General features: G+C 34.7%; 9 protein-coding genes across 15 annotated transcripts; 8 read left to right on the forward strand and 1 right to left on the reverse strand.

Annotated features, from left to right (window-relative positions):
- The first annotated feature begins 6,941 nt into the window (after positions 1-6,941).
- Positions 6,942-10,437, forward strand: LOC122309301 (lipid phosphate phosphatase 2-like). Of its 3 annotated transcripts, none has more exons than XM_043122730.1 (8): positions 6,942-7,288; positions 7,660-7,884; positions 8,213-8,300; positions 8,394-8,503; positions 8,927-9,017; positions 9,387-9,563; positions 9,646-9,705; positions 10,123-10,437. In XM_043122730.1, the coding sequence occupies exons 1-8, from the start codon at positions 7,232-7,234 to the stop codon at positions 10,323-10,325; spliced, it is 1,011 nt and encodes a 336-aa protein (XP_042978664.1). In that variant the 5' UTR covers positions 6,942-7,231; the 3' UTR covers positions 10,326-10,437. The 3 variants fall into 3 exon arrangements, with proteins under 3 accessions (XP_042978664.1, XP_042978663.1, XP_042978662.1); XM_043122729.1 differs by having other exon boundaries at positions 7,663-7,884; positions 9,375-9,563; XM_043122728.1 differs by having other exon boundaries at positions 6,944-7,288; positions 9,375-9,563.
- Positions 10,438-13,686: 3,249 nt separating this feature from the next.
- LOC122311397 (lipid phosphate phosphatase 2-like) lies at positions 13,687-24,510 on the forward strand. Of its 2 annotated transcripts, none has more exons than XM_043125950.1 (8): positions 13,687-13,963; positions 16,710-16,931; positions 17,045-17,132; positions 17,222-17,331; positions 22,419-22,512; positions 22,880-23,068; positions 23,207-23,266; positions 24,080-24,510. In XM_043125950.1, the coding sequence occupies exons 2-8, from the start codon at positions 16,716-16,718 to the stop codon at positions 24,298-24,300; spliced, it is 978 nt and encodes a 325-aa protein (XP_042981884.1). In that variant the 5' UTR covers positions 13,687-13,963; positions 16,710-16,715; the 3' UTR covers positions 24,301-24,510. The 2 variants fall into 2 exon arrangements, with proteins under 2 accessions (XP_042981884.1, XP_042981883.1); XM_043125949.1 differs by having other exon boundaries at positions 13,688-13,963; positions 16,705-16,931.
- A 1,093-nt stretch (positions 24,511-25,603) lies between these two features.
- On the forward strand, positions 25,604-26,023 carry LOC122310401. Its single transcript, XM_043124295.1, has one exon. It carries the CDS (start codon positions 25,604-25,606, stop codon positions 26,021-26,023), a length of 420 nt encoding a protein of 139 aa, XP_042980229.1.
- Positions 26,024-31,759: 5,736 nt separating this feature from the next.
- Positions 31,760-33,450, forward strand: LOC122309848 (amino-acid permease BAT1-like). The gene is made up of 3 exons (XM_043123549.1): positions 31,760-32,294; positions 32,904-33,164; positions 33,262-33,450. Exons 1-3 carry the CDS (start codon positions 32,161-32,163, stop codon positions 33,404-33,406), a joined length of 540 nt encoding a protein of 179 aa, XP_042979483.1. The 5' UTR covers positions 31,760-32,160; the 3' UTR covers positions 33,407-33,450.
- A 4,955-nt stretch (positions 33,451-38,405) lies between these two features.
- LOC122310402 lies at positions 38,406-40,110 on the reverse strand. The gene is made up of 2 exons (XM_043124296.1): positions 40,063-40,110; positions 38,406-38,870 (listed from the first exon to the last, which is right to left on the reverse strand). Exons 1-2 carry the CDS (start codon positions 40,108-40,110, stop codon positions 38,406-38,408), a joined length of 513 nt encoding a protein of 170 aa, XP_042980230.1.
- Positions 40,111-41,302: 1,192 nt separating this feature from the next.
- On the forward strand, positions 41,303-46,143 carry LOC122309847 (amino-acid permease BAT1 homolog). Of its 2 annotated transcripts, XM_043123547.1 has the most exons (8): positions 41,304-41,814; positions 41,966-42,226; positions 43,335-43,353; positions 43,458-43,677; positions 43,785-43,966; positions 44,168-44,457; positions 44,548-44,677; positions 45,733-46,143. In XM_043123547.1, exons 1-8 carry the CDS (start codon positions 41,717-41,719, stop codon positions 46,078-46,080), a joined length of 1,548 nt encoding a protein of 515 aa, XP_042979481.1. In that variant the 5' UTR covers positions 41,304-41,716; the 3' UTR covers positions 46,081-46,143. The 2 variants fall into 2 exon arrangements, with proteins under 2 accessions (XP_042979482.1, XP_042979481.1); XM_043123548.1 differs by lacking the exon at positions 41,966-42,226 and having other exon boundaries at positions 41,303-41,814.
- Positions 46,144-47,296: 1,153 nt separating this feature from the next.
- Positions 47,297-51,673, forward strand: LOC122308932. Of its 2 annotated transcripts, none has more exons than XR_006242287.1 (7): positions 47,297-47,452; positions 47,531-47,606; positions 47,909-47,973; positions 48,094-48,242; positions 49,006-49,216; positions 50,150-50,285; positions 51,292-51,673. XR_006242287.1 is itself a non-coding variant. In XM_043122210.1 (7 exons), the coding sequence occupies exons 1-6, from the start codon at positions 47,450-47,452 to the stop codon at positions 50,278-50,280; spliced, it is 672 nt and encodes a 223-aa protein (XP_042978144.1). In that variant the 5' UTR covers positions 47,298-47,449; the 3' UTR covers positions 50,281-50,285; positions 51,292-51,673. The 2 variants fall into 2 exon arrangements, 1 of the variants encoding a protein (XP_042978144.1); XM_043122210.1 differs by having other exon boundaries at positions 47,298-47,452; positions 50,113-50,285.
- Positions 51,674-54,612: 2,939 nt separating this feature from the next.
- Positions 54,613-60,450, forward strand: LOC122311797 (zinc finger protein CONSTANS-LIKE 10-like). Of its 2 annotated transcripts, XM_043126475.1 has the most exons (7): positions 54,650-54,769; positions 55,426-55,455; positions 55,611-56,176; positions 56,762-57,127; positions 57,943-58,170; positions 59,092-59,405; positions 60,181-60,450. In XM_043126475.1, exons 3-7 carry the CDS (start codon positions 55,652-55,654, stop codon positions 60,305-60,307), a joined length of 1,560 nt encoding a protein of 519 aa, XP_042982409.1. In that variant the 5' UTR covers positions 54,650-54,769; positions 55,426-55,455; positions 55,611-55,651; the 3' UTR covers positions 60,308-60,450. The 2 variants fall into 2 exon arrangements, with proteins under 2 accessions (XP_042982408.1, XP_042982409.1); XM_043126474.1 differs by lacking the exon at positions 55,426-55,455 and having other exon boundaries at positions 54,613-54,769.
- A 2,639-nt stretch (positions 60,451-63,089) lies between these two features.
- On the forward strand, positions 63,090-68,304 carry LOC122308762 (zinc finger CCCH domain-containing protein 15-like). The gene is made up of 3 exons (XM_043121972.1): positions 63,090-63,322; positions 63,739-64,451; positions 67,850-68,304. Exons 2-3 carry the CDS (start codon positions 63,759-63,761, stop codon positions 68,174-68,176), a joined length of 1,020 nt encoding a protein of 339 aa, XP_042977906.1. The 5' UTR covers positions 63,090-63,322; positions 63,739-63,758; the 3' UTR covers positions 68,177-68,304.
- Positions 68,305-69,818: the final 1,514 nt, after the last annotated feature.

The following is a 69,818-nucleotide window of genomic DNA, read 5'->3' on the forward strand; positions in this document are numbered from 1 at the left end:
CTATTTGAAATTTATAATCAATCAATCAGATCGCAATAAATAATTAACATATTAATTTTGGTAACAAAGTGAAAATTTATTTTAAGAACACTTTGAAAATCTAAAACTACTCTAAGGTAAGTCACCATCTAAAATTTACTATAGAAATTTAATTTGTTACAATCAATTTAAAAATACTTATAAGACCCTTGAAGTAACTAAATCTAACTTACAACACCACAAATATCTCGCTCAATCTTTGCACCATAGTATTTCTAAACCACTTGCCTTTCTATAGTTCCACCATGAGCACCAACTTGATCAATGCACCCTAGTAGATCTGGAAATCCTTCCGGCCAACAAATATGTCCACACCAATAAACTCAGCAGTTCTTGAATATGAGCACAATATGATGAATGTTTGATTATTAAAAGAGAATCGATCTTTAATATTCATTGAATGTCCGTAGGATTTTCTCTCAACAATACAATGAAAACGGTAGCTTTGGCCTCTATCTATGACCTACAAGTCGTGCGTATTATTCTATATATACTTAGGGCTTGAATAGACCACTTAGAGAGTCCAAGTCTTAATGAAAATGTGAATCTCAAAATTGTCGCTCAAGTTTTTCGGTTGTAACATTAATGTTGATCTCTTTTGACCCCATAAACAATGGAATTTATGAAGATTCTCATGAATTTATAGATAATTGAGTTAGTTTTTTAATGACACCAATATCACTTTAATCCGATATATAGGAGAATAAAAAGCTATGATAGATTTACTTTGGATAGGTTGATCTCATCAGATTTTGTGAATTTGTAATTTTTGCACTTTTTGTTCCAATTGCAACCTAGACTCTATTCAACATATTTCCAACTCAATTGGATTAAATTTTGTCATAAAAACATGCCAACATATTATTTATTATTTTTATGCTAAAAATATATGATCTTTCATGTGTGGCAAGTGGCCTTGAAAGTTGTAGCCCCTCATAACCATCATTTAAGGGAAACTGATTAGGAGAACCTTTGTAATTAGAAACAAAAGGAAAGACTCTAATAGAGAGCTGTGCAGGTCCCTGCATGTTAGCTGAACGGTCCTCCGAGAAAGAGAGAGTGGGGAGAAATGACTAAAACGAGGGCCGAGGGGGAATGGATCCCACATGAGTGTGTGCCCTTTAAGGAACATCTACTCACAATCTGTGGGAGTTTGGGGGCACTTTAAGAAGCAGCTAATCAAAAATAGCCCGATGCAAAGGGTGGCAATGATCTGTTTTTATTTTTAAAGCCCCGAGGTGTTGACGTCGATCGAAGACTTGAATCAAGTTTGTAAAACAAAGAAAGAAAGGCTTCCATTCCTAGCCTCCATTCAGCCTGTTACATCTTTTTCAAGTTTCAGCCACGACCAGGCAGCTTTTGCAGCCAACTCAATTCATTTTTTGGGATTAATTATCGGTATTTGTGTTGTTTCCTCCTCTTCGTCTGAGTGCTGCTTATACATACATTTGGTTTTTGAATGTCCCCCAACATAATATCAACATATATATAGTTATTATACATACGTGTACATGAACAGGTTTTGTTGTTTTGGTTGGGTACGTGGCTAAATATGGCGATGATCAGGCCCAACATCCATCCAACATGCAGCAGGAGTTACTCTCAATGTTGGCCCATAACAGGTGCAGCAGACTTCGACATTCATCATAATTTTATTATTTTTTTACCAGTAAACTTACTCAAAATGTGTCACACACACGTTTAGGATAAGAAATATTGTTGTTAGCAGCTTTCTACTATACATCTGTTTTTATTTTTTGTCTTTTTCTTCAGTAGGTATGTAAGGTTGCTGAGTAGGAGAATTCTTAAAGACAAATAAGAATAATTCAATTCGATTCAATCTATTTCCTTTGACTGATCTTTTTGTTGATGGTGCAGTACTTTTTCATACCTGCATGCATGTGTTTCAGATAAACGAGAATAATGCCAGGTTGATCAATCGATCCCTTTCTTTTGCTGGAACATTTGATTGAAATCATGACTAGCGGTTGTGCATGATATTTCAAATTTGTGCGGCAAATTCAAGCAGAAGCTGGATGTGACCCAACTCATGAATATCCCCATTAATTGACATGGATAGCTTGGAATTCTTCAAAGCAAATAGTCACCAAAACCCATTTCACCATCATATATATGCAATTGGCCGGCACGGGGTGGAGACCACATATACCTTTCTAAACTTCTAGACAATCTTAATTACTTTGAAATTCAATCGTGAGTGGATGACAAATTGAAAGTACTAGAAATATATATAGTATAAAACATGCTTATTGCTTAGTTCCTATAAATGCTCATAAGATACTACTGCTAATGAAGATGTGATATTTAGCAGATATATACATTCAGGTACGTCTGATAATTCCGACAACCGTATTTCATTTAAATATGATGAAAGTAAGGCAATCATGACAGAGTATAAGATAGCGAATTAAGGGGTTTAAAAAAATAAAAGTAAAAAAAGGACAGAAAGTAGAGCTAGCTAGGGGTTGAGGTAGGGGTGGGGCCGGGGGGACCTTGCATATGTTGGGCGTGAAGATGGGCTTAATATTGGGGCCTCCTATGATTTGAGAGATTTAAACGGTATTTAACAATGAGAGGGATGTGATTTATACCATTTCCTTCACTCTTCGTGGTCCTTTTTCCTTGGCCAGAGTACTAATCATAGTTTTCAGAAAAAAGCTGAATACGACCGTGGTACACTATATCTCATTATTTTATTTAGTTTCAAATCCTAGTTGGTTTCGATTCGTTTAGGTCATTCTTGTCAAATTCTCATTATTCCGATCGGAATTGGAAATTTGGATCCTATTTCATTTCAGATTATTTTATATTTAAATGATATTTTTGTAAATTTTAAATATAAATAGTATTTAATTAATTATTAGAATATAAAATATATTTATATAATTTTAATTTTTTATAACTTTAAATATATCCTCTAATTCTATTTTTTAAATAACATTATTTTTAATAATTTCTCTATTTTTTTTTCCTTTGCTTTTGTTTCAACTCAAGTTTGTAACTTTTTCAACGTATATTCATTTTATAAATCTTCAATTCTTTCATATATATATATATATATATACACACACATATATATGATACACACTTATATGTGTGTGTATTTATTCTATTAATTATTAGTTTATATAGATATATAAATATTTATATATAATATATAGTTAATTCCGAAACGGTATACCGGAATTTATTGGTATCGAAATATTTTTTTGTAGTACTTAAACTGGAATGATCACCGAAATGAAATTTAAAACATTGGTACTGATTGTATTGAAAAGGAAACTTATGACTATGTGCCATGTAGGTAATTGGTTGCTATGTAACATCCTTATTGTTTGTTTAAGTTTATGAGAAAGGGGTAGATTTTTATATTTATTTTATATTTGAACCCCGCATAAGTGTAGACATATAAATTGATTATTGATGGGCTGTGCAATATTTATTGCTATAGTGAATAAGTTGAGCAATATTAAATGAGTTATATATGATGTATGATCTATTTTAAATATTTATCTCTCCTTCACTTAAGTCTCTTAAATATTTAAAAGACCTCCACCCCTTCCATAGGGACAATAGCTTTACAAAACACATTCAATTGTATGACGAAGCTCATAGGGTAATTAATTGTTACTAACTAATTCTAAAAGTTTAAATTAACGAAAAACTATAAACTACTTAATCTAATATTATTTCTTTACTATTTTCTCTGATAGGGCTTGCGTCTGTGAAATCATTACTTGTTTTAAAATTTTAAGTTGATAAAATAACTATTTTGACTAATCACATTAGTGGAGTACGTAAGAAGTACACAAAAATGACTGTATGTAACATAACTCATACCTTGTTATCTTTTTTACCATCCGACTTCTTAGTTCTTACTCTTCAACCATCCAATCCAAAAGAGGGATTTCAATCTTCTAAAATCTTTGTCTAAATTCATTGGCACAATCCGAATAACAATATTATTTTAAGATGTCTAAACCATATATTATTCACACGACATAATTTGATTTATAAGATTTAAATATTTGACATTTAAGTCTTATAAAATTCGTCACAAGTTACAAATAATTTATAACCCAATATTATTGAAATAAATTCGAGAGATTTTATCTGTTCGTAATAAATCCTAATCAAACTCGACGCGATCATAGAATTGATAACATGAATTATAAATCTTATGATCGCTTAACCAAGCAGTATATGCATGATTTTCTTATATAATATATATACTTTTTTTGTTTATTGGCTACCAAGTATCAACCACTACACATGAGCATGTTTGGTATCCTGACTAAACCTCAATATTATTTGTTAATAATGCGGCTGGGCCAACAGATTGGTGGCTCTAGGAACATGGAATTATATATTTTATATGCAAAATTACTAGCACCAAAAGGAAGAGAAAATTGTAACCCGGAGATTATGCATGCAATGTTTTTCTCAATGCATGTAATGGAGAAGACAAATTAATAAGAAAGTGACACAAGAATGCTCTCACAAAGTGGCATAAGAATGCTCCATTTTGTAAATATTTTAACATAAAATATTAATAATTGGATCTTTGATTTTCTATAATTAACGATAATACAATAATAACAGTTAAAAAACATACCTCTCTCAATCACAATTTAATAGAGAATTTGACCTGATTATGAGAGAATGATTATCCTAACAATTTTATCTCCACGTGTCTCTCCGAAGGCTAGAGGCAAAAATTATGTTGTAAGTGATAACTCTTGAGTTTTAACCCCTCAATGCTATTTATAGTTTATAGCCATTAAGAAATCTAGAGACATTCATGTTTCATTATGACTAAATCTATGGGTATTCTTGTCCCACTGTGATTCATTAATTAAGTCATTATATTTAAACTAATCTAAACCTATTAGGATATGGGTGTATGAGACATGGAGTTTTAATAAACTCTTACACATTTTACTATTAATACTCTCGTAAAGAATTCCATAGATTAATATCATAAAACATATAACAAATAAATATAAAATGAGGGTACCACATATCTATATTTAGAAATTATCTAATAAATATTCGTGTCGTTTTTCATGTTGTCAAAGAGTTTAACAATGCAAATAGATTGCAAGTGCTAGATCGAATTGATCGGATCATGTTGGAATAAGGTTTAAGATCCCGTTTAGATAGTGAGTTGAGATAAGATGAGTTCAGATAAAAATTGAAAGTTGAATAAAATATTATTTTGTAATATTATTATTGTTTTGAGATTTGAAAAAGTTGAATTGTTTATTATATTTTATTTAGAAATTTAGAAAAATTGTAATGATAAAATGAAATGAGATGAGATGAAATGAAACACTTTCACTATCCAAATATGACCTAATTCTATTGGTTGATTAGGATGCATCAACTACATACATCACTTCACTCCACTTTTAGAACATTTTGTTGATAAGTAATGAGAGTAATTTTGGTTTTGAATCATGTTATGAATGCTGATTGTAAATTAAGTTGTTGATTAGGATGGTAAAATGGCACTAGCATGCATGTAAAAGTGCCATAGAAAAATGTGAATCATACTCAAAACGACTCTGTAATTGTTGATGTTTTTTAATTAATAAGTTGGCTAAAAAGGGTTCAATCATAACGCGTTGGATATGGATTTACATGCATCAGCACTGTCGTTTCAGATGACTAATTTGATTTTCAATTCCAATGGTAGGCCCCCACCCACCCCAATGGACACTTCAAGCTAGAAAGAAAGGCAACATGTCTTACACTTCTGGTCAGGTCACCAAACCGACCAACTCAATCGCCACCTGACCATTACAAAAAATAGTTTTGGCTTATGTGTACTTTTCCATCCATCGATCTAATATTTCAATTACGAGACTTTTACACAAGAAAATTTACATGCAGACATGATTAAAAATGTTGTTTTTATTGTAAAGTGTATACGACGTATTACATTAAGCCAATAAATTTGTGTATAGAACTCAGCACAAGCTTGATATCTTCAATTGGGCATTCCCTTTCATAAACAGCCTGCTGGACTCCTAACTCTCTGTAAAATGGACATCTCCTTCAAAGATTAAAACCACATTTTTTTCCATAAATAATGACAACTAACTGTTCAACTACCTCTCAATTCCATAGTCTTCTGCAACACACGGGAGCATTTTCTGTAATGGACCATTTCGTTGCCGCCTCACACTTGAATTCAATTCTGATTTGTCCGTCTACCAATCTAGACCTTTGTATATGTCTATCTTTTCTTCGCTTTAATGATCTATATTTGCATGTATTAAAAAAATTTGAAACCCTCTAATCAAATTGATTAGAGATTTTTTTTTTTTAATAGTCAGCGTGGAATTCATACATCTTGAAAATTCTCCACGAGTATTATCATTTTAAAAAAATTAGATCATCCAATTCAATCAAACAAGTTGAGAGAGAGTAATATTGGTCTCCCACCTTAACCTTTTAGGGCATGTTTAGGTAATAGATAAGATGAGAATTCTGTAAATAGTAGTGAAATAATTTAAATTAAAATAATTTATTAGATTTTGATAAATGAGTGAGAAAAAATTAATAAAAAGAGAAATTCTATTAGTGGAAATTGCATGTACATGTCTTTTATTTAAAAAAAATATATCAATTTAAGAGGAATATTTTAGTAATTTTAAAAAATTTTAAAGATAAAACTACCAATACCTGCATTATAACTGTACATAATATTGCTCTAATAAAAATATTATAAAATTAAAAAATTATTTGAATATAATTTTTATTTTAAAATTTAGAAAAGTAGTATTAATTTTTATATTTTATTTAAAATTTTGAGACAGTTATAATAATTAAATAATGATTATATGAAAAAATTAAATATTTGAAATTGAGAGTGATATTTAAAAAAAAAAATTATGAGAAATAACAACGGCGAGCCAAGCAATGAAGCCGTCCGGCGGCAAATCGGATAATTTCAAACTGTCTTCTCTTCCTCTCAGAAAACTGTTGTGTTCTGTGGTAGTTACCCTTCTAATCTCTTCAGGAAACAGAGCAACTTTCAGCACTGCCTCATCTTATCTCTGCAATCACTCATTTTCTTCTGGTCAATTTAAGATCATATTAGATACAACATTTATTGTTAGAATTTCCACAACTGTGGCCTGTAAATTCTTGCGTTTGTTTGTTCATGGCGTGGAGGGTAGCATCGCTTTGTTCCTTTTGGAATTTCCGCAGTATCTTTCAGGTTTGTAAGTTACTTTTGTTATGGTTGTCATCTAATCTCTATTTCTGAATAATTAAAGGTGCATAAAACAGGTTATCTAGTTCTGAGTGTAAGTTAACTTGATCTACAGTTTGATGCCAATATTGCTTGCAGAAAGCTTTAAATGGATCTTTTCCGGCAAACTATAGTTTGTTTCATGTGATTTTTATCATTTATGATCAGTTTAGTTAATTTCTTACACACGGAAGATGAGATGAAACACGTGCTTTAAGACAAAGTTCCGTTTTCATCTTTCATCGATGGAAATTTGTGCTTTCTTTAATTTTAGGGCAGTGAATCATTATGCAAAAGAAATTATCACTAGCTAGTTTGGTGATTTGTGTATGTCGCAGCAGCGAAGAACGGAAGAGGTGGAGCTTGGGGCGCACACCATCAAATCTCATGGTGCGGCACTTGCTAGGGATCACAGGCATGATTGGCTTATATTGCTGCTTCTTGCAGGGATAGAATTAGTTTTGAATATCATTCATCCGTTTTATCGTTTTGTGGGAAAGGATATGATGACAGACCTCAAATATCCCTTGAAAGACAACACAGTTCCCATATGGGCTGTTCCTGTAAGTACTTCTCATTGTTCTTCTTCCTTTATATTAGGGATAAATTGTTGTTAGTTTAATTTTCATTTACTGCCTTAGAGCATTTCGACAATTGTACTCTGTTTTCAGTTACTCTGCGATAAATGTTTCTGCAATTTTATTGAAGGATTCTACATTGGTGACAGTATGCTGTCTGGAAAGGGACAGTTTCTATTGTAATTATAATTTTTGGAAAATCTAAATTTTTCCCTTTAGGTGGTGCTACTACAAAATGCAACGTTCTAACTTAGCTTTGTTTATTTGCTGGAAGCTAAAATAGATAACGGATTCTTTTTCTTTCTATGATCAGATGTATGCTGTTTTGTTGCCTATCGCCATTTTCCTTTTCTTTTACTTTCGTAGGAGAAATGTCTACGATCTGCACCACAGCATTCTTGGTAATCTTATTTTGCAGTCGGTATTTAACTATAACTTCTTCTTTTTTCAGTATACATGTTAATGGAATGACTAACATATCTGTTGAAGTGCAGGACTTTTATTTGCTGTGCTGATTACTGGGGTTATTACGGATGCAATAAAGAATGCAGTTGGTAGGCCTCGACCAGACTTCTTTTATCGCTGCTTTCCTGATGGAAATGAAGTATGCCCCCAGTTTCCGTTTTCCTCCAAATGCTTCGCATCTTTGTTGTTATTATATGTGTCCAGGTTTTCCTTAACTCGGTTAGTGTTCTGTGTCACTCGCAAAAATCAGTTTAATCACACTTTCTCAAGGAATTGAACAAGGCACGCTCTAATTGTTTGGGCTGGCTCCCTACATTTACCTACTTTTAATGGGAAGAAAAAGGGAAGGGAAGGAGAGTGTTTGGGGTGGGGTTGGGGGGGGGGCCGGGCGCGCTAGACATTTAAACTCTTGCAATTACCTGGGTCATTGCTGGACTTCAAACATTTCATTGTTTAGATTTGTTTCTTGACCGAATATCCATTATGTCATTTATGGAAGTATGAGAATCTGCTCCAAAGCTCTCTTCGCTGTTGATCTCTGTATGCTTTTTCCTTTTTCTAGCTCTACAATCAATTGGGAGACGTGGTATGTCATGGTAAAGATAGTGACATCAAGGAAGGACACAAGAGTTTCCCAAGCGGTCATGCTTCATGTAAGCAACACTTCCTCCTACAGGCTTTTATGGTTTTTGGTGAATTGATATGAGAAATTAAGGGAATCCATACTATTTTACACCTGAAAGAACAAACAATATAATTATTAAACCAAGTCGGCTTAAGAAGGCAAGAAAGTGTTCTTGAAATACTAGTCTATAAAACCTTCGATGATCTCGTGCTTGTAAATTTAGCTCTACCTTTTCCATATTTCTATTTTGAACCAAGCAGACAGTTTCTGAAGAGACTCGAATTATGAAGTTTGAAAATTATACTATGTTGTCAAAGTTAACGAAATCTTTAAAAGCAGTGCATGGATCGACTGATCTGATATAGTTTGGGATTTTGCTCCTTAGGGTCATTTGCAGGTTTAGGTTTTCTGTCATTATACCTGTCTGGAAAAATTGAAGTATTTGATCGCAAAGGGCATGTGGCAAAACTATGCATTGTTATTCTTCCACTGCTTGTTGCATCCCTTGTTGGCATCTCACGGGTTGATGACTACTGGCACCATTGGCAAGACGTATTTGCCGGAGGTGTTCTAGGTAATATCACTTGTGGAGAAAATGAAATTGGAATTGCATTTTCTGCATGATTCAGCAGCTTGATATGGCTCATCCCTTGCAGGTCTAGTTGTGGCAGGGTTTTGCTATCGGCAATTTTTCCCACCCCCTTATGAGGACGATGGTATTCATCCTTTTCTCTTTTGTTCTCTGAAGAACTCAATGGAATTTCAAATGCTCTATATAATGTTGTTACTTTTGTCCTGTGGACTGGGAACTGATATTTTCAGCTAAAATCAACTCTCTGCACATTTCAGAAGTTAGAGAACTACATTATATTTGTATAAATATTTTACCGAGTCTACTTCTCATGGTTCAGTGATTATGAATTCATCACTAAACTTGCAACAAGTAAACCATTCTTTGAAGTTTTTTAGTCTGCTTTTAAAATGGACTTTGGCAAATGCCAAATTTCACTCGGGAGCTTAACCATCATATGAAAAGTTTTCTGTTCGCTGTTTCAATGGTTCGGCTCTTGCTTTCAGACTGCCATTAGTTAGTTTTCTGCCTTTACTATTTTGAGCTAATATTTTGGTTTCAGGATGGGGCCCTTATGCATATTTCCGAGCGTTGGAGGAGTCAAGTACCAATACAAACACGGTGCATCAAATGGATGCGCTTAATGTGCCGGCTATGGGGATTCAGGTCGTGAATCAACAGACAGGACAAAATGAAAATGAGGCATTTTCTTTGAATAGACGTCTGAGCTCAACGCTGGATGAAATGGAATCAGGGAGGAGGTGATTATTGTATGGATTTTTTCATATCTTGTGACTTTTGTGTTGGATTATTTCAAATACTTTAAATAAATCTTATATTTTAGAGTTTCCCTCTAATGTAATTTTTTTTAATCCCATATCAATTAAACTTTTAGTAGTTGGCAGGTTTGGAGTAGAGATGGAAATTTTGAGTTTGATATAAAAATTTAAAATATTATTTTTTAGTATTATTATTGTTTTGAGATTTGAAAAAGTTGAATTGATATTTGAAAAAGTTAAATTGTTTATTATATTTTGTATAAAAATTTGAAAAAGTTGTAATGATGATATGTGAATTTTAAATTTAAGATGAGAATTTTGAGTTACCAAATCTGCCGTGTGAATGAGTCTCATGATATATAAAATATAATATCCAGATATAGTGGTAGTATCACCTAGTGTGAAGCACTGACCGCTCGTGCGATGCATAAACGTACTTAATACTTCCCAAGTGACATATATATTTTAATTAAATGAAATGATGCATTTCTTGAGTTTTTACAATTATTTTCTGACCGCTTTATTTAAATCAAAATGAAACATTTTATCTGTTTATGCTATTTACATTTGTTCGTTCTAATAATAGTGTTCAGAATTTATAATTTGCACACTATATAAACAATATTGTATCTTGAAGACATAATTGTTAGATTCTTTTTTGTAGAACTTAATTAATGAGTGAGAGGCAATATTTGTCTAAGAGACAGATTAACAATTACCTCACTGTTTTACAATTTTCATCTCTATTTGCTATTCTCTTTCTAACATGTTGAAGTTTAACCCACGTCCCTTGACTTGTGTATTTCTTAAGGAAAATCATGTTCTTCGGAATTATATATGTCTCATTAGTTACGCTAGGACGTTATCCGAGATATAGTAAGGGAAATTCCGTCATTTTAAGTAGTTCAATATAAAGAGTCACCTAAACTTGACCACATCAGCCGGTATGATTAGAGATGATCAATTACCCTAAATATTTTCTTTATTTTAGTTTATTTTTTTGTAAAGAGTGTTTTTTTTTTTTTTTAAATTGACAAAATAAATTCAATACATTGAAAAATATATATATATTGGCTCGGATTAGATCCAAATGGACCCTCTCTAATTAATTGTGAGGCATTCTGTAATCATAATGAGCCACTTGGATAATCTTTGCTGTCATGCTTAGTTGGTTCCCTTGGTTAGGCAATTGTTGTTTTTTTTTTTTTAAATATATATTATTCATTTTATTTTAGTTGTTTTCTCAGTCCACGACTCCACAATCCATTCTTTACTACATATATCATAGAGTTGGACAAGCTTGCTTTACGGAGAAAATTGTAAAATATTATTCCTGAACATGTTAATTTTATCTGTTTGATTGGTAGAAGTCATCATGCAAAACGTAACGAGGAAAAATAAGCTTATACAATTAATAATAATTTTCCCAGCTCTCAAACATACCTAGAAGACACCTGCCCAGATAATGATTTTTATCCCTTTTCAGTTTATATGATGAAAATTTCCTGTTTCATGCCATGAATGATGATTGATGACTGCATGTCACGCTATCACTCTAAAAAATTTCTAATTTTCTAAGGACTGATCATTCGAATGCTTGAGTTGGTAAAATCTGATTCAATTGATTAAAATTGTTGTTTATATTTTAAGGATTTCATCACATATATATACCTAAAACACTAGAGGATCTAAATATATCAATTTTCAGGATTATTAATTTTATTTACTTTCCAAGTTTGAATATTTATCTCCTTTTTAAGGCAAAATCTCTAGCTTGGCACAATCTTGTTCAGAAGAGTATATATTAATGCCACAAGGGTACCGTATAAGGAAGAAAAAAAAAAGGAACAATATCGTGGGAAATAAACAATCAAGGTTTACGAACTTGTCTTTTTATCTAAATCTGTTTTTCTCCTAATAATCCACATGTAAATATTACGCCAGCCTAACCTTTTCTTAAAGGCACTGAATAGGAAGGTAAGGATAAAAGCAAAATACGAAGAACAAGCAAAGAATTTGATAAATGCCATGTCGTGTCATCGTCATGGAATAAGAATTTCTTGATTTTAAATACCCATTAAGCCAAAACTAATATAGTGGAGACAAATGGTATTTTAACTCCATATTGATGTGAAAATAAAGGAATAAAGTAATAAAATAAAGCTCCATTTGAAAACGACGTGTAGCTTTTGGAAGTTTGAATCATCTTCATATACTTTTAGATGAATGGATGCTAAAATATGATGCCCAAGTCCAACACGCTTGCTTTGACTATATCACCTAATTAAATATTATGGATGACGTTAAGAGGGAAACAAAAAAAAAAAAAAAGGAAAGGTATGAAGAAGTTAATGTTCTCAAGCATAAGGAACCAAAAAAATAAGAAAAACTTAGCTCTGTATCCTAATCAATTTGAAAAAAAAAAAAAAAATTGAAAATATCATTCTTTATTAAGGAATCCTAAACTTTGCTTTGTTGGCACTTTAATTGCATTATTGGGGACCAATAATGGTGGTAGATGAGCTGTGAACAAGTAAATCAAAGGTTGTGGTAACTGAAAATCGATTTGATTTGATTAAAAAATTCAATTACCTCATAAGAATTGGAATGAATATAACGTTTTATTTATGCACCATTTGGATAGTAAGATAAAATGAGATTATCTATAAATAATTATAAAATATTTGAGTTAATATGGTTTATAAGATTATGAAGGATGAGAGAGAAAACGTTGAATATAAATATTATAAAATTAAAATATTATTTTTATTTTAAGGTTGAAAAACTTGAATTATTTTTATATTTTGTTTAGAAGTTTTAAAAAGTTGTAATGATTAGATAATTATTAAATTAACAAGTTGAAAATTTGAAATTGAAAAGTATTTCTATTTATAGTATTTGGATATTGAGATAAAATGATATGAGTTAAGAGGATTTTACTATTAAAATTAGGTCTATGTGTACCTAATAGTCATATTTTATAAGAGTTTTTTGTATTTTTTTTAAAGAATTATTTTGTTTTTTAGTTTTTTTAATCACAAAAATTAGTGTAATGTTCCGTTTGGTTATTGAGAATTTTGATATAAAAATTTTAAATTTTAAGATAAAATATTAAAATATTAAAATTTAATATTATTATTATTTTAAAATTTTAAAAAAATTAAATTATTTATTATATTTTATATAAAAATTTTAAAAAATTATAATAATAAAATAAAAATTTTAAATTTATAATAAAAATTTTTAATGACGAAACCGAACCTACGTTATAACTAAAAAAATTATTTTTTTAAGAAATTTGTCGTCACCTAAACCACCGTCTTTGAATTTGAAAACAAGAAAAACTAATAACGCCTCTCAATGTATTGAAAAAACCGCGTCTTTTCTTTCTCCTTCTGCTTAATTAGTCCTTCTTCTCCTTCTTCTTCTTCCTCCTCTTTTGGGTATCTCCTTTGTTCCGTGCTGTAATGTGAGAGCCAAATACATATTTCCCTTTTATAACTCTCAGAATCTCGCATTTACTCACCATTCCCCTCAGTTTCTCTCCGCAAGACAATCTGCACATACTCTCTCTTGATCTCTGAAAACGCCCCCACTCTCCCTTTCATTTTCCTGTATTTTCAGGTAATATCGGAATCTCAATTGCGTCTGTGAATCTGTGTTTTTGTGTTTATGAATCCATTCCTTTTTTTATTCTTTACTCACATTGTGCTCTCTTTCTCTAACTTGTTCCTATCGTGTTCTTCGTGCACATTTGTTTCGGAGATTTTTTTTTCATGTCAACCTGAGTGTGGAATTTCCTGGTTGCCTTTCCCGTTTCTTTGTCCGGAAAAGGATGGGAATGCGAAGAAATCAGATTTCTTAGTAATTTAATTATTTTTTTCGTCTAAAGAGAATAAGAAATGGAATTTAAGCTGACTTTTTGAAGTTTATGCATAGTTGAGTTGAGTTTCTTTTTCGTTTATTTTGCTCTTTTCGTATGGTATCCAAAATTCGACTTCTTTTCTTTTCCTGCCCTTCAATTTCTTAGCTTCAAAACAGGGTTTATATAAGAAAATATGTTTCAACAGACCCTATCCTTTCGCCTTTGGTTAGTTTGACTCGTTCAATCTGTTTAGGATTAGTAATCTTAGAAATAAAAAAAGTGCAACAATTCACTCCCTTTTCTGATCCTCTCCAAATTTATACTCGAAGTATGTTATATCACGTTCACTTTTAGGCAGTTTGGTTGTAAGATTTGTTCACATATATAGCTTCTTTAAGGTACGTTGAACGTTTCAAATAGTCAGTATCAGTTTTCTTCTCCGTATTTGGGTTTTCATTGTACTTAATCACTGGAAAATAATAACTTCTTCTTTCTCTAGACCTTTCTACTCTTCACTTCAAAAAAGAAAAAAAAATGAGTATCTCCCGAGCAAAGGTGGAATTTGTTGCATTTAAAAACTGTAGGCGTAACTTCTGGTTTCCTCATCCCAATGTTTTTTTATATGCTACAGAGCTGTAAAGGTCACCCCGTCTGGTCAATTTATAAAATTTAAATGTTAGGCATGCAACAGCTGTTTGGTTAATGATTGTAATCCTACCGATTAAAAAAACGATTGTATTTTAATGCCACTAATAAATATCGAAAGTGGATTGCCCGTCTAGACCTCCCAGCTTTCTGCTGGAGTGTGGCAACCCATATTATCATTCAACTCTCGGTTAGACAATCTTCTTTGTCACATGGCAGTTACTTGATTCCTATTTTGATGAACAACTGCCCCTCTTCTTTTTGTGCTTATTCATAGTCCGTGGTCATTTGTGTGTCACGGTGGGGATCCAAAACTTTTTTACAACTGCATATTATATTATTCAAACTGGAACTTGGAGGGTAATAAATCTGAAAACTTTCCACTTGACATTCGCTCAAGCTGGAGAATTGTTTTGCTCCTATCATGTCATGTCTCCATTGGGCCACTCATTCCACTAGCACGCATTTGTATGTTTGTCATTTTTCTTTTTGCTTTCCGTATTTATCTATATTTCAATTTTGTAGTTGCTGCCTTCAAGTATATCACTTTGCATAAATCCTAATTGTCTGTGTAGGTTGCCTTCAGAAAATTAACTATTAAAGTTGCTTTCCACTTTCCTTTGCCAGCTAAACTGCACTGTTTGGATGCTAAGATTTTATCTGTTCTCCGCTAATAAATACTCTTTTAGGTTGTTAGACTCACTAAATTTTGTCTACTAGTATCATAATACATGGTTCAATTCACTAGTAACACGGTTCAATTCACTAGTAACACATTCATAGACATGTTTTTCTGATTAAAGTGAGCAATAAATCTTCACCTTGACTAAGTTAGGCAGTTTGCACCTCTAGAAATGAGGAATTGCCCTAATTATTTGGGTCTTTTTCTTCCCACTACTTACAGTCAAACCCACATAAATGACCAAATTGAACGAGGCTCACATTCAAAGGTTCAGCTATCAAATTTCCCTTTGAGTAATGCCTTGTTTTTTGGACTTATGCGGGACCGGTCTACTCATGATCCTACCTAATCTTGACCATGATTTAGGTCAGCCATGCGATGTGTGGATCTATACTTGATATTGGGCTTCCTATGGTTCGTACAACCTATGGTTTGGGTCTTGTTGTCCGTGGTTAGATGCTAATTGAGACTGCTTAGGCAGCAGGCCCAGTTCATTTAGAACCTTTAAAATACCCTTTTACTTTTCTGCTTGTTTGTGGATCTATGCCACCTTAGAATCCATTTGAAGACCTTTTTGTTCCATTGAGTTATGGTTTCGTAGTTACTGTACTCATTTGCTTCATTACATGTTGGAAACGATTGTCCCAAGAAAAGCCTTTTGCATTCTGGAGAAGATTATGTTCGGAACAGTATTTTTTCTTTTTTTTCCTGAACAGATATTAGCCTGGTTGTTCTTATCATATTTTTTTCATGGATTTAAAGGTGTTAAATAACCAATGTCTCAAAAATTTAAGTATTTGGGGAAGGGACAATTTTAATCATTTAATTAATATTCACACACTGCCCCTCACTTATAGCTCCAAACTCTTGCTCAACAAGTGAGATTGACACGTAGAATATTTAACTAAAATGCAGAATGAAGAGTGGAGACAGTTTGAACTTAAACTGTTGGAAATGAGTGAATGTTATCATATGAGTAGTAGCCTAACAATGGAAATAATTTTCTTCCTTTCCCTTTTTGTTCCTTCCCTTCTCAAAAACTTGAAGATTTAGTATAATTAGCATTTATTACTGTACATATTTATTTGTAATTTTTTCTTTTTTCATAGTTTTGCTCAGTTGAAGTGCTTTGAATTTTTAATTTCATCAAATAACATACTAATTTGCCCTCAGATCAGTGAAAAATGCCAGAAGTTCAATTGGTCGCTCACACTATAAGATCACATGGTGTTGCAGTGGCAAGACTACATGTGCATGATTGGCTAATTCTTGTGCTTCTTGTGGTGGTAGACCTCATTTTAAACTTTATAGAACCATTTCATCGCTTTGTCGGAGAGGGAATGATGGTCGACCTCAAATACCCATTGAAAGGCAATACTGTTCCCTTTTGGGCTGTTCCAGTAAGTTTGGCCCTTCGAAATAATAAATCCGAAACAATTTTTCATGCATGAGGTAATTAGGTGTTGCTCAGATGAAGCATCAAAAACAATCTTTTTGTGTCCCTTTTTGACAGATTATCGGGATATTGTTGCCTTTTATTGTCATTTTAATCTACTACTTCATCAGAAGGGATGTTTACGATCTGCATCAAGCTGTATTGGGTAGCTCTTAACTTTTGTAATGCAGGTTTTTGTTTGCATGTTCTTTTAGTATAATGATAACATTGATTGATATTGCATTGCCTGTCCAGGTCTTCTATATTCTGTAGGTGTAACTGCAGTTATAACCGATGCAATCAAAGATGGAGTTGGTCGTCCACGTCCAGACTTCTTTTGGCGCTGTTTCCCTGATGGCAAAGGGGTTGGTTTACAAGTTCACCTACTCTTTGGTTTTTCTTTTTTTCATGATGCTTACTTTAATATTTTATGATAAAGTCTTTGCTCTTCCTCAGTTCTTTTCAGTCAACATACACAGCTTGTGCTGTCAAAATACTCAGAAAATCAAGAATATTTGGAAAACTGGCTCTGTGATCTCAGCCTTCTCATTCACACTGTAAAACAGCCGCTATACAAGAAAAATAGATTATATGCTATACACAAAAAGACCCCTAACTGATCCCTAATAATCAGCCTATATACATGGTAATATATATCTGTACAGCTAATATAAAATAGGAGTCTTAAAATGTTATAACTTCCTAAAATGTTATACGGTAACATCCCCCCTCAAATTGTTGCTGGTTGACTACCCCTCAAATTGATGCTGGTAAGTCAACCAGCAACAATTTGCCAACAAGAAATTGATGCCGTTGTCGAGTCATGGTTTTGGTGAAGACATCAGCCACTTGGAGATCAGAAGAGATGTGAGGAAGAGATATCACCCGACTTTCCAAGTTGTCTTGAATATAATGACAATCTACTTTAATGTGCTTGGTGCGTTCATGGAAAACGGGATTAGTGGCAATCTAAATAACACTAGTGTTATCAGCGTGAAGAGGAATATAAGTAGTATGAGGAAACCCAAGCTCCTCAAGAAGACTGCGTAGCCATACAATTTTAAAACAAGCAGTAGAAATGGCACGATACTCAGCCTCAGTAGAGGATTTAGAAACACGATCTTGTTTCTTACATCTCCAAGAAATTAAGGCTTCACCTAAAAACATACACCAACTTGTAGTAGATCGACGTGTATCCGGACGCCCAGCCTAATCAGCATCACTATAGGCAACAAGTTGAAGAGAGGAGCGAGTAGGAAAGAACAACCCATGAGTAGAATGATGCAGCGAACTATAACAAGATGGAGATGCCGAGGAGAAGACATAAATTGATTGATCTGATAAACAGCATAGGAGATATCAGGTTGAGTAGTGGTTGAGTAGATAAGACTTCCAACCAAGCGCCGATAGAGAGTAGGATCATCCAAAAGGTCCCCTTCATCTTTCCTGTATTTGACATTTACCTCCATAGGAGTATCAATAGAAGAAGTGTCCTCCAAACCAGCCAAAGTGATAAGATCTTGAATATACTTGTTCTGGTTCACGAAAATACCATGGGCTCGATGATGAACTTCCAATCCTAAGAAGTATGTAAGCTGGCCAAGATCTTTCATATGGAAAGTTGCATGTAATAACTGCTGAAGCTTAGTAATCAAACCACAGTCAGTGCCAGTAATGATAATATTATCCACATAAACCAAGAGAATAACTATACCCGACGTAGACGTGTGGAAGAAGAGAGTAGAATCATACTGACTTTGTATAAAGCTGAAGGAAAGAAGTGTACTGTGAAACTTCTCAAACCAAGCGTGGGGCACTAGCTTGAGTCCATACAAAGAACGCCTTAGCTTACAAACATTATGAGGAGAAGAAGTAGTCATACCAGAGGGAAGCTTCATGTAAATCTCTTCCTAGAGATCACCATGAAGAAATGCATTCTTCACATCCATCTGATGTACTTGCCACGACTGTGAAACGGCAATAGCTAAGATGGTTCGAACCGTAATCATTTTGGCAACAGGAGCAAATGTCTCCTCATAATCAACTCCATATTCTTGCTTGTTACCTAGAGCTACAAGGTGAGCTTTGTACCGGTCCAAAGAGCCATCAGAACGAAGTTTTACAGAAAAAACCCATTTACTCTCAATAGGTTTGATTGTAGGAGGACACGGAACAATATCCCAAGTGTGATTCTCTTCAAGTGCTTGAAGTTCTGCTTGCATTGCAATTTGCCAACACTCATGTTCTATGGCCTGTTTGTAGCAAGAAATAATGGAAATAGTGGATAAAGTAACGACAAGAGAGACAGGAGAGAAGAAACCATACCAATCAGGGGGTCAAGAAGGACGAGTAGACCGGTAAAGAGTGGTGGAAGCAGGAGCCGGATCAAGATCAGATGCCGGATCAAGATTGGAAGGGGGCACAGAGGAAGTGGAACCAGACTCATGTCGACAACGTCTTTCATACACAAAACCAGGTTTAAACCTTTCCACAATTGTTGGGGAATCAGAAAAACTAGGCAGAAGAGATAAAGATGTAGATGGTAGCTCAACATGAGATGGAAAGAAATATTGATTTTCAAAGAAAATCACATTCCTAGAAACCGCATACGACATGCAAGGGGATCATAACAAACATAATCCTTTTGAGGGATAGCATAATCAAGAAAAACACACTTAACCGACTGAGCAGTAAGTTTATGTCGTTCATGAGTAGGGAGATGCACAAAACAAATACAACCAAATGTATGAAGATCAGAATATAAAGGAGAATGACCAAACAACTTAAAGAAAGGAGAAACATGATTTAATGTAGGAGAAGGTAAGCGATTGATCAAATGAACTGAAGTAGAAAGTGCTTCACACCAAAAACGAGGAGGAACATATGATTCAAGTAAAAGAGTTCTTACCACATCAAGAAGGTGATGATTTTTCCTCTCAACAACACTATTTTGCTTTGGTGTCGAAGGACAAGAACGCTAAGAGATGATCCCTTTGCTTTGAAGAAAGTCTTGAAACTCATTAGACATGTATTCACCGCCAGAATCAAAGCGTAAGATCTTGATGCTAGCGGAGAATTGAGTCTCAAGAAGTGCAAGAAAGCGCTTAAAGATTGAAAAAACTTCGGCCTTAGCCCGAAGGAAGTAAACCCAAATAAAACGACTAAAGTCATCAATGAAAGTAACAAAGTACTTGTAATGCGCATGAGAAACAGCAGGTGCAATCCCCCAAACATCACTATGAATAATATCGAAACATTGGGAGGCACGAGATGCATGATGAGGAAAAGGTAGAACTTTATTTTTGCCAAGTTTGCATGATGTACGATCAAAAGAAAGATTAAGAGAAGAACATGCTTTATTTCCTAATAATCCAAAGTTAAACAAAGTACGGAGTACATCAGAGTTTGGGTGGCCTAGACGTTTATGCCACATCTTATTTCTAGAACCAACAACATTACACGCAAAAGAAAGTAAAGGAAAACTAGGAATAAAAGTGGAAGGAGAAACGTGAAGAGGAAAAAGTCGTCCCACTTTAGGCCCCTTTGTGATCATCTTCCCTGACACTTGATCCTGCACAACACAACCAGAACGAAAGAAATGGACATTACAATTATTATCAACCAATTGACTAACATAAATAAGATTTGTGGAGAGGTCAAGAGACACAAAAACATTAGTTAAGGAAGATGAAAGATCACCAACAGCACTGATAGGTAGAGAACTACCATCAGCGGTGTTAAGTTTCATATTTCCATCATAATTTTTGACATTGGAAAGAGAAACAACAGTATTGGTCATATGGTTAGAGGCTCCAGAGTCAAAATACCATGGCTTAGAAGAAACTTTATGATTATCTGAGAGCCCAAAAGCAGAAAAAGCATAAAGGATCATCTGTTGTACCATTTCAGGAGTAAGTGTGTTCGGGTTTGCTAAGGCTGTAGGAGCAAGAATAGGAACAACCAGTGAGGCAGCAGGCAATGCAGCAGAACTAGAGGCACCAGCGGAAGCATGATAAGCAGTACCTTGCTTCCTTTCAGGTCGAATGGGACAAGCAGATATGATATGACCTTATTTCTTGCAGTAGTTACAAAACTTCTTGGGGCAATCTCGAGCAATATGACCAAAAGCTTTACAACTAAAGCACTGGACAGCACGCATGTCTCTACCCTTATTCCTCCCTTGTGCGGTATAAGCCACAGAAATAGGTGCACTAGCAAGAGCCTGATGTGCCATCAAAGTGTGAGTGAGTAGACTCTGCTCCTCACGAAGTTCACTCAAACAAGCATCCAGAGATGGAACAGGAGCACGATTCATCAGATTAGAACGTGTAATGTCAAAGTCGGGTCGTAGCTTCTTCAAGAATTGATCTCGCTTGCAGGTTGCATGCACTGCTTGGACAGCAGCAAGAGCGGCAGCGGGAACACTAGCATAAACAATATCAGAATAGTCAGCTCAAAGGTTTTGAAAACCAGAATAATATTCCTCAATGGAAAGACTTCCTTGTCCTTGTGTGAAATTAGCCATCTTATATTTCAATTGAAATCGCTCAGCGGAGTGATCTTGATTGTAAACCGTGTTGAGATAATTCCACATGTCAGTAGCAATTTTATAAGGCCGTAGATTGAGAACAAGATGAGGCTTAACAGAGCCAAGGATCCAGGTCATGACCCTATCATCCTTGATTTTCCACTTTGACAAGGTCTCATCCCGAGGTGCGGGAACACTCCCATCAATATGACCCCACAATTATTTCCCTTTGACAAATAATTGAAATTGAAACGCCCAAGCAGAATAAGTTTTGCCATTAAACCGAATATGAAACGATTCTAATTTATCAGATGACACGATTCACCCCAGAGAAGATATATATATATATATATAGTACCAAGAACACCCAACCAGAAAATACAAACAAATTGCCGAAAATATGACCCACGTAAGAAACAGAAAAATTGTACCGAATAGAGGCCAGAAACTGTGACAGAGGACACTAAACAGATACCAGAAACAGCAACAGAGGCCAGAAACAGCAACAGAAACAGTAACAGAGACCAGAAACAGAGGCCAGAAACCAGCTCCTTAGCAACACGACAGATTGCACCAAAATGCAGAACACGACTAGAAATTCCAAAAAACAGCAACAGATGGTGCCGATACCCACAACCCCACCAACGGAAAAGAGAAAAAAAATTTCAAGCTATGAACCTTGCTCTTGATACCATGTCAAAATACTCAGAAAATCAAGAATATTTGGAAAACTGGCTCTGTGATCTCAGCCTTCCCATTCACACCGTAAAACAGCCGCTATACAAGAAAAATAGATTATATGCTATACACGAAAAAACCCCTAACTGATCCCTAATAATCAGCCTATATACATGGTAATATATATCTGTACAGCTAATATAAAATAGGAGTCTTAAATGGTATAACTTCCTAAAATGGCTGCAGGTCTTTGATCCTGTCACAAGGAAAGTTCTGTGTACTGGAATTAAGAGTGTCATTAAGGAAGGACACAAAAGTTTCCCAAGTGGGCATACATCTTGTAAGCAGTCTGATCTCTTGCAGGAAAGGGTTTATGTTGCTAGCTTAGTGGTCATGCTCTTCATTTTACCTTTCATTTGATGCATTTTTTACATCCCTGGAGACTGTAATTACACACACACTCATGCTGGAAGCATACACGTGTACAGAAAGGAACTTTAAAAAAAAAACAAGCAATCGAGTAATAATGATCGAGGTGCTAGCAGTAATAATTTCTTTTCATGCATGCGCGCACCGCAAAGATGAGAGGGTTGAGGGAGGGATTTGGTTACACTTAAGAGTTAATAGCAGTTCATTTTCAGTTTTATATCTTGAGCTCCTTGTACAACAAGAACCTAGCTTAAACAAATTCTGGCCATTGGTTTCAGGGTCCTTCGCAGGTCTTGGCTTTCTTGCTTGGTATTTGTCAGGGAAAATCAGGGCATTTGATCATAGGGGCCATGTCGCAAAACTTTGTATTGCTTTCCTGCCAATACTGCTTGCAGCTCTAGTGGGGGTTTCTCGAGTTGATGACTATTGGCATCACTGGCAAGATGTATTTGCTGGAGGTCTTCTAGGTCTGGTTGTCATGGACTTATTTTGTTGTTTTTTCTTCTCTTTTTCGTTTTGTGCTATGCTGTTTGTTTAGACATCCTTCCCAATGATCCCTTGAATGAAATCTTTTTTGCTTTTTCTTATTTAAATTTTCTATGCAGGGATGACAATTGCTTCATTTTGTTATTTGCAATTCTTTCCACCCCCATATGACGTAGATGGTAAAGATCTCATCTTGTTAATCAATGGTTATGTACAATATATTATTATTATTATTATTATTTTGTCTATGTTGGTGCTATGATCTAATCATTTGGTGATCAACATCTTAGTAAGTCTTCATCTGAAAGGCCTAGAACATGTAGCAAACGATGTTTGTTCAACGAAGTCCATTATGCCATGTCTATTGCTGGTTTTAACTGAATGAATGTCTAATGCTGCCTTTGAACTTGATAAGAAATCCGTGGATAGCAGAATTTGGTGCTGGGGCTTTGTTTTGTTTTTTTTTTTTTTCTCTTTTTTTTTTTTAATTTTTTTTTTTTTTTTTTTTATACCAATGGTTTCCTGTAAAATGAAGAAAGATATTAGAAGGTTGATATGAACGTTTTGTAGCACACAAAACTTTAGATCAGATAGATTGCTCGGCATAGTTCATACTAAACAAAGAGCATTTGATGGGGTACCTGATTAACAATCTTGAGAATGTTTTTACTTCATTGTACCGTTAAAATTAATTAGAATAGAGACAATATGGTGGTAAAGTACTTCTTCCGTGACGAAACTGCAAATATCACACCATGTGTAATGGAGGATGGTTCTCACTCACTACATTTCAGCTTTTCAGCATCGATTTAACATCTATGCCCCAGCTCCTCCCGTATAAGGTTTTAACATTCATCATTTCACAGTATTTAGCCTAGACAACGAAGATGCCCGGTGTTATTTATTTATTTTTTTTCCATTCTAGTTTAAAAAGGAGTAACGTTCTGGATGTTAATTCACGAGTGTCCTATGTCTTTTTGTAACATGTGCAGGTTGGGGACCTCATGCGTATTTCCAGACATTAAGAGAGTCTCAAAATGGGATTCAGTCCTCGACAACAAATGTGAATAGTCTTAACGTGCTGCAATCAGAACTTACAAGTGCATGCATGCGACCTCAGCACGGCCTTGGAATATCAGAAATTGGTACCGGGGACTCAAGCCCTATGCTGGATGCGTTAGAAAATGGGAGAAGAATTGAGATCCTGAATTAAAAAGGCTTGGACCGCAAAGAACTCGACATACAGAAGTAAATACTGTTTTCGTCTTTCTCATTTTCATGTACAGATGATTGATTGCTTGCAAAATTTTCATCGAAATGATGCTTGAGAGAGAAGTTTGTATGAATGTTTTATGTTTATGTAGGAATGTAAAGTTTTTGTTTTTTATACACAAGAACCAATGTGAAATTATCTTTGCTTTAATTTGGTGTGTAAAAGATATGGGTAATTCTTTTCTTACCATCTGAAATCGGTGGAATATTGTTTGTAAAACTGCTTTAACACGGTTTCTCAACAATGTAATTTGTAGGATTTCTCAATTGATGAGAATACAAGAGGCTGTGGGAGGAGCATTATAAAGTAGTAAAAAATGTGAAAAATTATTCCAGGATTTGACTCCTCCTTCCCTGGCTAATGTTCTCTGTTATTATTTTACATTGTTTTTGACTGACCACATAATGACTTTCTTGATAATTAATAAGAATAAACAAGCATATTTGCAAGGAGGGACACTTTCTTCATCTCAGTGAAAAAAATGCCTTTCTAGAGTTTCGCTCGTGTGGACAAATCCCATATATTCTTTGGTCAACACTATGCTAATCTTATATTTCTTCAGATATGGGTTTACCAGTTTTTGTAGGTCCCTCAGTGTGAACTCTAGAAAGATTGGACTGCATTTTAATCCTACAAAGGTAGTGTGATCATGCACCCAAGTGTACTACTTCATTGACCAACATCCATCACAGCTGAATTAACCTTTTGTTGAGTTTACACTTGTACAAGTGAAAATTACTTCCTAATATGATCTCTAAATTTTCCCTGTTTTTTAATACAAATTCGTATATTATTTGATCCATCAATTTGTACAAATTCGTACTACGTTAATTTGACTATTTCTGCAATTAATTTTTGAGAGCTGACTATTGACCAAACTCCATCCGTTATATATATATATATATATATATATATATATATATATATATATAAGGTTACATCCAATTATATCCATTTTTTTGGAACCTGTGAATCAAACCGTGTATTGGCCGGAATATGATGAAGACTTTTAATTTAATTACTATTTAATTGGGCAGATTATATTGACCAAATAAGCAATAACTTTCTACTTGGCCTCGTGTATTTTCCCGGAATATCGATAACAACAATTCCTTATTCAAAGTTTCAAACGAATCCCTTCTATATAAAGCCTCTCTCACTTTGCTCTCTTTTCACATCTGATCAGATAGACACAGTTAACATCTCTCTCTCACACACACATATCAATATAAGTACGTAGTATATGGAGATCGGTAATCCTTCTGCATATTATGAAAACTTGAAGAGGTATTGGAGGAGGAGAAGATACCAAAGCCTAAATGGTGAAAATTATAGCAATAAAAGGAAGCTCAAGATTACAAGGCTTGGGGGTTCTGCTCGCCGGCGGCAATATTGGAGGATAAGATCCACCCCGAAGCTGAGGTTGAGCTTTATTGTTTCACCCATTAAGATTTTGGCGAAATTCCATGATTCCTATGTTAACATGATGCTTCGCTTGGCTGGCAATGTTGGGAAGTCAAACAGTGTTGATTTGTTTGGAGGTAAGAGGGTTCCCAAAGGCCGACAGATTTCCATGGTCTCTGGGGGTGGGGAAGTTGATGGCAGGTTGGTGATGGAAATCTATAAACGGATAGCGTCTACTCGGGAGATTGCTGCCTTTTAATGCAACCTCAGATTGCTTATACGTATATATAGTAGGACTAGTGTTAGGTTCATTTATTTTTTGTTGTGTTTTTTGGATTTCTTTGAAAGTTATGTTTAAGTTCCTCTTGCAATCCTCCGGCCTGGAATTAGCGGGAAATTTGTGAGAAAGCTCAACCGTGTACTCGAAGTTTACAATTGTGTATGTTTCTTTAGATTTTATAGCATGCTTTCAAGTGAAGTGATTCAGGTTATTATGATCTGCCATGCGTGCACGATTTTCTTCATTTTACATACGTACATTAATCCTCTTTAAGGTGATGATTTGCTGAACAACGATCGACCTCTGATCTCCTTGTGTCAAAGATCATAGCTCTTTGCATATATGCCTGGCTAGTTTAAGGTTTCTCCTCCATCTCTCAGTACGTACGCCTCCATATCTATTAACCATGCATGATCCTTAACTGGCCCAAGGCCGGTAGTACTCCACCCCACCAAGATCAATCGATCTCGATCGATATTACTCGTTTATCCGGCTAGAAAATGTGTCAACTAATTAAGCTCGATCGCTAGCTAGAGAAGTCAGACCTCAAATTATTCTCATAACTTACCTCAGAGAAAAGCCCCAATGATTAGGAAAAACGACTACATCTCTGAGTACTTCTCTCATATTCTTTTTTCTTTGATAAGACGTACGCCGTGCACGTTTTCATGACTAGAAAAAAAACATAACAAAGGAAAAGTCATGCATGAGTACTCACCTGTATAAATAATGAGAGTACACAGATTAATGTATAATAATTCCATCTTTGCGGCTAAGGATCATTAATGTGAAATTGACAAGCAGCGATCTGCTTGAGCAGAAAACTCTCTTTTTAGAGACTACTGGTACTAACTCCTCCATTTTAAGTTGTTTCGTTTGTTTGAAAGAAGTTAATAAAAAATCTAAAATTCTAAGAGATGATTTATACAGTATTTGAGTGGGTAAGCCTCTATTAGCATCATTTTGAAAAAATGCAAGAAAAATCTAGGATTCATGTGAAAATATAAATTTTTTCAAGACTGATCTATTTTTTTTCAAAAGAAGTGCAAGAGACTTATACTCTTAAGATTGTATCTACCATTATTTAAATTTTAGAGATCTAACAGCTTAGACTATTAGTAGTGGCCTAGCCAAAGTCAAATATTGGCCAAACTATAGCTAAGTTGCTTAAAAATCTCATATACCAGACTCAATAATTCAACTTTAATTTTAGTCATTCATTTTTTTACTAGCAAAATATAGCCAGCCCAAACTATAGGCCCAATAATATTTTGGCTATAAAATAATTTTTCCGCTTCTATCTTCATCGTGCACCACACCTTGAGAAATAAAATATCGACTAATGTTGCAGCAGCCTCCCAAAACATTTTCAGTTGTTTTTTTAAGGAACCATGTTCTTTTTTTCGGTAAGCTTATGCTACTACTTGATGTTCATTGCCATAGCAAATTCCTCCGATTGCATGATTTCTTTTTAATATTTTAATAAATTAATGAACATTTTCTATTTTTTGAATCGTGAAATTACACCAAGCAGGTTTTGTAGTTTTTATTTTCCTTTACTGTCTTCCAATACTTTTTAGGTTGGCTTTGCATTAAGATTTTTTAGTTGAAATTTTAGAGTTTGGAGGGATCATATGTAGTACGTAGAAATGGACTAAATAATTAATATTTTAATAGAATATTGATAGATTTGGAGAGTTTATTATTTGATGTTATTGAAAAGTAGCTAGCTGTCTAGTTTGGATTCACAAAGTGTTTCATCTCATCTTATTATTATAACTTTATCAAATTTTCACATAAAATAGAATAAACAATTCAACTTTTTCAAATCTCAAAATAATAATAATATTAAAAAATAATATTTTATTTAACTTTCATATAAAATCATCTCATTTCAACTCATCTCATCTTTGAATCCAAACCAGCTCTAAATTTATTAAAGTGAATTTCTTAATAAAATTTTGGCTAAACTTTGACTAGGCCGGCCACTACTAATTCTCTTATTATACCTGCCTTAGCTAGCTAGCTAGCGTTTCATCGTGACCACCGAATGACTGACGACTAATATTCGATAGGAATTAAAAACAATATAGATATTAGCGGAGGACGGGGTCATCTAATTAGCACTAATGACTGATTCGCAAATCAATATAAATAGTTAAAAGAGCTATATAGCTAGGCACAATTTAAATATTGTTTCGTGTATTCTGTGAAATAAATAGAATAATAAGAAATAATTTATTTAGTAGAAGTTTGGAATATTATTATATATCCAGAGGATCATGGCTACTTAAATCCATGTCTTATATAAAATAAAATAAAAATTAAAAAAAAAAAAAACTTTTGGCGTTTCCATCTGGACTTTTTGCTATTGGGAGACAAACCCCAGAATTTCCTTGGTCAACACATGACAACGTTTATTATGAACTACTTTTAATTGTGATTTGAGTTTACAGCTAGTTCTTACTTAATTATTTGCTGCTAATTATGGCTCCCTATTGGAAGCGTTGACCACATTGATCGATCATGACAATTCGATTAATCCAGCTAGCTAGCACGTAATTACCTCCAATTACATCTAGATGATCCCCTGCATGCAAGTTTGATGAAGATCTACTCATGATCATGAAGACCAGTCTGTCCAGTCTTGCTAATTGATTGTACCTGTACGTATAGAAGCTTGATATAAATATAGAGGACTCTCATTCTCACACAAATGAATACCATCCTTTTGTTATTTGAGAAATAATTTATACAAATTCTAAATAGACAAGTCCGTACTTACCTGCAGTCCCTTTATACTATATGACCCAGACCTCATGTGTAAAGAGGGTCGTCACTCATCAGATTACTACATAAGATGGAATCGTGGAAATTCAACCTTTTATGTTGGTAAATTGATGAAACAACTAGCTAGGGGTGCATGATCAGGCTATATATTTTTTTAAAATGCTCAAAATGGGGGCATGCAAGACGTAGGTTCCAATATTCAGTTCTAAATTACGAGCACTAGAATATTTAGATAAGACTCTTGACTTGGACTTGTTAATCACACCATGCAATATATATGCATTAGAATATCAAAACTTTTTAACTTATTCGACTCATAATTATATATTAACGCTTACCTGGTCATGAGAAGGGCAATAATACTGAACAAATATAAACAGCTTTCTTGTTGTCTCTTACATCCACATGATTGATGTTCTCTCCGGGAATTGTTGATAACAACAATCCCATATTCAAACCTCGCACCAAGTCTTCGCCTCCCGGTCTATATAAAGCCTCTGTTCCTTGCTCTCTTTCCATATCGAACTTCTGCAGATAATTAATATAGTAACATATCAGTACTCTCTCTCTCTCTCTCTCTCTCTCTCTGATTTCTGTCTCTCTCTGATCATATAGTAGATATGGAGATCGTTAATCCTTCTGCATGTTATGAAAGCTTGAAGAGGTATTGGAGGAGGAGGAGATAGCAAAGGTTGATCAATGGTACTGCAAATAACAATAAAAGGAAGCTCAAGATTATAAGGCTCGGAATCCGGAGTACTGGTGCTGCTCGCCGGGGGTTTTGGAGAGTAAGAAGATCAAGCCAAAAACTGATCAGGTTTAACAATAATATTAATGCTGTTTCACCGATTAAGCTTCTGGCAAAGTTCCATGATTCATATGTTGACATGATGATTCGTTTGGTTGGCAACATTGGGAACTTGAACAACGTTGATTTGTTTGGAGGAAAGAGGGTTCCCAAAGGCCGACAGATTTCCATGGTCTGTAATGGTGAGGAAGTTGACGGCAGGTTTGTTTTGGAAATGTATAAGAGGATGGCGTCTACTCGCGAAATCGGTGCCCTTTAATTGATGCAACCTCCAGCGGATTGTACGTGTAATTTGAAAGTTGATTTCTTTTTTGGGTTTAGTTGTTGTTTTTGCTGTAATTTGAAAGTTGTGGAAGTTAATTTGAGACAGACGTCTATGACTTGCATGGCCATTGGCCTCCCTCATCTGTAGAAAATCGTTGTAAATCTAACTGCAAGCTGTATTAATTCTTATATGGAATCCTTTCGAGTAGTGATATATTCAAATCTGCTATGGCAGCTTCTTCCTTTTGTCAATTGGGTTTGAGGTATGGGTCATATGTATACGTACCTTTGCTCTGAGATCACAGATCTATTTTAATGCATGTGGAAGTTTATTAACAAGAACAGTACTGCTGATTTGAAAAAAGTGAGAGAAAGGAACCGATTCAAATAAGGAGCAGGTAGTCGGGCTCTATTCATTTTACTTTTATTCATCCACGAGTCTAGTTCAAACTTATCATTGAGTTATATTTCATGTTTATAAACAACTTATTTATTTTTTGAATAAAAGCATATTTCATAATTTTAATTGTAACAAAACATATAATCATCATGTGTAGATTGTAATATTAAACATGTGAATTTATTATGGATTAATATTTATTTTCTTGAATCACTGTTTCAAAAAGATGCATTGATTTAGTGGTAAGAGTGTATTGTTTCAAATGAGATGATATGGTTCAAACTACCATTGCTACACTTTGATACTTTAATTTTAACAAGGCATGAAATAGCCTAAGGGGCGCATAGGTCAAGCTCGAAGAGACATGATGCTTGGGCCGAAGAGGTGCAATACATGGGTCAAGGCAAACAGGCGTGCGGACCATATAGGTACAGTGCTTGGGTTGAGCCAAACATATGCAATGCTTGGCTTGAATAGGCACTTGAAAATGATGCAATGCTTCAAAATAAAGTTAACTGAAATGTTGAATAGGTGTATTTCGAATTAGGGACCTCCATTTGGAAAAGGAGGTCATGTCCAAACTCCAACCACTTAACCAGGTATGTCACTTTGTCTTAATTAAGTGACACATCATGACTCTTAAATTCAATAACTGTCAATTGAAAAGTCACAAATTAAGAGTTGTGATATTTCACATGATACTACTTCATTTTCTATAAATAGAGAATAAGACCATAAATTTCGTTCATTCATTCTCTCATATTTTCCCTTACAAAAATTTTGTAGAAAAATGTTAAAGGAAAAATTTTAGAGTTACTATCTTCAGTTTATGACTTTATTGTATTATGAACGTAAATTACTTATAGCATGGTAGCAAAACTCTTTGCATAAATCCCCTTGATAGGAAAATTAAAAATTAATAAAATAATTCAATTATCTTTCAAGTCAAATTCTAATGTATCAATAATATACATGTAAGAATTGACGTGTTCTCCTCATCAACTTATAAATAAAAAAACTTGAATTAAAAATGATGTATTAGCATTAGATGTCAGTATTAATTGAAGAAGAAAATTATGCCGACCTACTTTCCCCAAGCTAAATGAAGGCATGAGAACACGTGTAACAATATGCTGTATATTTTGGTAAAAGTAACGTTATATATAATTATTTTTACATATTTTATATCTACTTTATTGATATGGTTAATTATATTAATTTTTTTAATATATAATTAATTATATTAATAAAATAATATAAAAATAATTATATATAAAATTTTTAATTTTGACGATCACCGTCAACTATATTTAATAAGTGAAGTAATCTCATATTATTTTATTATTATTTATAAATAATTTATTATTATTTATAAAATTATTATTCATTTGAAATAAGCTAATTATCCAATAGTAAAAGTAAATTTTTACATCCACCCTATCAAACTAATGCGTGCAGGTGTTAATGGCGAAGGACAATAACGTCCTCAATAATTGCATTGCATAGCCGGGTACTTGTGGCGGCGAACAAATGCCCATCTACTTCTTCCATCGACCTCCTTACTGCTGCACGTACGTCTCACCTCTCTCACTCATTCAATACGGAACTCGTAGGCCAACCTTTTCGGCGATCACCATCCCCGACTTCTCAAAACCTCCCTGCACTCTCCGGCCTTTTTATATCTTTCGTATTATTTTTCTTTTAAAGTATGAATTTTGACTGTTAGATTTGACTTCTGTTACCCCCCTCCCCACCCCCAACAAACTATGACTTTAGAATCACTTATATATAAATTAAAATCAACTTGAGTGCCGAGAAAAAGATACCATCTTTCTTTCCGAGTGGAAGGAAAAAATGGAAGGTAGCATTCGAATCAGTGAAGACGGAGGCTCGGCCTATCACCCTCTTCCAGACTCTGACTCCATTGTTTCCGATGATGTCCGCTTGCAGCAGCTCGGTTACAAGCGTGAACTCACCCGGGGCCTCTCGTACGCTTCTCTTTCTTCTTCCCTCTATTTTTTCTCCTTAATTTCTGTATTTTGGGTTTTGGAATCTTTTGAGTGCGCCCAGTGTTGCTTTATATATTTCTTCATGATTATCTCTTGCATGTTCTTCGTTTTTCCCTTGATTGATTGGCTTAAGCTTCTGATTTTTTCAATGATTATATGAGAGTAAAACTTTGAGGGTTCCCCAACCAAAAAAAAAAAAAAAAAGCAGCTTGGGAAATGAAAGTGAAATTGGAATCTTTTATTTGGAATGGAGATAGATGGTTTTGGATGAGAATAAATCCTGCCATTTTAGCTGAAGTGGACATTGATAACTTCTTCACTTGTCAATTCAAGATGCACATCCAAATATTCCATCTTGAAGTTACAACAACTCCCTTTAATGCCTCTTTTTTTTTTTTTTTTAATGAGAAATGTTATAGAAAACTCTTTTTATACTCTTTTCTTAATATTTTTATCATTCCATTTAAATATTAAAATAAAATAATATATTAATAATATAAAAATATGGGTATAAAAAAAACCTGCAAGAAAAACCCTTTCTATGTTTTTCACGGGGTTGGAGTAACGGTAATGTGGCGAAATGTGCAGGGCAATCGCAAATTTCTCGGTGACTTTCTCCATAATATCAGTGCTAACGGGTCTGACGACGACGTACAGTACGGGTCTCACCTACGGTGGAACGGTTACAATGGTATACGGGTGGCCAATAGTGGGGATGCTGACTATGGTCGTGGGTACGTCGATGGCTGAGATTTGCTCTGCTTTTCCTACTTCTGGTGGACTCTACTTTTGGAGCGCCAAGCTCTGCGGCAATGACTGGGGCCCCTTTGCCTCTTGGCTCACTGGCTGGTACGCACGTTCCCTCTCCCCCATTATTTTTCTTTTTCTTTTTCTTTTAAAAAGCAAATGATTTCAATATAATAATCAAAGTACAAAAATATTCTAGGAGCCCAAATCCCAGACCCTCTGGGCCAACAACTACGATATGGTTTAAGATCAATCATGTTAGTGGTTTTTATAGACCTCAAAGAGGTCTGTTTAGGATCTCCACTACAACTTTTTACAGTGGTCATGGATGGAAGTTGCGCTAATTTTGAATCGATTGTTGCGATTAAAGAAATTCTTTTCTCCTACTCCACAGGCTTGATAGAAGAGTAGTGACTTAGAAAACGCAATAAGATAAGTGAGAACAGAGAATCAATTCGATCAATGCTTCGTAGGTGTACGAGAAGCACACATATCTATACCCACTTGCCAGTTGTGAGGATTTGAGATTTAAGACTACAATGGAGCGGCACATGATGTGACCTCTGGAGCTTTGGTGGTGGACATCGCATGAGACCCACGTGTCATTTTGGGTGTGCGTGTAACATATTCGTCTACCGTTTTATAACACTGCTTATTGTTCCTTATAGATCGGCGGCCTAAGAATCTGATGGTACATTGTGTGTAAATTGAAAGTGGCTGGAAGGCGATAGTTAAGCCATTTTTTGTCCCAAATGAGAAAAAACATGCAAGAAATTTTACATACATAACTTCTAAGCCATGAAAAATGAAAGGAAAGGAGGAAGAGAGGAGCTGAGACTCTTCCCCCCACTTAGATATACTCTTTTCATGGATTGAGAGAGGGTGTGGATTGTGGGTTTAACATTATTCTTTATAACAAAACTAAAACTCCTTAAATGAAACATGATTTTAAAAAGAAAATGTCACTACCCTATGTTTTTTTAGGTAAATGAGGGAATGTAATTTGTTGGATTATTTCTTTTTGTAAGTTGATATAAAGGATACACTCTTTATAGATTAAATATTTGAGTTTTAAATTTCTCGATCTAACATGTAAGACATGTAAAGTATATATCCTCAATGTTGATTTGCAAAAAAGAAAAATTCAATTCTACGAGGATGTTCCATGCCAATTCTTTTCTATATTTAATGATCAGTGGAGGCATCTTAGCTACTTTAGATCCAAAAACTCATCATCTATAATATATGATTAAAATACTATCTTGTGTCAGAATTGGTTCAAATGGGGTAAGAGAGTTAGCACTAAATGGAAATGTAGAAGAAGACAGAGCATGACAGAGGTTGGAAAGAATTCCTTCAATTGATTAATTCTATAAAAAAGTGTGTATGCTATGCTGTACAGTGCCCTACTTATAGAAGGAACAAAAGATTCTATACAAGGATGATAATACATAAATGCCCTTAAATAACCGTATATGCTCCTACTTGTTTATTGTCATTTTTCTTATTCATTTGGCTGAGTGTTGAGCAACCTGGCAACTTTTATATTAGTTGGTAACATTCCCCCGCAAGATGGAGCATAGATATTTGATATCTCCATGTTGGATATTAGAAAAGAAAATTGAGCTGAGGGTAATGCTTTGGTGAAAAGATCTGCAAGCTGGAATGAGGATCGGATGTGGCAAGTGTGAAGAAAACCAGCTTGAATCTTGTCGTGGATAAGGTGGCAATCCATCTTTATATGTTTGGTGCGCTCGTGGAAGACCGGATTTGCAGCAATGTGGAGCGCGGCTTGATTGTCACAATACATGTCAATGGGTAGAGGAATGGAGAGATGTAAATCTCTAAGAATGTAAGACAGCCATTGTAATTCACAAGAAGTTGTAGCCATGGCTCTATAATTGGCTTCAGCTGAAGATCAAGAAACAATAACTTGTTTCGTTAATAGCCATGATATAAGTGAGGAGCCGAGAAAGATACAAAAGCTTGTGAGTGATTGACAAGAGTTGGGGCAGGAAGCCCAATCCGAATCTGAGAAAGCTCTGAAACTAAGTGAGGAGTTGGAAGGGAAGAGTAACCCCTAGCCAGGTGCACTTTTGACGTATCGAAGGACTTGGCGAGTAGCATGAAGATGGGATGATGTGGGGGCTGTCATAAATTGGCTTAACCATTGGATAGAATAACTGAGATCAGGCCATGTTATTGTGAGGTAGAGCAAGCGGCCAAGGAATCTTTGATAAGGTAGAGGGTACTTGAGAGGCTGTCCATCATCCTTACTAAGTTTCAGATTTTGTTCCATTGGCAATTTGAGAGGGCGAGTGCCAAGAAAACCGGCATCGGCTAATATATCAAGAGCATATTTCTGTTGATAACGTAGATCACCAAGGCATTTGATTCGGAAATCATCATTGAGAAAACATTGAAGGGCAGCAATGGATTCCAATGTAGAACTAGCCACAATGATGTCATCGACATACACAAGCAATGCCATGAAGAAGTCATTTGCTGTGTGAGTGAAGAGACTATAATCTACCTTTGATTGCTGAAAACAAAAAGTGAGCAAAGCATTAGAAAATTTTTTATACCATTGTCGCGATGCTTGTTTCAAGCCGTAGAGACTTTTATTGAGTCGGCAAACATGAGAAGGTGGACCCTTGGAATAGCCGGGAGGTTTGTGCGTAAAAACTTCCTCCACTAAGTCCCCATGGAGGAAGGCATTTTGAACATCAAATTTTTGATGGACCAGCCTTGGATGGAAGCAGTGGCGAGTAGGGTGTGGACAGTCACCAATTTTGTCATGGGGGAGAAGGTTTCGTTGTAATCAAGGCCCTCTTGTTGTGTGAAACCTTTGGCTACCAAGCGCGCTTTGTATCTCTCTATACTTCCGTCAGAGTGGTGTTTAATTTTGTAAACCCACTTGCAGCCGATAGCACATTTGCCAGGTGGTAATGCAACCATAGTCCAAGTATTGTTGAGTTCAAGAGCAGCAATTTCAGATTGTATAGCCTTGAACCAGATAAAATTTTTAATAGCTTCACCATAGGATGATGGTTCAATGGATGAGGAAATAGCGTAAGCAAATGCATGGTAAGATGGTGACAATTTATGAAATGAGAAAGTGGAAAAAAGAGGAAATGGTTTACCTAATGGGCATGGAGTATCCTTGGACAAAAATGAGGAGGAAGCATGAGAATCACAGGAAACTTGCAATGAGTTAGAAGGCATGGTTTGAGGTGGAGGTGGTGTGAGAAGGGAGGGACAAATATATTGGTCGAGGTAAGCAGGGGTTGGTAGGTGCAAGTGGAGCGTCGAGGTTGTGGTGGAGGTTGGGGTGGTGCAGGTATGGTTTCTGGGTGGGGGGTTAAGGATGTTTGTGTCTCTATGGAAGGAGGGGCAGAATTATGTGTTGATGGGGGATTAGCATCAAGGTCGGGTAAGTGAAGATTTGTGTCTGGTGGGGTTGAAGATATTATAGAAGAGGGATGGAGTGAAGGGGTGTGGAAGGGAAACAATGATTCATGGAAGATATCATCACGAGAAACAAAAATTTTGTGAGCATCAAGGTCAAGTAATTTATAGCCTTTGACGTCAAATGGATATTCAAGAAATGCACAATGACGACTATGAGGATCAAATCTATGGCAATGTTGGGAAGTGGTGGAGGCAAAGGCAAGGCAAAGGCGATGCTTACGCTCAACTAATCCATTCTGTTGTGGTGTTTCGACACATGATTTTTGATAGAGAATACCTTGATCGGAATAAAAATCAGGCATGGAAAACTCAACACCATTGTCACTACACGAAGACTTTTACCTGAGAATTAAATTGAGTAGCAACTAAGTGACAAAATGATTGAAGATATGGACGTGCATCAGATTTTTTTTCAAGAGGTAAACCCAAGTGCAATGTGAGTAGTCATCAACAATGGTGAGAAAACAACAACTACCATTAAGTGCAATAATTGAGTTAGGTCCCCATAAATCACAATGTATGATATCAAAACAAGCATTTGTATTATAAGTGCTAGGGAAAAAGGGTAAGCGAGCCTGTTAGGCAAGGGGACAAACAAAACATGGTAAAGTATTCTTTGTATTCATGTGAATAATTACAGGGGAATCATGGATGAGTTGCATTCGGGAATGGGATGGATGACCCAACCGACAGTGCCACAAATCAACAGCACAGTTAGATGGTTGTGCAGAAGCAAAAATGAAATTTTGAGAATGAAAATTCTATGATAAAATAATGTCTAAAGCTTGGGGATCAACTGTGTCTTGTAGGAGGTGGTAGAGCCTGTGTGCCATCCTCCCCTTCCCAATCATTGTCCAAGGAGAAAGGCCTTGTATGTAACAAGAATTAGAGAAAAAAAATTAGGCAACAATTTAATTGTTGAGCAAGTTTAGAGGCAGACAGCAAGTTATAAGTAAAGGATTGTGTAAAATTATGGAGGTGGTTATTTGGACTGTGCCGACGTGAGTTACAGGGGCTAATTCTCCATTAGGAAGATTGACAGAATATGAAGTGGTGGAAGTGATAGTGGTAAAAAGGGAGGGGCTACAAATCATGTGATTAGTGGCCCCTGTGTCAATGATCCAAGAATTGGAAAAATGAGAAAAAGTGGATAAACAAAAGAGGTCACCAGCAGTGGAATACGAGCGAGGGTGAGTAGGTATAACTGTCTGGATATGATTCGCAGATGGTGAGCAAGTAGAATCCTTACTGTGCAACAAGGATATAAGATCTTTGTACTGCTCCTTTGTCAATAAATTATTGGAATCGTGTTGATTACTAGAAACAGGGGAATCAAGGGACATGGCATCCCGGTGTGGTTTGTGCATTTTATGCCTTGGAGGGTACCCATGGAGCTTGTAGCAATGTTCCATGGTGTGGCCTGTCATCTCGCAATGGATGCAGACTGGAGCAACGGCATTTCCAGATTTAAAACAGGTTTGTAAAGTGTTCGGTAATCTTGTAGTGAGTACAGTAAAGCTTATCTCTCTTGCCAGAATTGGAAGGTGGGTTAGGGGGTGGTTTCCGAGATACTAGAGTAATAGAATTTGGGTGGGGAGTTGAGGAAGTAACCATCCGATGTCATTCTTGCTGCTGTATGTATGAGAATACCTTGGTGACTAGAGGTAATGGGTCGATGAGCATTATCTGGTCACAGACGTTAGAGTAGGAATCGTTGAGACCCATTAGGAATTGAATCACACAATTGCGTTGGTAGTGGTCAAAGAGGGTTTTGGTTGAGCCACACGAACAAACAGGTAGTGGGTCATGGATGGATAGTTCATCCCAAAGGGACTTGAGTTTGCCATAATAGCCATTCACGGTATCATCTTCCTAAGACAGATTAGCCAAGGTTTTTTTGAGTTCATATATTCGGGGGCCATTTTGTGGGGAGAAACGTTCTTGTAACTCAGTCCAAATATCATGGGCATTGTCAACAAAGGCCACCGAAGAATGTAAGGGAAGGCTTATAGAATTTTGGATCCAAGATACAACCATATCGTTGCATCTATCCCAGAGGTCGAAGAGAGGGTCAGTCGGGTCTGAAGGTTGGTTGAGTGTTCCATTGAGAAAACCGATCTTGTTCTTTGCACAAAGAGCACGTTGGAGTGAACGAGACCAGGTGGAAAAATTTTCAGCATGGAGAAGGTCAGTGACTAATATGGTTCCTGGGTTATCAGATGTTTCAAGGCGATAAGGATTTTGTGGGTCTGCAAGATTGGTGTATTGGTTGGTAGGAGAAGGAGGGGGAGGTAGTGGGGGAGGATGGTTGGAGGCCAGTTTTCGCCTCTTTGATACCTTGTCAGAATTGGTTCAAATGGGGCAAGAGAATTAGCGCTAAATGGAAATGGAGAAGAAGATAGAGCATGACAGAGGTTGGTAAGAATTCCTTCAATTGACTAATTTTGTAAAAAATTGTGTATGCTATGCTGTATAGTGTCCTACTTATAGAAGGAACGGAAGATTCTATACAAGGATGATAATACATAAATGCCCTTAAATAACCAGATATGCTCCTGCTTGTCAATTTTCTGATTCATTTGGCAGAGTGTTGAGCATCCTGGCAGTTTGTATATTAGCTAGTAACATCTTGCTCATATCAAAGAGTAATTCTAGACCTTTCTAAATTAGTTATCGTGAATTTTGTTTAACAATAGATCATCATGGTACGGTGTTTATGAATGTTCAAGACAGGTATGGTATGTCTTGCTAATGATGAATGTAAGTTTGAGATATATTAATTAACTATTAGGGTCGGCTTAATAGGGGTGTAAAATAAAACTAAAAAACCAACCGAACAGTTTTGATTTTTGAGAATTGAAACTGGTTAAAAACTGGTCCAATTCCCTTTTTCATTATTTGAAAATCAAATTAAATCGAATTGAACTGAAGTGTATATATATTTTTTATTTTTTTTATAATATTTATATATTATACATTTAATAAAATTAATATAACATGAGATTTTAATGTTATTATTCATGTTATTTTGATATAAACTTACTCTTAAACTTGAATATTAATATTAAGGTATTAACATGTTATTATTTATCCTTACATATTAAATTAAATACTTACATATATCATATATAACTATTATATATATTATGATGCATTGCGTGACGTTTATGGATCCTCAATAACATAATTCTGCCATGATATTCTAATGTGAATATGATCACTGCAACAAATGGTCAAGGAAGAAGAAAGATTGCGTGTTTTATATTTATACAAACGTGTCTTCTTCTTCTTATTCTTCTTATTTTATTTTTCCAAACTCCATCTGTAATTTGGGTCTTAGATTCCTTCCTCAAAAGTCAAATTAAAAACAGAAATTAAGAATATTCCAATCTGAGAAAAATAAGCTGTCAATTATATCTTGTTTTATTCCTTTAAAACGAGATTCGTTGAGGATTCGAATCTTGTCATGATCTTCATGTGCAGGATCTGATTTTTATTTTGAAATTTCCATGCAACTAGCTGTACTTACGTTTGTAATGAATTCTCTGCTTGCCCACTTGAAGAGCTGGGGTTCCATTCTTCATAAATGAAATCACAATCAATAGATATTTTAAAAGGCAACATGTTCATGCACGATTCCGGGTCACCTTTGATTTCAAATTGGTTCCCATTTGGTCACAAAAGGTAAATAACATCAATAAATTATATTTAATCTTAAGATTCTTTATCATATCTATTGTTTCATTGTGTTTAGTTACACAGTTCGGATAATATGAAATGAGATAAAATATTTTGTTAAAAATTAAAAATAGAATATAATTATAATATAATTTTTTAATATTAATTTTGTTTTGAGATTTGAAAAAGTTGAATTGTTTATTATATTTTGTTTGAAAATTTATGAAAGTTGTAATGATTAGATGAGATGAAATGATATTGTTTGGATTTGAGTATCCAAACCAGCTATAATGTCCAAAAAAATTTACACCAATAAATATTATGAGATTAATTTATATTTTTATCTTTCTTATTTTTGAGACCCTCAAATTCGAATAAATACTTAAACAAAATTCGATCTTAATCTTAATGCTACAAATTACCTATCCATTTTAAAATTTAAGTTATAATGTACACATATTCTTAAGTTTCGAATTAAAATATTATGTATAAAAAATAGAAGTCTCGAAATCCCATTTTGAATCTTAAAATGAAATATTAAATTGATTTGAATGAATAATAAAGATTGACTCGATAATGTTATTATATAAATTAAAGATGAGTTTGATTGAATCGAAGTGAATAAACGAATAAATAAAAATTTGATTTAAGATCTAATTTTTACAACTAAATAGCTTTATAGGTAGATATATATTTTTTCTTTTTAGAAATTGATAAATTCTATACAAATTCTTATAAAAAAATGGATTATATTTAAAAAAAAAAAAAGTGTAACAAAAGCTATTTGTTTTATCAATGAGATTCACGTTTTAACAAATAATTTGTATGAAATTTATTTATTTAAAATTTATATTTAGTATTGTTTTTTTTTTTCATAGAAGATATTGACGACAATTCTATAAAGTACAAAGAGTTAATTACAAGAAGAAAAACAAAAAAGCATGTTGCTTACCTCAGCCTATTATTGGAACATAAAAGTCATCCATGTCTGGCCAGTGAGTGTGCTTTGTGATTGGGCAGCTCAAGCAGATGTCAGTCCAAAAGTTATTTGTATTCCTAAATCTGAGGAAAATGCTACAAGGATTAAAAAAAAAAAAATGAAAAAAAGGGGGAAAAAAAAAAGGAGAAGCGAAAATGGGAATAAAGAAATCGAGTGACAGCCTGACAGGAAGCCAAGCATGGTTGAGAAGTCCAAAGCACGTTGTCAGCACCTTCTGCTCCTGCTATCCAAGCTGCGTATTCACGCTATCGACGGATTTGTTTGACCACGGAAGGGAGCGAACCTACGGTCTTAAACTCGCCATTTCTTTAGCACACGGTCTATCATTTTCCTTCAATAATATTTCATGTGATGGAACTGCTTCTCTGAACAGAGGAGACCATCAGTTTCAGAGAGGGAGTTTCCGAGAAAGAAGGGAAAGAGATTGGCTTTTTGGTTGAAAAAACCAAAACCAATCTCTCTGTTGCTGTATTCTGTCTATCTGTCTGTCTCCTACTGTGAGAAGATGGGTTTGGATCGTGAAAATGGAAACGTCTTGGTTGATTCAGGGCATACCCGTCTCCATGAGCTCGGTTACAAACAAGAGCTCAAGCGTGATCTCTCGTAAATATTCTCGACTGCAACCTTCTCTATATTCTTTTGCTTGGTTTTGCCGTTTGATCCCCAATTCATAGCGGAATATGAAATGGGTCAAACGGGTTGACATGTTTTTTGTTGTGGTTTTTTGGTTTAAGGGTTTTGTTGGGAATTGCAGGGTGATTTCCAACTTTGCGTTTTCATTTTCTATCATCTCTGTGCTTACTGGTGTAACCACCCTTTACAACACTGGGTTAAAGTTTGGTGGGCCAGTGTCTTTGGCTTATGGCTGGTTAATAGCCGGGACTTTCACCATGTTTGTTGGGTTTTCCATGGCTGAGATTTGTTCCTCTTTCCCAACCTCTGGTGGACTCTACTATTGGAGTGCTAAGCTTGCTGGCCCAAGCTGGGCACCTTTTGCCTCATGGTTAACTGGCTGGTAATCTTTTTCCTAGCTAGTTTTCTCAGGAAGTTCAATTTTCAATTACTTCGATAGTTTGACCTATAAACATTGAACCACAACATTCATCGAAAAAATAGAAAAAAAATAATTTATTCACACCTGGATTGCTTTTATCTGATTTTTTTATTGCCTCTCTTGTTATCTGACACCTCATTGCAGTGGGTTGACTTTTGGAACTGTAAGTAATTACTTGCTGAGAAACTCGAGCATTGCTTGGCATTTAAGAATTGTGTTCTTGGAACCTGTAGTGCTTAAAGGAATTTGTTTTTTCTTTAGAGAATGTGCTAAAGCTTCAATCACAGCGGACAGCGGCATAAGAAAGTCCCAATTTTTACGGTTTTTCCTAGTTGATTGTATCGCTTTTTTTGCTTCCATTTGGACTAGAAAAAGGTGTACAAGCTTCCCCAAGCAGGTAGCTTAAGTTTTAAAGGAAGAAACTATTTCTCAAGTGCTCGAGGGAGAAGCTTGATTTCAAGTAATGCGTTAACTCTAAAATAAGCTCAGCTCTGGTTGCTTGCTATTGCCACCCTTTTTTCATAATCGGTAATTAGGTTCTTGTTATACTGTTCACTGTCTGTGATAAGCAAAATTGCTAAAAATCGCTGTTTCTGAGGATCCATAATCAGAATTAGGAATACAAAGTCCAAACTTTGAAACTTTTCCTTTCTTTTTCTTCTTTTTTATTTTATTTTTTATTTTTTTATTTTTATTTTTTTTCTAGAGGGAGTGCGGAGGGTGTGTTCTGGTTTTATTTTTCCTTATAAAATTAGACTACAATTGGGATAACCCCCCAATATAGAAGTTGTTAGTGGGAAACGTTGATGAAAGTAGTTCTTTGACATGTAAGATTTTGTGGAATGAATTACATTGCAGAATTTTTTTTTTTTTTTACCAGCTCATATTAGATTGAGTTCCATTGTTCTAAGAACCAATGAGTGTAATGTCCAGTTTCGTTTTCTTCTCGTCACTGAGCCTAAAACTTTAGATATATTGCTTAAGCAGCATCTCAAATTAATCATAAAATATGGATAACTTTCTTGCTGCAGCACCTGATGCACGGTACATGATTTTTATGTTTATGCAGGTTCAACATTGTTGGTCAGGTATTACTCAGAGTATCCTGGAGTTTCATGTCCTTCGAAATGTACAGGGAGATTAAGTTTGTTTTGGGTGTTGTTAACCACTTTAGATACTTTTTCATTTGCAGTGGGCTGTTACAACGAGTGTAGATTTTTCACTTGCACAGCTGATTCAAGTGATCATTCTACTTAGCACAGGTGGGAAGAATGGAGGTGGATATGAGGCATCTAAATATGTTGTTATATGTTTCCATGGGGGGATTTTACTCCTACATGCTATCATTAACAGTCTTCCAATCTCTTGGTTATCTTTATTTGGACAGTTAGCTGCAGGATGGAACATTGTAGGTATGAAGTGTTTACCAAAATTTTCCTTTTCTTTTTCTAGTTTTTCCCCATGTTATTATTTGGGGCAATCTCTTTTTTGGACCTCTGATGTTTCTTGGTATATTTAGGTGTATTTGTTCTTATGATTCTCATTCCCTGTGTTGCAACGGAAAGGGCTAGTGCCAAGTTCGTTTTCACTTACTTCAACACCGATAATGGTGACGGAATCAATAATAAATTATACATATTCATTCTGGGCCTTCTAATGAGCCAGTACACACTTACTGGGTATGATGCCTCTGCTCATATGGTGAGTTTCTTTTTTCTTTTTTTTCCTCTTTTTGCCCCTTTCATCTCCTCAATATAATATAAATATGATGCACCGCTTTGTTTACACCATATCAAGGGAACTCCAGATGTTATTTAACTTTACCATGGATGTCTTGTTTTGTTACATTAATATGCAAATGACCTTTGTAGTAACTAAATATTTTCCTTTTTCTGTTTCTAGACAGAGGAAACTAAGAATGCTGATAAGAATGGACCAAGAGGAATAATAAGCTCCATTGGGATATCTATTATTGTTGGATGGGGTTATATACTTGGAGTCACCTTTGCAGTAACTAACATTTCCTACCTTCTAGATGAAACCAATGATGCTGGTGGTTATGCCATTGCTGAAATATTCTACCTAGCATTTAAGAATAGATATGGCAATGGAGTTGGGGGAATTATTTGCTTGGGAGTGGTGGCGGTTGCCATATTTTTCTGTGGTATGAGTTCAGTTACTAGCAACTCAAGGTAGGCTATTTTCTGACCTATTTCATTTGATAGGATTCAACAAGAGAGTTTTGAACCCTTTGGTACTTACTGTTTAATATTCATTTGTAGGATGGCTTATGCTTTCTCTAGAGATGGAGCCATGCCATTTTCATCAGTTTGGCATAAAGTGAACAAGCAGGAGGTCCCCATAAATGCAGTGTGGCTCTCTGCCTTTATATCATTTTGCATGGCACTGACGGTATGCACACATTTTTTTTTATTAAAATAAAAAACAAGATGTGCTGATCTTGCAATCATCATGGCCAATATAACATTATGAATAAATATTTGTTGCTTATGGGATGCACTAGAGTTGCTGATTTAGAGGCAATTTTGTCACTGTTTTGTTTGATACCAATGAGAATTGATGGTATATATCTGCATACAACTACAGGGGAGTCAATTCATATCATACCAATAGCGAAGATGATACTATTAAAATACCTCCTAACATTTATCCAATAAACATATTAATTTTGAAAATATATCTGAAAATTTAAATATATTCTAGGATAAGAATTGGATACTCCTTGAATGATAGTATATAGACTTTTTAGGTAAAAGAACAGCTATAGAGAAGTCGTTGGTACTGAATAACAAATTTGACATACATTGAAGAGTTATATTTGTTCAATAGTGTATTCTCACTTTTCTGAATCCTTCAAGACTTCAGTATTGGCGTATCCATGCCACAGTGTAGATGTACCCCTTGTCTGGATCCATATTATTGGGAATAAGCTTGCCTATATTTTGTTTTCCCTGAACCTGCCCGCATGCATGTTGGCACCAAAGGTATGCGACCGCAAAGAAAGAAAGAAAGATGATTTTAATTAATAATTGGGTCTATGCAATTGCTTGGAAAAAATAAGGTCTATCTAGTTAACAGCAAACAAAAGAAACCCTGGTGTTATGTGCATGTGTCAGAGTTGTGAAAAACACAAGAAAGCTTTAGATTTAGGCGTACTGCATTATTGGTGACGACTCCCGACTGCATCTTTTTTTTCATCATTGGTTACTGGATGACAGTTCGAAAGATAGATTAGTTCTTAAGAGGTAGACAAAATGCTATATTAGAGATGTGATGTAAACTTGATTGGGTTGGGTCTGCATGAGTTTGCGTTATGTCGGTTTTGATGTTGGCCAATAAGCAGGCTCTTGGCCCTTGATACCCCTCTTGTAATAAATTTATTTTGTTTCTGCTATTCCTTGAACTTGTTAATTGTATAATTATTCATTATAACCTATTTTTTGCAGTCTCTTGGGAGCATAGTGGCATTTCAGGCTATGGTATCCATAGCAACTATTGGACTGTACATTGCTTATGCCCTGCCCATCTTCTTCAGAGTGACTTTAGCACGCAAGTCCTTCATCCCTGGACCCTTCAATTTGGGTCGCTATGGAATCATTGTTGGATGGGTTGCCGTTCTTTGGGTTGCAACCATCTCAGTTCTCTTCTCATTGCCTGTAGCCTATCCCATTACCAATGAGACTCTAAACTATACTCCTGTAGCAGTTGGCTGTTTGTTTGTCCTTACTGTTTCTTCTTGGATCTTCAGTGCTCGTCACTGGTTTAGAGGTCCTATAACCAACGTAGATACCTGAACTCGAATGTACATTGATTTTCATATCTAAAGCAATATCATTTTGGGTGGTGGTTCATGGCTACTCTTGGTTGGAGGAGGAGCAATTTGTCAACGTTTTTCATATCTTAAGAAACATGGTAGAACATGGAGATTTTTTAAATCCACTCTTACATTTTCTCGTTTCTCACATGACTAAGAACTATATTCTCTATTGGACGCTGCTAGCATGCCGCCCATACTATCAGTTTTCATTCTCTATTTATCCAAGTTTTGGTACCATTCCTTCTTGTAGTAATGGGGGCATATTGCCTTTCCATTAAAGAACACCGCAGGATACAGTCCACTGGAAATGTATTGATATACTCTTATCATCTAAATATAAGGGTTTGGTAATCAATTGAGCTCGATTGCCCTCCCCAGGTTTTAAAACCGCGTCAGAGATAAATTGGTATTGATAAAGAAGTTGACGAAGAATACATACTACATGAAGTTTTCAAAAAAGGCTATTTATCATCCTTTTTAACCGTTATCCTCTCAACATATTTTTATATGATATAACTTGTAGACAAGTAAAATATAATAAATATTTTATCAATTATATAATAACACGTTATAAGATGATGAAAAAATGATAAATGAAAGGATGATGAATAGTGTTACTATTGAAACATAGTCATCAGTCATGTATGCTATGAAGATTAACACTAGTTTTCATCTCAATATCCAAACATCACAAACATAAATAATTTTCAATTTCAAATATTCAACTTTTTTATTTAATTATTACTTAATTATTACAATTTTTTCAAAATTCCAAACAAAACATAAAAACAATTTAACTATTTCAAATTCTAAAATAAATATTATATTAAAAAATCATATTCTAGCAATATTTTAATCTTAAAATATTTTTTTAACTTTTTCTTTACGTTTTAAAAATACTATAAAACATTTTAACTCGAATCATTTTATTACTATTTATAAACTTTCCCAACTTATCATCAATGCTAACCTTTAAAAAGTTAATTGGAAAGTGCTAGAAATTAAGAAGTAAAAAAGATGGGTGTACGGTTATTGACACCTTCTTTTATTCAACTTTTTCTCTCAATTTCATTAAAAGTTAATATTTTAAAAAAAAAAAACCAAATTTAAAATTTGTTAATTGGGTTGTGAATATCATGTCTATATGGGCTTTTGTACAGGTTTCATCTTTTTCCTGCGGTGATGGGCTTAATATGAAAAGCCCATGTCTCGGATAAGCTCCACGATTCGACTCCTACTTTTACACAACGTATCCTAGCAAATCTTCGTGTTTGGGCGGGACACTAGAAAAGCAAGTAATCGACCGTAAGAGAGCAAGCGCGCAGTACAAGTTTCCGAACTCTAAAATGGTGAGGCTCCCTTTCTTCAAGTCGCTTTCAATTCGTGATCTTTCTCTCCCATGTTCTGACTCTGAGTTTGGGTTTCAGGCAGATTCCACCGAAGAACTCGAGCCCCTGTTCGATTACAGCCGCGTTCAGCCTCTCAATTTCGTGTGCCTCGACGGTGAATTTCGATTCCCTTTAGAATGTCTTCACGCATCCTTTTCGGCTCTCTATCACTCTTCGCTTTTGTTTCGTCTCCAATGAGATAGAGGAATTGGTGGGATCATTAAAGTTTCGAACTTTAGGTGTTTCGTTTCTTTTATACCTCTCGGGGAAATGAAAATTTCTTCTCTTCTGAGCCTTATTCGACTGCGTTTTGTAGATATTGAAACAATTGAACCGTGATATTTGAAGTTTTATTCTTTCCTTTCCCCTTTTTTTTCTAGGTAACCAGTTTGCATTTTCTCTCCTTTTTTCCGGCAGATGATGATGATGCGAATGCGTCTCCAGCTTTCTCCTCTAAACGGAGGAAGATTTCCGAACCTATTGTAAGATTTTCATCAATCCATACATGTATACGTGCAGTACCTCCTGTGTGGTATATTGTGTGAGAATTGAATTGAATTATGATTTTTTTTTTCGGGGGGCGGTTATCAATTGGGGTTTAGGTTGTCGAGGATGTGGAGGAAAATCCAAAGGTAATACAAATTGTGGACTGTGACGAAAAGAAAGAGTTGGATTGGCTAACACCTCCACCAAAGGTTTCAACTGATATTCAGAAGATGATTCAGGAGGATCCTACCATAATGAATCTAAGGTATTTTTCTCCTTTCGTATTCTTCCTAAAGTAGAAACTTCAAAAAACTTCAAAAATCTTCAAAAATGTTACTTTATTTAAACATTGCATCCGTACAATATATACCCAGTATCTATGCCAATTAAAATCCATACCTCGTAAGAGCAAATGACAGCTCTTGCTATCTTATTTGACATAAGTCAAAACTCGTTAGTGCTGTGCGTCAACAGTTTGTTCTTATTTCATTTATTTGGCATTTAGATGCATATGTTGAGACGTTAATGTTTTTACTTCTACATGTAGTTTGCACTGCTATTGGGATGATGTCATGCAACATGCAGTTGATAACTATTGTTATACTTGCCATATGTGGACATTTAAGTTGTTATTATCTATCAAGCAACCTTGTATGTATTATCTGGTGACAATTTTTTTATTTCTTATGCCTCCAAATCTCCCCAAGGCAGGGCCCTTAGGACCCACCCCTTGGTAATAATCCCTAGATACATGACCCGAACCGCCAGCATCATCTATCAGGTAATCCAGGAGAACTTTTAGTGTAGAATCAAACCTGGGATGTCTAAGTATACAGCGTGTTCTAAGTCCCCTTTGACCACTAGGCTGCACCCTTACGTGTATCTGGTGGAAAGTTTTAGAAATTTCTTGACTTTTTAATCATGAGCAGTTTGCCAAGAGTTATAAAATCATGAGCACTGTTTTTTTCTCGTTTATTAACACCTTTCCCTTCCCATGTTTTCCTATCAAAATTTTTCTTCGCATATAGGTTAAAGAAGCAAGAGCTCGTGTTATTTGCACAATCAGCTGAAGATGTGTTGCGAGCGATGGAGGAGTCTGCAAAAAGAGAACTTGGCAATTCAATTCAATCTACTATGGAGACTGTCGCTGACCAACCATCAAAGCCTTTCGGTGAAAGAGTTAAGATAGTTATCTCAATCCAAGACAAGAACGGGCTGAAGCAATTTCGCATGTACATGGTATATCTTCGTGCAAGAACTTTGGAAATATTTACTCAGTACAATCTTAATGTTCATTTTTTTTATTAATAATTATTACCTCATTTATAGTCAACAGAATTGTGGAATGGATGTTTAGCTGAATTCTATGCACTTTTACTCTGCTATTCTCCCGAATCACTGCACAATTCAGTCGATCAGTTTCTGATGAGAAAAACGATATTTATTTCAATGTAATTATGGTGAAAGTTCTGTACCGTTCATAATGCATTGCAATACTTACTGCTGGATAGAGTAATTTGTTGATGAATCATAGGGCCGAAATCAGTATAGTGCATGAACTTCTTTGTGAATGTCAACTGTATATCAAATGTTCTTAAAACGTTTGATGATCATTTTTGACAGGAAGCTTAATTATGATCTTTTATTCAACCATATGGTGGTTTAAGATCAATATTATTTTGTTTTACTTGAGCTATTACCATATTTTTTAATTCATTTTTCAATATCTATTAAAAATAATAGTATATCAATATATATTAATATTGATAATATTAATAGATATCTATTAATATCAATATTAATTCTATTAATTCATTTTAATAATAGTATATCAATATTATACTTCCGAGGGTGCGGTGCACGGGACCGGGGTTTATTCTGCAGGGCTGGGTCCAAAGGGCTCTGCCTTGGAGAGGTTCCCCGACATCAAAAAAAAAAAAAAAAAAAAAAATTATTTTTTTCTCTGGATGTTTCTTGTTTTTCATTCTGGCTATTCATACAAGAATATATGTATTTCTTATGTGTTTAAATCTTCTCTTTTTTCCAATTCCTTTTTTGGCTTTATGTTTTCTGTATTGTAGTGGTACTGAATTCAGCAATTTCATATATGTAAGTCAATTTCTTTAATCTCATAGGATGACTGCTTTGAGCGGCTCTTCAAAATGTATGCAGATAAAGTTAAGCTTGACATACAGAGCTTAGTATTTTGTTTTGATGGGGATAAAATAAGTCCAACAGCAACCCCTGATGGCCTTGGTATGGAGGACAATGACATTATTGAGGTGCATGTAAAGCCAAGCTGATTGAGGTAAGATTTTTAGTATGCTTTGTACTCTCCTCTTTGATCCTTTTATTTTAATTGCCATTTTAATTTAAAATATTATGGCCATCTCATTCCCTAGATCAGCATTAACATTTTCCATATTAAAATCTTTAGGAAAATTGGCATTTGAAAAGTTAGAAACCTGCGTGATCAATATGGGGAGCACGCAAATTGTTGTTTCAAGATTCAGTTCATTAACATTTTCAATGTTATTCTTAGCAACATGTTAACCAAATTTTCAGAAGCATATGATGCATTTCGTAGATAATTGTTTTTTGATTTGTGGCATGAATTAATTTTCAAGCAAATAGAATTGAGGAGGTTTGTGTGACCAACCTCCTGTTGCAGTGAGCCTGCATAAAGTAGTTGGTTTTGAGCTTTGATTTCTACAGAAACAATCTATGCTTTTTATTAAAACAAATTGATAAGCATTGAGGTTGGTAATTTATAGTTGGAGATATCATTTTGAGATAAGGTGCCTTGGGTATATAGCATTGTTGGATGTCACTAAAAGAGGGACCAAAGAGAAAACTACCACTTAGGAGGTTAGGAGGAAAGCCTTGAGTGTTCAAGTAGTCCATGAACATGCAAAATAAATTTATAAGATGCAGTTTTGATGAGATACGTTCAATGCATTGGCTTTGGCTGGCTGAAGTGGAGTTCTTTGGAATGTTTTGTGACCGGCACTTTTTATTTTTTTGTAAGTGATTGGCACAATTTAAAAAAGAGAGAATTATCCATCATACTGTATTGTTGGTTCACGGAAAAATAACCTGTTAAATGGTAATGGAGCAGAGTTAGAATCTTGTTGAAGGGAAAGGTTTTGAAGATATGGGTGGGTTTCGGGGTGGGGGAATGGCCTCCAGGAGCCCTGAATGTCTATTTATTCTGGTTTTTAACTTGGGTTTTTACTTAACCATGTAACTTAGTATGTGTGGATTTATTATGAGTATTAACCTTCCAAATTTCGAACTGCATTGCTTTGTTTCAGGTTCATACTTCAGTCATGGCACTTGAATCGTCTTTGTGCGACTTTTGGGAGATAAATGTTCCTGGTAGTGATACAGATTAAAAAAAAAAAAGGATGGATTCTGGCAGTGGGGTTACTCTTCAGATCCTTTTGTACAACTATAGTTCTTTTCTGTTTTTTGGTTGTGTGACATCTAGCCTTCAATTGTACAGTTTCATGGATATTGCTGAAATCGTTTAGGAACAACAGTTATTGCTACAAGCTGAAGCAGCTCAGTCGTGGCAACAAATTGAGAAAAGAGAGTGCCAATTGTAAAGGTTTACCCTTGTATTTATGGGAACTTTTTTCATCATGACTAGCTCAAGCTTTATGACAATGGAATCATGCAACAAATGTTTATGCAGATACTTTAGCATATTGCGAATGTCCATATTGTGTCTTAACATGTGTCAAAAGTAGAGAATCTAAATTGGAGGGGGACATCAACCGAGCTGTAGTTGATTTTAAAGCATATTTGAGTATATAATTTAAATTGTATGTCTGTGTCTAAAATGGATATTGCTAGGAGTACATTTAATAGGGTCTTTTTAGTGGGGTATGGATGCTCTTTATTCTGGATCTCATTAAATAATAGTATCATGATGTTCCGGTGATTTCTTATCTTTTGTTTAATTCTGTCTGCCGATGTGAAAGGTGTTTGGCCAAAGATGGGGTTCCTGATCCGTACACCTAAAAGGTTATAGATTGATTATACTGGTGGCTCCAAACGTATAAGTTTGCACCAGTTAAAAATCATCGATTATGTATGTGGAAAATATGGCATTCTGGTGCAGCTCTGTTGTCATGACGTTTATTTCCTTAGCGAGTGTCCTTCTCAAAGGACTTTACCCTGAAGTCAATTCTTAAGGATGTTTCGTGTGGATTGCAACCTGCCATGATAGGGGGTGGTGGTGGCCTAAATTGGCCTAATTGCTTTTACCCATTCTTTCAGAAAAAGTGACGGGCAAGGGAACGTGTTCTGCATTTTGTTTTCCACAAGTCAGATAACATGTATTAATTTTGTTACGGAGGGTTTGGAGAATTATGCAAAAAGAAATTTTATATATAGTCATTTTTTAGATATTTGTTGTACATTCTACTAATATGATTGATTATGTCATTTTTTTAATATAAAATAATTATTTTAACTAATTATAAAATATGTAAATAATACACAAAAATAACGGTATATAATATAACCTCAAAATGAAAGAATTACATCTGTCATGCAACATCTTTTAATTGATTCTCAGGGTGTTTTACGTAAGAGTCAGTTGAATCAGTTGAAAGATGTTTCAAGACAGATGAAGTACACCGTTCTTTCATTTTGGAGACTATTTAAAAAAAAGAGAGAGAAGAAAATGAAATGGCTAAGCAGCAATCAATCACCCTAAGAATGACGAGGATGGGATCCGTATAACATAGGTTATATCAAGTCAGCTGGTTTGAATTGAATACTCTGCACCTACTGGGAGGTCGGGGGTCCCAGGTAAAATTTATTGCAAAGACAGAGACGCTACGTTTACAGTTGTTCACGCAAAAAAGTCTTCGGAGCTGGGTTGAGTTGAGCTGATATCCCTGTTGTCTGTTGGTCACAACCTTGTGGAGCAAAGGGAAGCTTCATTGGATGTAGAAAAAGGCTGCCTTCTAATCTCGTTGATGTCGATGGAGGGACGACTCTGTTTTTGTACGACCAAAACAGGGCAAGAAGAGATTTTTAGAAAGTCCGACACCCCCTTTCTGTGATTTGTACCTTTTTACCGTTTCAAAATTGAAACTACCTAAATTACGAGAGGTTTTAGAGTCTTAAGACGGTTACTGGCATACGGTCATCGAGCTTTTAGTCAATGAGATCGAGTCATGGTTTGGTTCCAATTCCGCAAAAAATATGTAGTGGCAAAAAGCCTATCAATTTGATCTAAATCCATACCTTTCTTACAATTAGACCCAGACCCATCTCTCTCTCTCTCTCTCTCTCGGCCAAACCCATCACTTTCAATTCGCCAAATTGTAAAGAACATGCTTTAAGACTTAAATGCTACCAAGGTTAGAGATAATAGGTAGATAAAAGAAACGTTGCTCATTCTGCTAGATTTATCTACTTACTTCATTTAAGTTAGATTAATCATGTATTTTAATAGAGAAAAATGATAGTTACAGTAACAAGTGTACAAGTACTATGTAATTATGTAAAAAAAATAAATAAATATAAGATCCACATTAAAAGAAATTAATTTTTTAATAAAAAATTACTCTTTTTCAAAATGACTGCACGGTACTTGCATACTTCATGATTATATGTAACATTATTATTCTCATTTTAACCATTTTGTTGCTTCAAAATTTATGGAAACTGTAGTTGTTTATACGCTTCTCTCTTTGCCGAGAAACTAGGGCCCTGTTTGTAGAATAACATATAGATGGATGAGATAAATAATTTATTAATAATAATAAGATAATTTGTAAATAGAAATGAAATAATTTAAGTTAAAGTTTTATGAAATTTTAGAAAATGAGATAAAATAAAAATTATATACAAAAATTATAAAATTAAAAGAGAATTATAATATAAATTTTTAATCTTATTTTTATTTTAAATTTAAAAAAGTTAAGTTGTTTTTTGTGTTTTGTTTATAAATTTAGAAAAATTATAAAGATTAAATGAAAAAATTGAAAAATTAAAAATTTGATATTGAAAAATGTTTTATTTCAATTATATTTAAATATTAAAATAAGATTAAATGTGATTAGATGGTTTAAAAAATTTGTGAAATCAAATCAAATCTAAAAAGTTAGTAATGTATGGTTGAGATTAATAAATTTAAAAATAAAATATTTTGTTATGCCATAGACTATAATTTTAAGTTTTGTTATATATAAGTAAAATTACGTATTAATTTATATATTATTAATATTGATTATTTTATATTTAAAATTTAAATTAATATTATTTTTAATAAAATTTATTTTTTAACTAATCACGTTAAATTAATATATATTAATACGTATACTTACAATAAGATTTTTACAAATGAGAATTGAAACCCCGCGTGTGCTTCCCAACCCAACGCGATACCTCCCGTAGCCGCAATGACAACAGACGTGAAGTCGTGGCGGATTACCATTGGCGGAAGCAGGTAGACTTCTGGATCACATGACCCAACTCTGCACCGCCCAGTGCCCACCACTTTCGCTCGTTCACATGCAAAACTCACGGATAACGTCGGCGGGCCCCACCTAACCCCACGCCACGTGCTCACTTCCACGCTGGAAAGTTCACGCTCAATAACGCACACGTCAGACCAAAAGAGCCTAAAGATAGATAGAGAACAATAAAAAAAGAGTGAAAGGAAGATAGAGGGAAGCTCCAAGATTCCGACCGGAAAAGTTTCCATGGATTCCGAAGAAGATAAAGGCTGAACTCTTTGTCTTTGCCTCGAATCTCTTGTACAAAATATAGGTATTCTTCTTTCTTTTATTATACGTTTCTGAAGCTCATGTGATCCTTGAATTTCAATGCGTTCAACCAATTTGATCCGTGAAGCGAAGTTGGGAGAAGTTTTGGGTCAATCCGTGAAGCGAGAGGGGATTTGGAATAGATTAGGCGTTATTTTACAGTTTTTTAAAATCAGAGATCGGATTTTAACTCAATTCAGAACAATTTATAAGTGGTAAAATTCACTATTTTCCATGAACAATTGGTAGTTATTATTCTATGAGAAGGGTGGTCCTATATTAGAACTCTAACTTCATTCCAATGCCTTAAAAGAACCTTGGAAATGAAAAAACTACAATTGATAGTTTAGTTTGAAGTCTATATCTGACCTTCACAAGCTTTTGATTGTGAAATTCAGGTATAGGCCTCTATTATATGTGGGGATCCTCAGAACCACCCATCCTTGAAGAAGTGTATATGAACTAGAAAACATTGAAAATATATAAAAGACTTTTTAAAAGAGACACCCTACTTGTTTGAAATTTAGGGCCCAAAAAAACCTAGTAAAAGATCTGTTTAAAACTACAGCCTTAATTTTTTGACTGTTGAGGTTTTAGATGTGGAATTTAATGATTTTATTTTTGCAAGGTGTATGATGTAGTTATTGACTATTCTTACAGGAAAAAATGCATTGATATTAAATTTGTCAGGTTGGTACTGTTTTTAACTTTAGAGGTTGTGTCCTTTGCAAAAAAGAAAAAACTTTTGAGGTTGTAGGGGGAATACTATCATCTTCTTTAAAGTTGAGTCTCGAGCTTACAAAATATCAGTGAATTGACTTCCATAATCATTGAAACTCACCCAGGAAACCTCAACTCGTGAGAGTTTGGAGTTCGGTAGTTCTTTATGATGGAGAAAATCTGTGAATTCTGCACAGAATCGAGGCCAGTCATTTACTGTAATGCTGATGCAGCACATCTTTGCCTTTCCTGCGATGCCAAAGTTCATTCAGCCAATGCACTTTCTAACCGACATCTGCGAAGTGTCCTATGTGATTTGTGCAGATACCGCCCAGCTTATGTTCGGTGTACAGTACACAGAATGTCCATGTGCTGCAGCTGTGACCAAAGCCTGCATGATAGCTCTTCCCAGCATCAGAAACAGGTAGTCAGTAGTTACACAGGATGCCCTTCGGCTAAGGATTTTGCAGCATTGTGGGGTTTTCAACTGAATGAAGAAGACAATAGTACTCCTCGAGATCAGCTTGTGTCCATTTCTCCTGGTTCTGGGGATTCCAGTGTTTTAAACTTGGACATTCCAAGACAATCTTGCTCACAATTTGGTGGCCCTTCAGTGTTATCTAGAGAGAATTGTGCAACTCTAGTCTCCAATGTAGGACCAGAATTGGGATCGACCAGTCAACAAAGTAAGGTAGGCAGGAATTACACTTCAGTGTGTGTGTGTGTGTGTGTGTGTGTCTTTCCTTTCTGACTCTAATTATAACAGGCCATTGTTATGTCTAGATTCTCTTATTCTTCCACAATTTAAGATGTTCATTCCCAAGTAAGAGGTCATAGTGTTGGCGAATTTGGAGGAAGTTTATGCAAATTACAACTGGGTGAATCCTTGATATCGGACAGGGTGCTAGATTTCAGGAGGTTCCTACCTATTTTACCCTGTCCATGTCTTGATGTGGTCATTATCAGAAACTCCAAGTCAATCTCTTTGTAATTCTACAAGTTATGAATTTCTCCATCATGCAGACTACTGAACTGACACAAGAGTTGAACTTGTGCATGAGTTGTAAGATAAATAGGAGGACAAAGTTGCTTGTGCATCTGATGGTGATATGCTGTTTTTAGCTACTTAAATAGAAAACCACTTACATTAGCTACTTAAATTGGAAAAACACTTACCCCAAGAGAAATTTTTCCTTAAAGAGTTTAGTTTGAGGTGCATTACAATTTTATGTAAAAGAACTCTATGATTCTTCTTAGTATTTTGCCTCACTTGCAGGTATATAAATATCAACAGCAGCACACTAGCTATATTCTGCAACAGATTCTTGACCTGAAAAGGCTTCAGCTCACTGATGGTTCTGACCTTTCACCTTTGATATCTGGTCAAGAACAAATGGAAATAAATTCTTCAATACAATATCCTCCAGTAAAGCTTGATAGAAATCTTGATCAGCATTTACAACATTCCCAGGATCATAGTACTGATCAGCAAAGGGGAAGTTCACTGCAGGACCTGAACGTGGACACTAAGCCATTCAAATTTTCTCAACAGGAACATAATATACCTTCATCTTCAAATGTTGGGCTTCCTATGCAGGGAGAATCTTTCTGGCAATGCAAAAGTCCTGTTCAAAATAGTCAGGTTTGTTTAGTATTATCACTTCATCAAATCAGATCATTGTGTCATGAACCACTTGTAGATTTGCTACACTGACGGTTAACTCTTGCTTACAGTGCCTAAGCACTATAATTTTCTTTTGCATTTAGCATAATATAAGCATATGCATGTAGAATTACTGAAATTGCATCTCATTAGAGGGGCACTGGCTTGATAATTTGACTGCAGAAGTCAGGCATCCCATGTGATAAATGGACACTTTTGTTAATTCAAATCAATATCATGGAAGTGGAATTTTCAATTGGGACAAGTATGCCCTCAATTAATTAGAATATATCATTGCTTAGAACTTTGGTAGGCTAGCTTCATGTCTTTAGGATGCTTTGGGAGTGGAAAGGAAAAGAAAAGGACACATTTTTCATACAAGTGCCTCATATATTTTGAAATATTAACCTGCAATGCACAGTTAATAGTTCCTTTTCACATGCGAAAAGACTTGTTGGAAGAGAATTGTTTAATGGTATATTAGGGTCTTTGTACTAACTCCAGCATCTGGAACAAAGTTTTTTTGAGTCGATTTTACCTGACTCTAGTTTAAAATGCCATGTCCTGAAGTTCAGTCGGTATTTCATATTCAACGCTCCTGTCTCCACTTATTACTTCAACAATATCATGACAATAGTGAGATTATCTCCTGCTTGCTTTCTGACTTAATCAGCTTATGTGAGCGACCATATGTATGACTGCAATGAGGTCCTGATCCCAATCGATGAGCATTAATCAACTTGACAACGAGAGAGTATTGTACATAACTGATTATTGTTGATTGAATTTTGCAGTTATGGTCTCAAAATATGCAAGACCTTGGGGTTTGTGAAGAACTTGTTTGTGACGATGATTTCAACATACCTGATGTTGATTTAACGTTCCAAAATTTCGAAGAACTATTTGCAGGTGATCAAGATCCAATCAGGGCTCTGCTTGATGAGAAAGATGTTTCATGCTCTTCCATTGAAAAGGATTTGTCCCATAATACATCAGATAATAGCCATGCAAGAGCTATGGAGGTCTGAGTCATGACTCTTTATTTGTTTTTTCTTTTCTCTTTTAACTTCTGTAACCGAATCTTTTTTTTTTTTTTTCCAAAAACCTCACCATTAAATAAAAACATGATCATCGAGGTCAAACTGTAGATCTGGAAAACATACAGTTTCGCTGTGTGGAGCATCAAGTATCATGGAATGTAAACATGTATGAATGGGTTTGCCCTGCATATGTTTTCACTTCCTATGCAGAATAAAAACATTTGGTGACATAAAAGATATCCTAATTCGAATAACTAGTACTGGAATCAATATTACATGGATCTTTTAGGTTTCTGGAATTGCTATCACTATCTTGACTTAGAGGGCTACATCATTGCTTAACCAGTTGGTACTATATTGTTGCTAAACCGGAGCATGGAACATATTCATATTTTAGCTAGTTGAGTTCTGATCATAAATATTGATAATATTAGTACTTTCTTATTATTGACTCTTCAAATACCCTGTAAATCTACTTCTATGGCATTTTCAAATTGTCTAACAATATGTGAATATATCGATCTGATACTAATGTAACTTTCCAAGTGAGCACTAAGGAGAGCTATTCTCTTTTCTCGACTTACAAGGGAAGTTTTTGACGTTATAAAAATTGGGCAAAGTTGTGCTGGGACTCCCTTGAGTTTGGGTGGCACAGTGAAACAAAGCTGGTAGCTCAGTCAATTCCGTGAGCTTTTACTCATCATGATAACTTTGACGCGAGCACGAGTTACTGTAGTTTTTGGCCATCAATTGTGTTATATGTATTCATGGACCATTTGTATAAGTAGATGGCGAGTTTAGCATTGATCACAGACATTCAGAATATTTTTAAGGCAAAATGAGATATGTCTCTAGTTCAATATAAAATATTTTATTTCTTCTACTCCTTTTGTGTCATGACAGGATGGCTCAGTGGCTTCTTCTCTTTATATCACCCGGTCACCTCATATGGACAATGACATAGGTCCTTCTAACCAACTTCGTGGGCTTCCGGGAAGTGAAGATTGTCCCCGTCCGATTCGAACATCTTACTCAACTTTGTCATTCTCTATTTCAAGGTTTAGTGCTGATAGCAGTGGCACTGACTGTCTTGATAGCGGACTTTCTCCCTACATTACAGGAAAACCTACAGGCAATTCACCTGAGCTTGACAGTGCACATTTGAAGGCTAGAGAAATTGCCAAGAAGAGGTACAAGGAGAAGAAGATGTCTCGAATGTGAGTGTTATGTTTCTTTCTTTTACAAGTTTTGGAATGGAGACCCGCAACCTTAAACACCAACCTTTTCTCAAATTAAATGTTGATAGTTTATCATTTCAGCATATCATTTTTAACAATGTTCTTGACTTTTCTGTAATATATTGAGCTGGTAAAATTTGAAAATTGTAAAAAATTTACCATGGAATTACCCACCAAAACTCCAGAGGATAGTGATCCCAAGTTCAATAAATACCATAAATTGCTGGGAGATCAGTCAATGCTATGAGATCTTGATTGTCATTTCCCAGCCATATGTATCCACTTCCTAAGTAGGCTTATTTTATAGTCCTAGTAACTTCAAAACCTCAATGCACAGTCACACCCTTGTCAATAGAATAAGATTCTGTTTCAGCCTCAGAATTATTTAGCTGAACTTCCAACAAACAAAAAATAACAGGAGGTCTCACTGGAACTGTATGAATGAAGGTATAGATTACTACTACAATAAAACTTCCTGCTATGACCAACGCCCACGAAACACCCTAGCTCAAAGATTGGACCACAGCATGATGATTGTAAAATTAAATGAGAGCTAGTAGACCCAATACAATCTCTAAGCAAAAGTAACTTAACTTTGACTATACTTAGAGCATGATCTATTATTTCTAAACTTTGTAATTTGACTTTTAACTTATTGCTGTTGAGTAGATGCAGCTCAAGGTTGTGGTAATAAATGTGAATTATGTTTCTTTCAGCTGTGCTATCTCGTGGTAAAGTTTGTTCTTTTTTTCAGGCATGAAAAACAAATTCGATACCCATCTCGGAAAGCTAGAGCTGATATTCGGAAGCGGGTAAAAGGAAGATTTGTAAAGACAGAAAGCTATGACTCTGATACCCTTGATGTTACACGAAGCTATTAGCTTTGCGTTGTGATCTTGTACATATTACAATTCTGGAGTGAGTTAGCTTCTTGGTACTCTCATGTTTATTTAGCTGAAATTCGTCAAATAATGGCACTCTCATTTTTATGGCTTCAATTAATTACGTTCTCAATCCCCCTATATGTATATATAGTCTCTGTTGAAGTTCTTACTGAGGTAAAATTTAAATTTGAAGGCTTTGTATTGAGGAAAGTTATTTACGCGACTTGGTGAATAGACAGATCTTAGAAAGTTGGATTGATCACACCATCATCTCAGGTTGAGTTGTGAAAATAATATTACAGATTAATCGCTGGTTTAACAAGATCCATGATGATGGTGGCGGTGTAATTGATTCAATCCAATTTGCCTGTTGTTTGTGTGTTACAACAAATATAAACCTATATCTTTCTATTAGTTTAAACTCTTGGGATAAATGATGATTTTAACATAGTATCAGAGCAAAAGTCTCTGAGTTCAAATCCTGATTCTACACTTTATCTGATTTGATTAAATCTTCCACTTACTGAACCACATCTTCTTTTTCAATGTGTATCTGTTTGTGCAGACTGAATCACATATGAGTCCTATATGTTTAACATTTCTAGGAGGAGCGATACAGATTCCTAGAAGTAAAATGCATCTTAATTCTATGATAATTAATTCATCTTTTGTTTATTTTATATAACCTCTTCTGCCATGTATAAGGCTCTTATTGGAAGACTTAAAAATGAGATGTATAGATTAAAAATATTATTTTTATTTTTATTTTTATTTTATAAAGACGACTAGTCGAGTGCAACGAAAACGAAAGAGAAACAAAGCATATTGATTATAATAGGGTTACACTTAGAAAACGTGTGCCTGGCTTAACAACCATCCCATCTGGGGGGGAAGAAAAGCGTTTGATATAGACAGGGAACATGAGCATCAAGGGATTATTATGCACCAAACATTTGATAATAGATATTGATAGCAGAACGATTGGGAAAATGGAAAGAGGTGGTTATAGTTGTGACAAAGAAGCAAACCCCCCCAGCAGCAAGAAAATTAAAAAAACAAAAACATATGATGGCACTTTCTTCCTAAATGGTCTATGTTCTAATCTCTAGGCTTCATGACAAGGAAGACATGAAACTTAAAAGCTTCTAAACAAAGCAACGCCATAATCAAATGCCTCTCTAACCGCAACGGGGACCTCGCGGCCTGTGTCGCGGTGTCTGTCACCACCTTTATCTTAATTTCTTTTTAAACTTCAAACACAAAATTGTCCAATACTAAGATAATATGATTGAATAAATGGGTCCCTTTATTTGGGATTATCATTCTAATTAGTTTTCGTCTCTACGAAAGCTTAATTTACTCTTTTTCTTTAATTTTTTGGCTTTTTTTTTTTGGTAAATGTACGTGTCGAGATATTAGATCATTATTAGATAATTTTGAAATATACATAAGCTATCTCAATCTATAGGATTATTAATAATTAAATAGTATAATTTCTTGAATAATTACTGTTTTTTAATGACACGATATCCTCAAGATGAGAAATATGTTATGTATTTAAGAAAAATTATATACACTATACTACCATTTTACCATATAAAATATGATACATTTATTACTATTTGATGATTTTTTATTAAATAGTTTTTTATCATCTAATGGCAATAAATGTATCAAATCTTACATGACGAGATAAAAATAGAATGTGAATATGATGTATAATATTACTTTATATTTAAAGAAGTACGTATCATTTTGGACCTTGGTTAACAACTCCGTTCTCCCCGTATCATAGACTTATTTTTTATGGAAATTGACGGATGCTTTTGATCTACCACCAACTATTGATGGCCCTCGTCCTAAAAAGAGAAAATAATAACTTACATGATGGGTCCTGCTTGACCTTGATTTGTCCAACGGCTTTACCTTCAAATTCTGTGTTATGATTGTCATATTTCTTTTTCCCTTCAAGAGATACGCCTCTTTTGTGTTTTTCTTTTTTTTTAAATAAAGTACACACTGCATACTACATGCAGCATAACGAAAATGGGTAAGATAAGGGGAGACTCCTGCAAGATTCCAAGCACTGCTCATGGTGTGACCATCCAATTTAGCATGATGTATGTTATCGTGATTTTTATACTATACATCATCTACGTGAAATAATTTGATTTAGATGATAAATTTTAAAATTTAAATTTTACAAATCAAATTATCTCACGTAGACGGTGTGCAGTAAATTTTGTATCTAAATTTAAAATCTTAAAATGAGAAAAAGGTATTCACATGAAGTACTAGATTTCATAAGATTTATTAAATAAATATTTCTAAAAGATGTAAAAATATAGTTATAAATATTTTAGGACACATTTTTTGTGTGTCTATGGCCTAGTCTAAGGATATAAATTATATCTACTTGATTTGAAATTGATTACTCGTTATAATTATTAAAAAAATATATATCAAATATAAATCTTTTTTATACGAAAATGATTGCTTTTATAAAGAAATCTCACAAAAATAATAAAATTTATAAGTTCATCTAGCTAGATATGATATATTAATTTTTTAAAACTAAAAAGAATTTTATAATCTAATATACTATATTAATATATGTAAATTTATGAATCTTAATTTTGTGAACCAAGTGGTATGTTTTTGCAAACCAAAGAATGAGTTGTTTGTTATGCTTTCCCTCTGGCCTTGTTACCATCGCAAAGGAGGGAGGGAGTAGAGCTAGCTTCAAATGCAACGGGATTACTGAAATGTCCCTGGTAATACACGAAGAAGCTCTCGTACCTTGGAAGTAGAAACGGCACCTTGCGGGACTGTTAGCATTGTCTCCCAATTCCCAAACGGTTTCAGATTCGTTGTTTCTCCTCCTCTCTTTCCCTCCAAACCCTCTCATATAAAACCAGCCATACCCTCCCCTCCCTCAAAATCCCTCTCTCTCTCTCTCTCTCTCAAACCAGAGAAAGAGGCTCTCTCTCTTTCTGCTCTTGGCTTCTCCGGGTGAGCTTTTAGTTTCTCTAATTTCAACCAAATTTGTTTCATTATAAAATTCTGTATTTTTTTTATATTATATGTTTCCGTTTGTGAATCCAGAGACGAACTGCTGCTTCAATCTCTGTTGCTTATTTTGGTTCGGTTTATAGACATATTAGTTATTTCGAATCTCTGCTTTTCCTCCTTTCCATTTCCTCTCTACATTTTATGTTTGTGTTGATCTGTTTCTAACGTATAATCAGTTATCCGTAATTAGTTTTCACCTCTTGGATCAATTGGAAATTTCTGTTTCTTCGCCATTTATTAAAGAAATTGATGTATATCCGAAAATTGAATGCAACAGAAACTCTAATAATAATCGCAAAAGCTGTGTTGATTATATCGTTGGCTTTACTATCATTTTCCTCCGATTATTTGTGCAGGAATACTCCAAAAGCTCAAAATGCAAAAGGACCCCTCCTCTGCCCATGGCGGACCTACCGCCACAGCTACAACCAATATATCCTCCCCATTCAAGTCTCTATTCCGTCCAGATGGCGATGTATACAGCTCCCCTTACTCCTCAATCTTCCCTACCAAAGCTTCCCTCTCCGTGAACTCCTACTCGGACTCAGGATTCTCCGACTCGACCTCGACCGTCGTCTCCAATCACCTCTGCCACTCGCACACAGTACAGGAACACCAGGAGATCGTGAACCGCCATTCTCTCTGCCTCACTCACCTCCGCGAGGCAAACAGAGAAGCCGAGGCCCTCCGCCTCGAAAACACGCACCTCCGTGAAGTGAACCGAGAGCTCAACAAGCACCTCGGCCTCCTCATCCACGCCTCGGTCCGGAACCAGCTCGGTTCGTCCTCCACCGACTACATGGCGTCGCTTGAGGCTTTTGACGCCTTTCGCGGTTTGAGTATCGGAGATGAGGGGAGTGCTTGGGATGACGTGGCGGATGGGAGCCCGACGAGCGTGATCGAGAACAGACGGATCCAGAATGTTGACGTGGAGCGGTTCTCGTTGCCGAAAAGTATCTCTGTGCGGTCAAACGGTTACTTGAAGACGGCGACTCAGGCCAATGCCGCTGGTGGCGGTCGGACTCGGAGCGCGAATCGACTTCGCACCACAAACCCGCTCAATGCTACGGTACTCTAACACAAACACTTTTCTCCTTCTTGAGATCGAGAGTGAGTTTCCGGTTTTGCATTGAAATTTTTCGCAGCAGAATCGTTTCGCTTCTTTCGTTCATCGAGATTTACTTTGTTTTGATCCCTAACGTTGATATATGGGTGTTGAAGTACGGCATGCTAATCAAGGAAAATGAGACCTCATGTTAGTTAGTAACAGGAGATGCGAGTAGGGGTGAATTCGGTCCGGTCCGGTCCGGAGAGGTTTTACGGACCGGATCAGACCTATTCGGTCTAGGGTTTTCCAATTCTGGACCGGACCGAACTTCATACGGTCTGGTCCGGTCCCATTCGGTCCGGTCCGGTCCGGTCGGTCCGTTCGGTCCACCCTATGAGTTTTTTTTTTTTTTTTTAATGACATTTTGTTTAATACTTATGTAATTATATTGTGACATATTTAATATATATACATATAATATACTATTATATATATTAATAATACACTACTACTATTAGTAATAGTGATAACTATATATGTAACTATATCATGTAATAATAATAGTAATAATAGTAATATATGTAACTATATGTAATATTAATAACTAATACTATTAGTCTATATATATTAGTAATATTAATAACTATACGTAATATTAATAACTAATTCAATTTGACTATATTATATTAGTAATATTAGTTATGTTGAACTTGAATCAGTTAGTTAGTATAACTGTATTCTATATTATTAGTATTAATATAAATATTAGTATTAGTTATAACTATATAGACTATATTAAAATTGTGAGTCTTAGACTATATAATATACTAATAGTATTAGTATAACTATATAAGTATACTGTATAGCTATATATTAATTTTAATTATAGTGATTAGTATAACTATATAATATTAGACTATTAGTATAACTATATAATAGTAGACTATTAGTATAACTATATATTAGTATTAGTTATACTGTTATAGTGATTTAGTATATTATAATTTATATATTATATTTATACTATAACTCTTATAATATATTAATATATACTACTACTATATATTATAGTTATATATTAAAGAATATAATAATACATTCATACTAAATATATATAGTTATATTTCTAGTGATTTAGTTATTAACTTATTATAATTAGTATAACTATATAAATTATAATAGTATTAGACCATTAATATAGCTATATATTAGTAATATTAGTTGTGGTGAATCAGTACTTTAGCATAACTATATAAGTATTAACTATAATGATTAGTATAACTATATAAATTATAATATAGTGATAATTATATTAATTAAATATAAGTATATTGATAATTAAATTATATTAATTATAGTGATAAATATACTCTATAGCTATACATAGTCTTAATTATAGTGATTAGTATAACTATATAAATCATATGATAGTATATTAGTATTAATAGTAAACTATTAGTATAGGTCACTATAACTATTGTTGAAGTATTAGTTATAGTGATTTATATAACTATATTAGTATAAGTATAACTACAATCTATATTAGACTATTAATATTTTTTTATACCATATATAATTATATAATTAATTATATACAACTATTATATAAATAATAATTTTTTTTTTTAATCTATTTGGTCCGGTCCGGGGTGAAAAACCCCCGGACCGGGACCGGACCGAATACCTTCGGTCCCTTAAAAATTGGACCGGGACCGGACCGGACTCATTCGGTCCGGTCCGGTCCGGTCCAAAAATGACCGGTCCGGTCGGTTTTTCCGGTCCGGACCGTTCGACTTTCAGCCCTAGATGCGAGCCAGACGTAACTGTGTGCGGCTTATGAGTAGCACTGCTTTTATTTTTTACTGAACATGTGATATATAGATAATAAATAGAATAATTTAATTAATTTAAAAAAAATAATTAGTTTAGAAAGAATAAAATTAAAAAAAATTTAAGATAAATATAGAATGTAGTATGTAAAGATGATGAGTATTACAAAATAGCCATGCCTTTCTTGTTGGTTTTTATTTTTTATTTTTTCAAGTATACCGTGTGCAGTATATAAGAAAATTGAAATGAGAATGAAATTGCTGCAGTGCTATTAAACAAATTGATATATTTTGATGTGATTTGTCAAATATATTTTATAATAAAAATAATTTTACAATATAACTATATAACACACAAAGTCACATTAATTTATAGGTCTACTTTTATAAAATTCCTTTAACTAAAGTATTTTCTCATAAGAAATTATCTTATATACTATTCTTATCTTACTTTATTATTATTAGTATTGTTCATCAATCATTAGATTAGTTTTTATTTTTACAAAAACAAATTCAAGAATTAATAGCTAATATCCGATCAACAACACAATACGATAGAAGTGGAAAGAAGGCGCACTATATAACATTTTCATCTGAATAAAAAAATAGCACAACATTAAATACTCATAAGAGGTCTATATATTGTTTTAAAGTCTTATATTGACAACATTAAATGACTCAAATTATGTAGTAACTTATTATAAAATTAGACCATTTAATTCGATGATCCGATAATTAAAAAAATATCTCTATGCTTTCTCCACCGTGTCTCTCATCATGAGTATTGAGTAAGCTACAATAAAAGAGCGTCAGAGCTCTAAAAGAAACGGTTACAATCATGAAGGGTTTCTATATTTGTTTTTAATAGATGAAGTTGCATTAATTTGGTGAAACAAGTATGTTGCATGATAATTATAACGTGTACATTTTTGTAAAATCTGAAGGACAACACTTAACTTGCTAAGCAATCAAAACTTACTCATTGCATCTTTTAAAAACTAAAAACTAAAAATTAAATTGTTGTAGTAATAAGAAAAAGCATGTGATGCTATATATATAATCTTCATGGTAGTATTTTTTAATACATGATGACATAGTTTTTCAATAATTTGAAGATATAAAATACCACTTAGTTTGAATGCAAAACTTTAATTACGCGAAAAAAGAATGAATTCATAGCCTACAGACAACAGTAAAACCTAATGTCTGAATCTTTGATTTTGATCACAGTTGGTAGATTCCTTTCCCACCCAGTATGGTTAGCTATCTGCATTGATAAATGGAAAGAATTCATGTTGTGATACATGTAAGTCGGCTGCAAATTGGCTTAATTAGATAAGTTTTAGAATGCCATAAGGAAGATCCAGCTCTAGACAAGTTGGATTCCGTGGCCCAAACCAGCGACACAGTTGCACAGACACTAGTAGCATGCCCCTAGGGCCCACTTATACGTACCCTCGAGTACCGGATAAAACCACCAGCACCCAGCAACATCTACTTGGAAAGAATTCAGATTCAAATGATAATGACTTTTATTCACGGAAATGATTGTCTTATTTTTCTTCTGCTCATTGTATAAGTTTTGTACAGCAAAAGGTGTACGTGCCAGGAGGGAAGCAAGAAGAGGAGCCACTTGAACTAGAAGTGTACAACCAAGGCATGTTCAAGACGGAGCTGTGTAACAAATGGCAAGATACAGGTGCCTGCCCTTACGGAGACAACTGCCAGTTCGCTCACGGTGTTGAGGAGCTCCGCCCGGTCCTCCGCCACCCCCGCTACAAGACCGAGGTCTGCAGGATGGTCCTTGCGGGCGTTGCTTGCCCATACGGTCATAGGTGCCACTTCCGTCATGCACTCACCGAGGAGGAGAGAGCCATATATGGATCCGGCTATGCTCAAGGCAATAAAGCAGCTTGATAGGTAAAGTAGCATTATCATTGAAAAATAATGACAAATCAGAGAAATTGTGGTACTTGATCAGTAAAGCAGAGATGAGAAGAATCGGTACAGTACATAATAATACTCATTGATGTTTACAAGTACAATTACATAGATCATACAAAATATCAGAAAATAATAGTGTGATAAGGCCGTAGCGGAAAAAGGAAAAAAAGACGGGAAGGTGAGTTTGGAAAGGGGATTATGAAGAGAGATGGTGCTCTTTTGATATATGTGTGCCACGTTTAAAATTACATCACTGAAACACTATGCTTACATGCAAACATATGCCATTAGGAGGTGATTTTGTGTACTGCTAATCGTGTCATCTTGACCGATTTTATGATGAATTCTTGATTCTGATCAGTCCGGAGCAGGGAAAAAGGAGTTACAGTCACGGGCCCAAGTAGATGTACGTAATGAGCTACGGGGGAACAGAGATCCGAGTTGATTAATGATTATGGTGGTGCCCCTAACCCGAGTTACCCAACCAAGGTTGGAGAGCCCAGAGATGATATTAGAAGCCCGATAAAAACCACAATTGCCTCCTTAATGGGCCTGAACCTCCCTAACTTAACGGATCCTCCAGAGCTGGCCTTCTGATCTACTCAAAAAAAAATAAAAATTAAAAATAAATAAAAAATAAAAATAAAACCAAAGTAAACAGCATTCTCATGCGGCTCTTTAAATTCTCTTTCTAACCAAAGTTTTTGGCAAAATATTACAAAAAAAAATCCTCACATCCGTCTCTTCAAAACATAGAGCTCATTTAACGTTTTATCTATTTTTCAATTTCAAGTAATGTTCTTATTATTCCAATTATCATTTTAGGATCTTTCCATACGGCATCTTCTTTTCAGATTTTTTATTTTATTTTTTTGGTCGTGCCACATTTTAATTCCAAGAGCAATGCTACTTATAATCTTCAAATAGAGACTATAATATAGGCCTAAACAATTTTATCTTTAAAATTATAAAAATATCTCTTTTAAAATAATATTTTTTCTCATTTAATAAAGAATCTAGATATAAAATCTTTACTTAGGGACTGTAAATAAAATTTCTTTAATTTTTTCCAAATTATTTTTCATACAGCCCTTTTTAGCATATTTTCAGACGACATAACATTGAAAATAAGACTTGTAAAAACATATAGCATTCTTTTTTATTCCCAGCACTTATTTCCTAAAGCATAACACTCAAAATTGAAAAAAACAAAAAACGAATAAATAAATAAATAAATAAAACATGGTTGCTGATTTTTTTGTCTTATAATTAAAAGATAAATTATATTTGCAACGATGGTGTCTATAACTAGCTGCGCATCTCCATCTAGAGTTTATGGTTTTTGTTGCAAACTTTTTTCTATTTGAGAAGCTAGAAGAGCTGTTGATGCCTCTGTTATAATAGGATTTGTAGTTGAGATTTTTTAGGTCCAGATTACCATATAAACACCTTCTGAATCCTAACAAACAGTTGAGGATGTGGAGAATGAATCTCTTATAGCCACATCGAAGGATAAACTCTACTGATTTGGGGATGGAGGTTCCCATGTAATTCATTTATGGCCTTAGATTTCATTTCCCAAGCTAACCTATAGACTCGATGGATTTTTCCCAAT

The sequence above is a fragment of the Carya illinoinensis genome, chromosome 5 (genome assembly GCF_018687715.1).
Source record: "Carya illinoinensis cultivar Pawnee chromosome 5, C.illinoinensisPawnee_v1, whole genome shotgun sequence".
NCBI classification, from domain to species: Eukaryota; Viridiplantae; Streptophyta; class Magnoliopsida; order Fagales; family Juglandaceae; genus Carya; species Carya illinoinensis.

Excerpts from the sequence above, each read along its gene's own strand:
- LOC122309301 (XM_043122728.1), top strand. The coding sequence starts at position 7,232 with ATGGCGTGGAGGGTAGCATCGCTTTGTTCCTTTTGGAATTTCCGCAGT. Across the intron at positions 7,289-7,659 it reads ATTTCCGCAGTATCTTTCAG|CAGCGAAGAACGGAAGAGGT; the intron begins GTTTGTAAGTTA and ends TGTATGTCGCAG. Across the intron at positions 8,301-8,393 it reads TCTGCACCACAGCATTCTTG|GACTTTTATTTGCTGTGCTG; the intron begins GTAATCTTATTT and ends GTTGAAGTGCAG.
- LOC122311397 (XM_043125950.1), top strand. The coding sequence starts at position 16,716 with ATGCCAGAAGTTCAATTGGTCGCTCACACTATAAGATCACATGGTGTT. Across the intron at positions 17,332-22,418 it reads GTTTCCCTGATGGCAAAGGG|GTCTTTGATCCTGTCACAAG; the intron begins GTTGGTTTACAA and ends AAATGGCTGCAG. Across the intron at positions 22,513-22,879 it reads CCCAAGTGGGCATACATCTT|GGTCCTTCGCAGGTCTTGGC; the intron begins GTAAGCAGTCTG and ends CATTGGTTTCAG.
- LOC122310401 (XM_043124295.1), top strand. The coding sequence starts at position 25,604 with ATGGAGATCGGTAATCCTTCTGCATATTATGAAAACTTGAAGAGGTAT.
- LOC122309848 (XM_043123549.1), top strand. The coding sequence starts at position 32,161 with ATGGAAGGTAGCATTCGAATCAGTGAAGACGGAGGCTCGGCCTATCAC. Across the intron at positions 32,295-32,903 it reads GAACTCACCCGGGGCCTCTC|GGCAATCGCAAATTTCTCGG; the intron begins GTACGCTTCTCT and ends CGAAATGTGCAG. Across the intron at positions 33,165-33,261 it reads GCCTCTTGGCTCACTGGCTG|GAGCCCAAATCCCAGACCCT; the intron begins GTACGCACGTTC and ends AAAATATTCTAG.
- LOC122310402 (XM_043124296.1), bottom strand. The coding sequence starts at position 40,110 with ATGGAACCCCAGCTCTTCAAGTGGGCAAGCAGAGAATTCATTACAAAC. Across the intron at positions 38,871-40,062 it reads GCAGAGAATTCATTACAAAC|GTATCAAAGAGGCGAAAACT; the intron begins GTAAGTACAGCT and ends AATTCTGACAAG.
- LOC122309847 (XM_043123547.1), top strand. The coding sequence starts at position 41,717 with ATGGGTTTGGATCGTGAAAATGGAAACGTCTTGGTTGATTCAGGGCAT. Across the intron at positions 43,678-43,784 it reads TGCAGGATGGAACATTGTAG|GTGTATTTGTTCTTATGATT; the intron begins GTATGAAGTGTT and ends TGGTATATTTAG. Across the intron at positions 44,458-44,547 it reads TCAGTTACTAGCAACTCAAG|GATGGCTTATGCTTTCTCTA; the intron begins GTAGGCTATTTT and ends ATTCATTTGTAG.
- LOC122308932 (XM_043122210.1), top strand. Across the intron at positions 47,607-47,908 it reads CAATTTCGTGTGCCTCGACG|ATGATGATGATGCGAATGCG; the intron begins GTGAATTTCGAT and ends TTTTTCCGGCAG. Across the intron at positions 49,217-50,112 it reads AGCAATTTCGCATGTACATG|GATGACTGCTTTGAGCGGCT; the intron begins GTATATCTTCGT and ends TTAATCTCATAG.
- LOC122311797 (XM_043126474.1), top strand. The coding sequence starts at position 55,652 with ATGATGGAGAAAATCTGTGAATTCTGCACAGAATCGAGGCCAGTCATT. Across the intron at positions 57,128-57,942 it reads GTCCTGTTCAAAATAGTCAG|TTATGGTCTCAAAATATGCA; the intron begins GTTTGTTTAGTA and ends TGAATTTTGCAG. Across the intron at positions 59,406-60,180 it reads GAGAAGAAGATGTCTCGAAT|GCATGAAAAACAAATTCGAT; the intron begins GTGAGTGTTATG and ends TCTTTTTTTCAG.
- LOC122308762 (XM_043121972.1), top strand. The coding sequence starts at position 63,759 with ATGCAAAAGGACCCCTCCTCTGCCCATGGCGGACCTACCGCCACAGCT. Across the intron at positions 64,452-67,849 it reads CAAACCCGCTCAATGCTACG|CAAAAGGTGTACGTGCCAGG; the intron begins GTACTCTAACAC and ends AGTTTTGTACAG.